At 39.9% G+C, this 72089-nt stretch overlaps 1 protein-coding gene across 1 annotated transcript; it reads left to right on the forward strand.

Annotated features, from left to right (window-relative positions):
* Positions 1 to 4047: 4047 nt before the first annotated feature.
* Pnpla8 (patatin like phospholipase domain containing 8) lies at positions 4048 to 56025 on the forward strand. Its single transcript, XM_028757462.1, has 10 exons — positions 4048 to 4121; positions 18410 to 19537; positions 19626 to 19775; positions 24887 to 25038; positions 32038 to 32132; positions 33916 to 34087; positions 37409 to 37466; positions 42040 to 42234; positions 47515 to 47710; positions 50833 to 56025. The coding sequence occupies exons 2-10, from the start codon at positions 18500 to 18502 to the stop codon at positions 51105 to 51107; spliced, it is 2331 nt and encodes a 776-aa protein (XP_028613295.1). The 5' UTR covers positions 4048 to 4121; positions 18410 to 18499; the 3' UTR covers positions 51108 to 56025.
* Positions 56026 to 72089: the final 16064 nt, after the last annotated feature.

The raw sequence follows: 72089 nt of genomic DNA on the forward strand, positions 1-72089 counted from the left end.
TGGCCATGCATCCTGCTCCCCACCTCCTAGCTGGCCTCCTTTCTGAAAACCAGAAAGCTTGGCTATAGGCCCATGCGATAAAGCCACCTGCACCTCAAAATGATATGAGACCTTCTGCCACATGGGCCTCATTTCCATTGCAGAGCCTGGATCACACTATCTATGGCTTTAATAACTCTTCTCATAAACTCTTTACTCCCAAAAGCCTGTCTCAGCACTCTTCTTGAACCTACATCTGATTGCTTACAGGATTCCTGTGTATAATGAAGGGTATCCCTACCCCTTTCTTAAAATCTGTGACTCTAATCACATATTCAAACAAAGTTCCCTTGCCATGCAGCATAATATATTCACAGGCTCCAAGGACTCCTTGTAACAGGACCTCAGACAGTAGTCGGCCCCAAACCTTAGGACAGCTGATATCATGTTAGAAACACCATTCAGGCCTTGAAACCCAGCCATCCATTGCTTGCCAGAAAAGGAACCAAGATCTAGCCAAAATAGGAACAAAGGTTAAGTCAACATTCTGGGAGGTGTCTGGGAAAGTCTGAGTGAAAAAATCCCTAAATGTACTCACCATACTTTTTCACTTCTGTAGTTCTGCTTCATGCTAACTAAAATGTGCCAACCAGGATATGGTTTTTGTGCATAAAAGGCTAAAAAAAAAAAAATGCTAAGACAGAGCTGAGCAAGCTTACCTCACAAGAGCTTATCTACAGTTTTCAGGACACCATTTTCCTGCCTACCACAGTGACTATTATTTTCTGGCATATCTCTTACACAATTTGTGCAACTATCTTGAAGCATATGACTACATTAATTTTGGTCAGATTAATTTTGGTCCATTTTGTTGGAACAATGAAAAGTCTAAAAGTCCTTTGAGGAAGTTATAATGAACCAGACTTTAACAGTTAGTAGAAAGGGGAGTCTGACTATGTACATAGAGGAGGGAAATACCCAAACAAGATAAAATAACCAATAAATTCTTTACTTAGAAGGAAAGTATCAAGTTTATGACCTGATAGCCACGTGGTTGTCTGTTTTACATAGGTGGAAAATATACAGTGAAACAATTGCTACATTTATCTTTCTTCCCAGCACTAACTGTTTTCTGAAGGCATTACTCTACCATTAATACCTAAGGTAATCTACTTTGTACACTACTGAATTTATTTATTTTGGTTAAAATTACATAATAAAATATTTCCTTCCCCCAAAATTCTATAATATTGAATTGTAGAGTCAATTATTGGATAGGTAATATTTCAGGTCAGAAAATACAAATTCAGCATTATACTTCTAGCCTGAAGGGAAAAATGCCAGGATACAAATGAATAAATTACAACCCTGTGCAGTGAGGGATATAGGTGAAGCAAGTGTAAGTATAATAAATGGTTTGCTCTATGGGGGCAGGAAGGCAAGAGTTTCTTGGTTTAAGCACAAATCTGAAGGATAGGACAGGAGGAAATCTGAGCTAAAAGCATTATGAAGTGACTCAAGGTTTATGGTAAAATACTGGCATTTCTGGAAGGTAAAAAGTACTGGCAAGGGGTGAGAAGCCACATTGTTAAATCTTGTCACATCCCTGTGGTTTGCTGAAGATGTGTTGCTGGTCCAATCTTTCTGATCTGGAAAAACTCATGATCAGATTTGCAATTTGGAAAGATAACTTTCCCTGCAGAAGAGACTGGGTTAGAGGTTAGTTACAAACTATAGAACCAGCTTACGTGAGACTGACATACAGCAAGCTCTAAACTAAAGGAAAGGGGAGCACAGAGCTGAAGAAATGGCAAGATGGTAAGGGAAGATCCATTAAGCTTTATTACTGATTAAAGGAAAAATTACTGACAAGGGAAGGAGAGGGAGGTAGAGGGGGAACTGATAGTTGCATGGAAATTTCTAAGATAGGAAGACAATTCAGACATATTATCTAACTTAAGGAATTAAGGCAAACAAAGGGAGAGGGTATGGTGACTTACTGATTCCTTGGGCAAGATTTAGTTAGGTTCCTTTTATGACTTTTCACAGGTAACTGACGTCCATTGACCTCTGCCTTGGGCCTATCTAAGCCCAGTGATAGCAAGAATCCTCTAAGTTGGTATAAAATGAATCCCCACTCTTGGTAACTGGTCCTTCTCATCTTCCCTCACCAAGGATGTTTCTGTTCAGCAAGAATGTCTTGTTATCTGAAGACCTTTCCACCTGAGTATCCATCCCATGTGCAGTCACCAAAGGTAGATGCTGATGTGGAAGTCAGGAAGTGCATGCTGATAAGAGCCTGATATGGATGTCTCCTCAGAGGTCTTCAAGAGTCTGACATATTCAGAGGCAGATGCTCACAACTAGCCATTGAAGTGATTATGGGGTTCTCAATGGAGGAGTTAGAGTGAAGACTGAAGGAGCTGAAAGGATTTGTGGCCCCATGAGGAGAGCAACAATACCAACCAACCACAGCTCCCAGGGTCTAAACCACCAGCCTGGGAGCACTTATAGAGGGATCCAGGGCCTTAGCTGAATATATAAGAGTGGAGGGCCCTGCTGGGCACAGGTGGAAGATGAGATCCTTGACCTCATGAAGGCTGGACGCCCCAGGGGGTGGGAGTTTTGAGGGTGGGGAGGTGGGAGTGGGGGGTAGATAGAGGTTACATCCACAAAGAAGAAGGAGGAGGTGTGAGGGGATTGGGGGTTCCTGGGTGGGTGGGGGATGGGGTAAGGGGACAACATATGAAATGTAAATAAAACATCCAATAAAAAAATTAAAAAAAAAAAAAAAAGAATGTCTTGTTACCTTTGATGTGATGTCATCTCTTGTAATCTTCCATCCAATGACCACCCCCTTTGCCTATTGTTCTAAACGTCACTCTTTGTTGTGTCAGAACTTGGAGCTGACAGCTCACTATGGTAATAGTTCTGACCAACCTTTTCACCTTTTTAACAGTGTCAGAATACTTTAATATTAGTAAATTAATAGTAAAAAAAAATCATGAACTCAAGTTACTTCTAAGGCTTTCTTAATTTAATTTTTGGAGTACATATTTTGATTGTTGTGTAGCTATGAAATAGCTAATACACTGCTAGGATTTACCAGACATTAATGACTAGTGTGCTCACTTTTCTTTTTTTGTCTCTCTTCTCTCTCTCTCTCTCTTCCTTTTTTTTTAGGGGAAGTGTCAAGGTCTCCCTATATCGCCTGCCCTCGCCTTGAGTTTATAGTCTTACTACATTTTTAACCTTTGTAAAGCTTAACCTCTGTAATCATAAGCTCTTAATTAAAAACTGTCAGTGTATCTGGCAGCACATGTAATGCCCTTCCTAAAGGGCTTTACAATCATTTTCATTTTACTACCCTTGAAGGTGAACACTGAGGACCTAATCTGATGGTCTAGTTAACTAGTTAACACTAGACCTGTGGCAGGTTGTAATTTGAATCCCTGGTACACAACAAATATCAAGATTTCAACGAGTTGATTACAGGACCATCAGTAGGGTAGTACCCGCTAACTTCGACAGGATGGTATACGCAAAAAAGCTTTTAAGTTGACAGACTCCGTAGCTGTGCTAAAAACAGACAAAGAGGAGGTATCACCACAGCAGGATCACAGAATCCGGCCAGGCTGCTCAGATCCAGGGTGCTGTTAAAGCGGTTCCCAGGAACCTGGGCAACACAGAGCAGACGGCAGAGCCTCCTAGCACGCTCAGCCCTGCTGAAATAGGGATGGTAACCGGCAAGCAAGCAACCAGGAACTACTCTGAGACAGCACTGAGATTAAAAGCCATTGATCTCCGCCTAACCGTCACAACAGATTATAAAAATATAACTTGCTCCTTCCAAAGCAGTGCATCTGCCTAGCACTCAGCTCCAACAAACTTCCCGCCCCCTTCCTCTCTCCCACATCCACGCCCTATTACGCACACTTAGGAGGGCAGAAGGCAGAAAAACAGGACCTAGAGCTTGCGTCACTTCCGCCGGGGCGTGGCGTGGCGGGGGGCGGTGCTAGTGGCGCCAGTGTTTGGGGTCCGGGCGCCGCTGCTGCGAGAAGGCCGGGCGGGCTGATGCGGACATCAGCGCTGGGGAGAGGCGAGTGGCGGCCGCGGCGCCCGTGACTACTGCCTGCGTCCCGGTGAGTGGCAGGAAGCCGGCGGGGTGGCAGGTGGCCTCCGCGGCGCGGGCGCTCCGCCTGGCTCTCCCGCGGGCGTTTCGGAGGCCGGGTTCGCAGGCCTCGGGGTCCCGGCGGGCGCTGTGTCCCGCTGCCCGGTGCTGCGGGCGTGGCCGTCGGGGTGTTTTGGTCGGTTGCGTCCCGCCCCCGCCGGTGGTCCCGCCCAGCCCCTCTCCGAGGTGGCGCGATCGGGTCCTGAATGGTGTGTTCTCTGGCAGTTCGCTGGAGACGCTTTCTCTGTTCTACGTCGTCCTTGAATAGACAGCGTGCGCCTTGTGTTTTGGTAGCTGGATGTTTTTACTTCTCGGCGATTTTTTTTCTCTTCCCGCAAATGATCCTTATCCCAGAGCGCTGCTGCTTAAGCAGAATCAGATGGACGTGACTTTTAAAAAATGAAGAAACTCTGTGAGTCAGCAGGTTGCAGAGCCTCTTGTCACTGACGTTTCTGTCATGCTAGGAGCGGAGGCGGGGAGGGTAAGACCAGTTTCCACTCCCAATACAGTAATAACTTTAAAGAAAAGTGACATTCAAGGCATATCTTAGGAGATAGATGTAACATAAGGGGCTATCCTAGGGTACGTTTAACATTGCCATTTTCACTTCCAAGAACAGTTGTATTCTGGGACCGAATTCCTGATTGTCAAAAATATATTTCAGGCTCTCAAGGCGGTAGGTACATCACCACAAGGAAATGTGAAGAATGTTAAAAAAAAGTGAAGATTTTTTATAAAAGTACATTACACTGAATTGGAAAGCTTATGTTTTAGTGAAGCAGTCAGTTGTACCAAATTCCATATAGCTATTTTGTGAAATTTGGTATGCATATTAGATGAATCTCCAATATAAAGACCTCACTTCATAGTTTTTGGTAATTGTACTATTTTCAATCTTGTATTTCTCCATCTAATTTTAAAATCTTGCTAGCAATGGCCCTCTGCGTTAATGATGTCAGATTAATGAAAAGGTCAGGATCACTAGCTTAGATTAGTACATCCATACTTTCACATGCAGAATTGATACAAGAACAGTCTGTACTTGGAGTTGTTTTTCTCAGTAAAGACTGGATTTGTTAGTTCATTTGGGGAACTTATGTTTGTATAAGGGACAGGACTAGACTCTTGTTTCATCTCAATTCCCACTCATTCTCAATCTCTTGTATTTTATTCGCCTTAGTATTCTTTGCTTTTAAAAGGATATGTTCCGCCGTAAAGATTCAAAGTTTGGTTCACAGCATCCATATCTGGCAGTTCTCAGCCACTTGTACTTCTAGCTCTAGGTGAGCCAATGCCGTCTTCTGGCTTCCACAGGCAACTTTACTTTCATGTACATACAGCTACATAGACACACATGCATATATATGTAAGTTTTAAAATTAAAATAAATCCTTTTTTTAAGAATAGCTAAACTAGCTGGGCGGTGGTGGCGCACGCCTTTAATCCCAGCACTTGGGAGGCAGAGGCAGGCGGATTTCTGAGTTCGAGAGTTCTAGACTAGCCTGGTCTACAGAGTGAGTTCCAGGACAGCCAGGGCTACACAGAGAAACCCTATCTAGAAAAACCAAACCAAAAAAAAAAAAAAAAAAAAGGATACTTTTCTTGCTGTTTTGCTTGAGTGTTTTTCTTCCTGTTCCTAATTTTGGGTACCACTCAAAGCTCTATCCACATTGTTCTCCTCAAATTGAAACCAAAGTCATATTAATAAGCTCATGGATATCCTGAAATGTCAAGGAAAATATAGGGTATATTTATTTGTAGCTGACCATTTTTCAAAAGAAAACAGCTTATTTTTGTTAGGTCCTGTGCATCCAAATACTGTAGGCCATCCTTGGGTAACCATTTGGCCTTAAGAGTTCAGTAGTTATTGTACTGATTATATCATACATAAATGCAGTCTCTGTATTTCTATTTCAATGCCTATCATTAATGCATTCTGTAAATAACAGAAGAAAATCCAGTTTCCTTTATGTTATACTGTCCCCTTTTCCAGGTCTCTCCTCTTCAAAAGTGGCATTTTCCCTCTGTGTCTGCTTGAAAAATTAAGAGTTTTCTTGACAACTTCTCTCCTTATCCCATTGATGCTTGTCACCAAGTCCTGTTTCTTTTTTATATATATTTTATTTTTACCTTTCATGTGTATATATAGGTGTTTGTTTGTAGTTAATGCAGACATGAGTGGAAGTGCGTGGAGAAACCAAAAGGTGTCATCTCTCCTGGTAAGTGCAGACAGCTGTGAACTGGCAGCTGTTAGCAGCCTAATGTGGGTTCTGGGAACCAAGCTCTAGTCCTTTGGAAGAAGAGCACACACTCGTAACCAGTAACCCATCCATCTCTTTCTTTTGTAATTTTTTTTTCCTCTTCAAAATGTGATTCACAGTAGAGCCCACTTCTGCATTCCTGCACTGTTACTGTATTCAGACCCTTGTTGCTTTTTTGTCTGCATTATTGCAGTTGTTAAATAACATATTCTGTATTTTCATTCTGTCCAAAATTGGGCCTATACCTAGCATCTCCCTGTCTCTCAATGTCCGTTAGTTAAAATTCCCTCCTTTCCCTAGGGTAGAACTAGGTCTCCCTTTCTGCTTACACCTGCACTGTGCTGATACATAGCTCTTTCCCCAGTTGATAGCACTCTTCCCATTTTCATTCTTTTTCCTAATTTTTTTGTTTTGTTTTGTTTTTCAAGACAGGATTTCTCTGTGTAGCCCTGGCTGTCCTGGAACTCACTCTGTAGACCAGGCTGGCCTCGAATTTAGAAATCCGCCTGCCTCTGCCTCCCAAGTGCTGGGATTAAAGGCGTGCACAACCACTGCCCGGCCCTTTTTCCTCCTTTTGCTGTAACTTTTGTGGTAGTTGACTTTCCTCTCAAAACATTTTTCAGTGCATTTTCTAATACTGATACTTGTTTAATAGCAGTGAAGCTTGTTGCTCACTTCTGTGTAAGTAATTGTTGCTTGATACTTGTCATTTCTCATAGCTATTGTTTTTCTGCAATGTTTTCCATTTTGGGGGCTTTATATCCTGTTTATTGACACCAAATTGATAGGTATATATAGTTAAGTGATTATATCTTTAAAACTTTTAAAAGTGAAGAGGTCAGGAACTTTGGAAAGGTCATGGGACACTTGCTAGATTAACATTCCTCAGTCAGAGGACACTTGCTGGACTAACACTCCTCAGTCAGAGGACACTTGCTGGATTAACATTCTTTAGTCAGAGGATATTTGCTGGATTGACATTCCTCAGTCAGAGGACACTTGCTGGACTAACACTGTTCAGTCAGAGGGCACTTGTTGGATTAACAGTCTTCAGTCAGAGGACACTTGCTGGATTAACATTTCTCCTCAGAGGAGGAAGGGAGAGGCTACTTAACATTCCACAGTCAAAGGACACTTGTAGGAGTAACATTCCTTGGTCAAAGAACACTTGCTGGATTAACATTCCTCCTCCTCAGAGGAAGAGAGAGAGAGAGAGAGAGAGAGAGAGGGAGGGGGGGAAGGGAGGGGTGTGCAGGGGGAGCTAATTAGCTACTCAGAGGACACTTGCTGGATTAACATTCCTCAATCAGAGTACAGTTTCTGGATTAAAGTCCTCAGTCAGAAAACACTTGCTGGATTAACATTCCTCTTCAAAGGAGGAAGGGAGAGGCTGATTAACATTCCACAGTCAGAACTAGGTCAGACAAGGGAAGTCCTTGACACCTTATTCCCTAAAGACCAATCAGTTTAAAAGTTACCCTGTTCTGCCAATCATATTGTGCTGAGTCACTGTTTCTCTAGTCAGCCCCTTAAACTGTGTAAAAACTGACCAAATGGGCTGCCTGGGTCGCCATCTCTTTTTTGGGTACAGGATTACCCGAGTGCGTTGGCTCATTAAAATTCCTCTTGCTATTTGCATCGATTCACGACTCTGTGTAGTTCACTCAGGGGTCTCCAGTAAGCCAAGGCTCACAGGAGTCTTACATTTGGTGCATTGGCCGGGGAAACTGACCTCCTGTGGGAACCCACAGAGGGTGGTGAATCAGAGGTCTCAAGGCAAGTACGATGGTTTATTTGTCTCTTATCTGCTATCTGTCAAAGTCTGAACCTGTAAACATGTCTGAACTTTTGGTTTGCTTGCAAGCATCTGGAATGCTCAGATGGTGTTTGGGGTAGTCAAGAGCGGCAGGCAGGCGTGCCACCTAGGGGAGTCTGCAGAACACTTCAGGTCCCCCAGAGGGGGTTGAGAGGACCCTGCTCCTTTTTGAACCTGTAGATTTGGTCCTGTTAGATTTGGTCCCAGCGTAAGCTGGCCAAGTCGACTGGTTACTGGATTTTCCTATGTCTTGATTGTGTCTCTGTGTGTTACGTCTTGACCTGCCTGTGGCAGGGGCGAGATCCTTCTGTATAGCCTGGTTTCTGTGCCCCCATGGCAGGGGTGAAAACTGTCTGCATAACCTTGTTTCTAAGGCCCCGTGGCAGGGGCAAGAACTGTCTGTATAATATGGTTTCTGTGCTTGTGGTGGTGCAAATTATCTGTGTGTTGATTGTCTTTCTCTATTTTCTTGAACTTGAACTGAAGTTATTTGTGGACTGAATTTACCCTGTTAAACATCCTACTTAATCACTGGAGGGAAGTTAGAGGAAGAAGAGAAAACTTGTCAGTAGTAAAGAAGGGCAAGTTAGTTACTCTCTGCTTCTCTAAATGGCCCACCTTCGGAGTAGGGTGGCCACCTGTAGGGACCTTTGTAAAGGTAATCAAAGCAATAGAAAAGAGTCTTTAGGCCAGGATCCCTTGGGCACCCAGACCAAGTGCCCTATATAGTTACCTGGATAAGTCTAGTAGAGGAGCCCCCACCCACCATGGATAAGAGCCTTTCTTCCCCAAGAAAGGTTCTGGCTGTCAGGAGTGCTCTTCGGTCCCGAAGAGAGGATACCAGAAAGAAAGAATGTCCCTTCTGACACAGGGGCACCATCGATTTTCCAGGCTGTTTCTTCTAACTAGATCTGACTGGAAATTTAGTACAGCAGAAGGTAAGGGGCACCTAAAAGCCTACCGCCAGATTAGGCAGGTCTCAAGGGGGCCACATGAGGGCCCCACCAATTTTGACTAAGGCACATGAGGTTAAGCAGGGATCAGATGAGCTGCCCACAACCTTTCTAGAATGGCTCATAGAGGCATTCTGAAAGTACACACTGTGACTTTAATAGATCCAGGCCAGTAGATATCAGGAAAAAGTTTCAGAGGCTGGAGGGACTACAGGATAAGTCATTAAAAGATTTAGTGTAGGTTGCCAAGGAAGTCTACCATAACAGGGAGAAAGAGAAAGAGAAAGGAAGAAGATGAGAGAGAAAAAGGCGACAGGAAAGGAATTTACAGAGAATCATGGCTTCAGTAGTTAGGGAAAACAGAGAAGGGAGACTCCAATCAAAGAGAGACAGAAAACTTGAAAAGGACAAGTGCGCACATTGCAAGTAGAGGAGACGTTGGGCCCAAGAGTGCCTGAACAAATGGAAGGGGCGGGGGGATCCCAGGCTGTAGGGGAAAAAAAAAACCAACAGTGAAGGTGTTAGCCCTGTGCAAATACAATGATTAGGGTAGACGGGGTTTAGACCCTCTCCCCAAGCCCAGGGTAACCTTGAAAGTGGAGGAGAAACCCATTTAACAATGGGTGGACATAGGGGCTCAACTCTTGGTCCTCCAAGCCAGTGTCCCCGTTTCCAAGAAAAGATCTTGGTTCCAAAGGGCCACTGGCACCAAAATGTATTCATTGACTACCCGAAGAACAGTGGACCGAGGGATGGGCCGGTTATCCCATTCATTTATGGTTATCCCAGACTGTCCCTATCCTCTGTTGGAGTGAGACTTATTCTCCAAGATGAGGGTCCAGATACACTTCCTGCTCAATGGATCACAACTAACTGGCCCAAAAGGAGAATCCATGGATGGAGGAAAGACCTCTCCTACTGACCCCTGCAGTGAGCCAAGGCAACCTGCTTTACAGACAGGAGCAGTTTTCTCCATTCTGGTCAGAGATAAGCTGGTGCTGCTGTGGTGGACGTCACAAATGTCATCTGTGCTGAACCTCAACCTTCTGGTCATGTTGACGCAGAAAGCGGCCTTGGAACTTGGGGCCCGCCAAGAAAATTAACATCTACACGGATAGGAGATATGCCTTTTCCACAGCCCACGTCCACGGGACTACAGACCAAGAAAGAGGACTGCTTGCATCAGAAGAAATCTTGGATATCTTGGATGCCCTGATGAAGCCAGCAACTATGAGTACTATTCCTTGCTCAGGACACCTGAAGGGACGAGATTCAGTTACCCGAGGCAGTAACCAGGTCTCTCAAGTGGCTCGAAGTGGCTATGCAGGAGCCTATTCTGGTTATGGGCCTGCAAGAGACACTGCTGGGGGAATGGTAATGGACTAAGGGATGGCCTCACTTAAAACATGGAAGAAGAAAGGAATCACATTGCTAACCACCCTACCAACTATTGCTAGAGAAAAAAGGGCAGTGGTGCACATAAGAAGGGAGAACTATCCTCCCCAGAAAGCAAGCAAAAGACTTACTAGGCCAAATGCACAGATGGACTGACTCATTTGAGAGATAAGTGCATCCAAGCAGTCAAGGGACGTAAGATATATATAATAGACCTCAGGTTTTGGGCTAGAGAGATAGTAGAACAGTGTAAGATATGCCAGCAAGTAAATGCTTATACAGCCAAGAGTAAAAAGGGCAAAATACCTAGGGGAGAACAGCCTAGAGTATATTGAGATGTCAATTTTGCAGAAATTAAGCCAGGAAAATATAGATACCTTCTAGTATTTGTAGATACTGTCTCTGGATGGGTTGGGGCTTTCCCCAGCAAGCAGGAAACAGCTACTGTGGTAGCCAAGAAGATATTAGAAGAAATCTTCCTGGGGTTTCGAGCACCTGAGGTAATTGGATCAGATAATGATCTTGCTTTCATTTCTAAGGTAAGTCAGGGATTGGCAGAGATACTGGGGACTAATTGGAAGCTCCATTGTTCCTACTGTCTTCAGAGCTCAGGGTAGGTAGAATGAACAGAACCCTAAAAAGAGACCTTAACTAGATTGCCCTCAGAAACTGTCGCTGGCTGGGTGGTTCCCCTTGTCCTGGCCCTTTTCCAAGCTTGGAATACCCCTCCTGTGTGGGACCCCCTACTCCTTTGACCCTGACTCTTGAGCTACCCCCCAGAAATGACATTTAAGGCTGATAAGGATCTTTTTTTTTTTAAATTTTTTTTGTTTGTTTTTTGTTTTTTTTTCGAGACAGGGTTTCTCTGTATAGTCCTGGCTGTCCTGAAACTCACTCTGTAGACCAGGCTAGCCTCGAACTCAGAAATCCGCCTGTCTCTGCCTCCCAAGTGCTGAGATTAAAGTCGTGCGCCACCACCGCCTGGCTAAGGCTGATACGTATCTTATGGCTCGATTGTAAACTTTCCAGATCAGCCACCAGGAATTGTGGGCTACACTTAGTGCCCTGTATAATGGAACCAAGAGGTTCCACACAAGTAAGCAAAGTGGTCGTTCTTGGTGCTGTTGACAATCCAGACCTCTGTTGAAGTAGATGGAGTAACTCAGACCAGCACCTGCACCTGATGTGGACTGGAGAACAGCCAGACACCTGAGCAACTCCCTCTCTCACCTGCCATTCTTCAAGGCCAAAGAGACCATTAGATGGCTATGGTGAATCTTCCTTCCCATGCTGAACCTCAGCACCCCCCAAAACTGTACCAGAGTGACTTGGCAAATACTCTCAGCCACTGGAGATGTGGCTTAGCCCGCTACAGTGGAACGCCTATTTTGTACCTGGTGGCCTTTGATCTGTAAGTTAGTGGTAGGCTTTGACTCCTGGGATATCCCCCACCTTAGAGAGATGGGGTGGAGATTACCCAAATGTCGGGAAGAGGGACTTTTGAATCTAAACCGGGTCCCAGAAGCAGCCTTAGAGGGTGGAGCTTAAGATGCGTACACCCAAAGTTGAGAAGTGTCCTGCAAGAAACCCCCATATATGTGTGCCCCTGAGATGAGAGAAGCTGGCAGCAGGCCCATCAGTATATGTTTGTGTGTTGCGGGATGGGGACAGCTACTTTTTCTGTGCTACCTAAGGGTGTAGAAAGTTGAAAAGCACATACTGGAGACCATTCAGGGGGTGGGAGGAAGATAGTTAAGGATTCAATGACAAAGGTACGGGGTGGACTAGCCAAGAGCGAGAGCGAGCAAGGCCAAAGATAGTTTGAGTCTTGGTTTAACAACTCCCCTTGGCTTACTACCTTGTTAGAACCCCTAATAATTTTGTTCCTGCCTCTGACTTTTGGCCTTGCATTTTAAATCCACTTAGTTGCTTTTATTAAAGATTGCATAGGTGCAGTACAGTTGATGGTCCTGAGACAAAGACATCAAGAGCTAAGTACAAAGAACCAGGGATATGAGCTACATAACTATCTACAATAGCTTCAAGATTGAAGCATGCATAAGGAGAATAGGGGAATGAAGAGATCAGCTCAGGAACTTTGGAAAGGTCATGGGACACTTGCTGGATAGAAGAGACTAATTAACATTCCTCAGTCAGAGGACACTTGCTGGATTAACATTCTTTCTCAGAGGAGGAAGGGAGAGGTTGATTAATGTTCCTCAGGCCCACCTGCAGGTGGGGAAGGCCCAGAGCACCCTTGCTACCTACAGACAAGGGAGGTCCTTACCACCTCATTCCCTAAAGACCAATCAGTTTAAAAGTCACACTGTTCTGCCAATCATATTGTGCCTAGTCACTGTTTCTCTAGTCTACCCTCTGAGCCAGGATTACTGGCCCTAGATGATTGTGTCTTTTTAGAAAGAACCAGTGTGGGCTGTATAAGCATAGTCTAGACTTGCATTGCTTTCTCTTCTGTCTCAATCTTGGACTGATCATAGTGAATCTATGCTGTCAAACGAACTTCAGTATAAAAAGCTCATTCAGTCACCGAAGTGTTGCTTGCTTTTTCTTCTGCCTAGAATTTTTATCAAGATTCTCACAAGACTTCCGTTTCCTCACTTCTCTCAAAGAGCCACTAAAATGCTGAAGTATCAGTTCTTCTGACTGACCCATTTAATTAGTATTCTTTGTGCCCTTCCTTTTCTGCTTCAATTCATGACACTATTGTGAGCACTAATTAATATGTATCTTTTTGCTAATAATTTGTCTTGATCTACAAGACTGAAGTTTTTTATCCCATACAAGGTGTTTTCCTTAAATCTATCATAGAAGGCTTTTATTTTTCATTATTTAGGGTATCATTCCCAAACTTCTCTCAATCCTTATCAATAGGTTATAGGTATATTTCAGAGCTAGTTGGTAGCCAGGAGTATTAATTTTTAACATTTTAGAATTCTTCTTTACTCTTTCATCTTAGTTTTTCTTTTTGATTCTAGTATCTTTATTCCTCCTGTTATCTTTGGACATTTAGCCTTTCTTAATTCTGTGCTATTTCTAAAGCTTGGTTGCATATTTTCCTATTGCAACCAAGGTGCAGATCTCTAGGTGATAGTTCATTTCATGGCTTGTTTTGTAATCTTTCTGAGTTAATGTTCAGTGGTGGTTGCCCATTGCCTAACATTGGACAGTGACTTTGCCTTGGAGTTTTAGCTGACTCTTCTGAAATTCCATGTATTAACTAGCCCAAACCAGTATTCATTTGCATAGGGCATCAGTGCTATGATGGTAATGAGACTATAGATACTGGTCTTAAACATGGCTTTTGTTAATGCTGGTTTATGTAGATGGAACTCAGGGCTTTCTGCATGCTAGGTAAGTATTCTGCCAGTTGAACTACATTCCTTTTCCACAGCATTTACATGTACTTTATCAAGTATTTCTGTGTGGTAGAAGTTGCCAGTTTTATGCTGACTAAACATAATCACATTCACTGCAAGTCCTGAGAAACTCAGAAGAGCCAGGAAGGCTGACAGGCTTGTGTCCTTACTGTGCTTCCTCTGTATAGGTGAGTGTATTAAAATAATGTGTCAACCTACAATATAGAAAGGATTTTAGTTCAGACATTTCCCTCCTTTGCATAGAGCTTGCAAAACTGTTGTTTTGATTTTCTCAGTAGAATTCTCTACTGCTCCCTTACATAAGCTACATCCTGAGTAAAACTGCATTGTTTGGACTCTGGGAATGTAATTTTTTTGCTTTGTTGCATGCTTTTTAATTTTGTGTGTGTGTGTTTGTGTGTGTGTGTGTTAACATTATTTAGAATTCTCATCTTTACATGTGAGTTTATTTTTAATTTGTAATTTTTTGATTATTTATTTACATTTCAAATGTTATTCCCCTTCCCAGTTCCCTCCCCCCAAACCCTCTATCCTCCCCTCCTCCCCCCTCCTTCTATAGAGCTGCTCCCACACCCACCAACCCACTCCTGCCTCACTGCCCTAGCATTCCCCTATGCTGGGGCTTCAAGCTTTCACAAGACCAAGGGCCTGCCCTCCCACTGATGCTAGATAAGGCCATCCTCATATACAGCTGGAGCCATCAGTCCCTCCATGTGTTTTCTTTGGTGATTTAGTCCCTGGGAGATCTAGGGGCCAGGTGGGGTGGTCTGGTTGGTTGATATTGTTGTTCTTCCTATGAGGTTGCAAACCCCTTCATCTCCTTCAGTCCTTTCTCTAACTCCTCCATTGGGGTCCCTGTGCTCAGTTCAGTCTTATGGTTGGCTGCAAGTATCTGCATCTGTATTTGTCAGGTTCTGGCAGAGCCTCTCAGGAGACAGCTATATCAGGCTCCTGTCAGCAAGAACTAACTTCTTGACACCAGCAATAGTGACTGAGTTTGGTGGTTGCATTATGGGATGGATTCACCAGGTGGGGCAGTCTCTGGGTGGCCTTTTCCTTCAGTCTCTGCTCCACTCTTTGTCCCTGTATATCCTTTATACAGGAGCAGTTCTGGGTTAAAATTTTTGAGAAGGGTGGGTTACCTCATCTCTCAACCAGGGACTATGCTTAACCTCTAGGTATGGTCTCCAGGTTCTCTCTCTTCTTTGTTGGGTATTTCAGCTAATGTCATCCCTGTTGGGTCCTGGGAGCCTCTTGATTTCCTGGCGTCTGGGACCTTTCTGTTGGCTACCCTGAGTTCCCCCCACCCCCTTTGCTACACAACTCTGTTGAAAAACAGCCTATTATACATTTTAGTGTGTTTATTTTTCAGTTTTTGGATTAGTTGTACCAACAAATGCCTCTATAGAAATTTTAATTGTCAGAATTGACTAAAGCTTTTGACTTCCCTAATTAAAGATATTAATTTCAGTCTAAGATTTATACCTTTGGGAAAACATTAGTTTTCTTATGAAAAATACTGTATGAGTGAGTCGTCTTTGCTAACGGGAAGTATACATTATTACAAGGGACTTTTAAGTATACATTTAAATTTTCAGAAGTTTGACTTTTCCAAGTGAGCTGACAAAATACGAAGAATTAAATGAAAGTGGGCTAAAACTAGGGTGTTAAAGTTAATTTAAAAAGGTACAACGTGATTCCTTTTGGTCTGGATACAAAAGACTGGGTACTGGAGACATTGGTCAGTGAATAAGACCTTTTTGTATTCTTTAAACATTGTCTGAGATACTTAGCATTCCTTTGGTATATTTTCCTGAATGAAAACAAACAAAAAAGCAGTGCTATTTCTGGCAATAGCAAAACTAGGGTGCTGCTGTTATGTCTTAGTGATCATGGTTTCTGATAACTGTTTGCTTGCCCAGATATTTTACTTCTTTAAACCAAACCTTTATGTTTAAAGTTTTGTTCTTCACTACTTTCATCAAAGAATCCTCTTTTCTATCATGTTTCAGCAATTTTTAAATTGACAGTCTTATTTTAGATATTCCAAAAGAAAGAGATGGCTCAGGCCAAGCAGTGGTGGCACACACCTTTAATCCCAGCACTTGGGAGGCAGAGGCAGGTGGATTTATGAGTTCGAGGCCGGCCTGGTCTACAGAGTGAGATCCAGGACAGCCAGAGCTACACGGAGAAACCCTGTCTCAAAAAACAAACAAAACAAAACAAAAAAACCAAAACAACAAACAAAAAAGAAGGAAAGAGATGGCTCAGCAGTTGGCTTAGGCAGTTGTTGCTCTTATTGATGACCTAGAATCAGCTCCTAGAACCCATGTGGTGGTTCATGACCATCAGTAACTCCAGATTCAGGGGGCTTCATGCCCTCTTCTCAACTCCTCGGGCACCAGAAATTCGGGTGTTGCATATGCATACATGCAGGGAAAACTCACATATACCTCAAATAAAATAAATATGAAAGTAAAAATAAAAAGATACTCTACTGGACCCTTAAAGCTCTAATGACAAAACTTCTCGCTAAGAAGGGGAAAAATACTGATGCCAACCAATTCGATCTGCTGTTGATATTAACAGCAGATTGTTGTATTACAAATTAAAGGCTCTGGGAAACTCTTACTAGTTAGATATCATCGTAGATATAGTCAGATGTCTGTTTGTTTAGATGACTATTGGCTCCTATTTGCTATTGAATAACTGATTAAAATTTCAGGAAAATAAACAGTATATGCAGAACTAGGACTGTCTTAGAGTTTCTATGGCACCATAGGGCAGAAAGGGTCTATTTGGCTTACTCCCATTTCTTTTTTTCTTTTTCTTTTAGCCCAGGCTGTCCTGGAACTCACTCTGTAGACCAGGCTGGCCTTGAATTCAGAAATCCGCCTGCCTCTGCCTCCCAAGTGCTGGGATTAAAGGCGTGTGCCACTGCCCGGCTGCTTACTCCCATTTCAACTGTTCATCATCAAAAGAAGTCCGGATAGGAACTCAAACAGGGCAGGAGGCAGGAGCTGATGCAGAAGCTGGAGTAGGGGTAGGGATGCTGCTTACCAGCTTTTTTATCATGGCTTATTCAGCCTGTTTTCTCTCTCTCTCTCTTCTTTTTTATTGGATATTTTATTTACATTTCAGATGTTATCCCTTTTCCCCACTTCCCCTCCCACCCAGAAACTCCCTATCCCACCCTCCCTTCTGCTTCTATAAGGATGTGACCCCACCCACCCCCACCTCCTTACTCTTGAATCGCCACACACACACACACACACACACACACACACACACACACACACACACTGGGCATCAAGCCTTCATGGGACCAAGGATCTCTTTTCTCACCTATGCCCGACAAGGCCATCCTCCCCTACATATACAGCTGGAGTCTTGGGTCCCTCCCTATGTGCTCCCAGGCTGGTGGTTTAGATGCAGGGAGCTCTGCTTAGTTGGTATTGTTGCGCTCCTCTTGGGACAGCAAACCCTTTCCGCTCCTTCAGTCTTCTCTCTAAATCCTACATTGGGAACTCCATGATCAGTTCAATGGTTAGCTGTGAGCATCTGCCTCTGAATATGTCAGACTCTCTAAATCCTACATTGGGAACTCCATGATCAGTTCAATGGTTAGCTGTGAGCATCTGCCTCTGAATATGTCAGACTCTGGCAGACCTCTAAGGAGACAGCTATATCAGGCTCCTGTCAGCATGCACTTCCTGACATCCACATCATCTGCCTGGTTTCTTATAGAACCCAGGAACACCAGTCCAGGGATGGCACCACCTACAATAGACTGGGTCCTCTTTCATCAGTCACTGAGAAAATGCCCTACAGGCTTGTTTAAAACCCAGTCTTATGGAAACTCAACTCCTCATCTCTCTTCTCCCCCTCCCCTTCCCACTTCCCTTCCCCCTCTCCAAGAGCAATGTTGATTCTGGAGGCTCAATTCAACAAGTTTCAAAAGAAAGTAATATTAACAGCTGGCATTTAGAACATTCTTGTGATATTCTGACAGAAAAATTGGTTGCTTTCTACCCTTGTCCTAAATTTTTTTCTGAGGAAAAATTGACAAACACTGGATTCATCTTATCAGCATTTTGGAAATACAGTAGACCATCTTTTATAATTTTCATGTATTGTTTTTTTTTATGTGTTTGAGTGTTTTCCCTGCATATATATCTGTCTGATATATTTGAGCAGTGCCCTTGGAGACTTGGAAAGGGCACCTGACCCTCTGGAACTGGGGAAGACTGGGCTGTGAACTGGGAGCTGAACCCAGTCTTCTAACAAGAGCAACAAGTGCTCTCTTTACTGCGGAACCACCTCTCCAGCTTCAAATCATTGAGAGGGTCTGTTGCTGTGGTACAAAGTCATATGTATTAACTCAGCTTTGATTTGTAACTTGAATGCTAATTAATCTTTTTTTTAAACTCTTTCAGGTAAGACCATGAATTATGGAATTTCTTAAATGAAGCATTCAAGAGTGGAATGAGAGAATGTCACATAGAAAATAAATGATTTTTTAAGTTATGTCTATTAATTTGACTCTAGATATATATATTTACTTCCTTAATAATGCAAGAAGTCTTTGTGGGAAACAGAGAAGCAAACAGTTGCATCTGGTTTGTTCTAAACAGCATTGGTGTATGAACCATGTCAATGTGCACAGAGAGTTTCACACAAGTAAGAAAAGCTGTAAATGGAACAGAAGTGAAGCACATTGCAGCACACACTGGCACACTGCAAGCAACCATGGCTTACATATTGGAATTGTAAAACTTAGCACTTCTGCTCCCAAGGGACTTACAAAAGTGAGCGTTCATATGTCCCGTATTAAAAGTACTTTGAATTCAGTTTCAAAGGCTATTTTTGGCAGTCAAAATGAAATGGTTTCACGGTTAGCTCAATTTAAATCAAGTTCTCGAATATTAAGAAAAGTATCAGATAGGGGATGGTTAAAACAAAAAAATATTAAGCAAGCCATCGAATCTCTGAAAAACTATAGTGATAAATCAGCAGAAAAGAATTCTTTTGCAGAACAGAAAAGTTACTTTGCAGATAAAGAAGAAGATTCAGGTAAACACAGCCTTTTCCATTACACATACGGTATAACCACCAGATTTGGAGAATCATTCCACTTTTTAGCAAATCATATTAATTCATACTTCAAAAACAAGGAAAAAATGTCTCAAACAAAGGAAGATAAACAGCTTCAGGACAAACCAGGCCTTGAAGAAAGGAAATCCCGTTCTCCTGATCCTGACATCTTGACAGACGGGCCAGACTCAGGATCTCCCCCAGATGATGAAGACAAACTTTCCAGCCCTACCCAGATGCCTGAGGTTCACCCAGTGTCTGCAAAACAAAGTATTGCTAACTTCCTTTCTCGTCCCACTGAAGGCGTACAAGCCTTAGTCGGTGGTTACATTGGTGGACTTGTACCCAAATTAAAATCTGATCCCAAGAGTCAGCCAGAAGAACAGGAAGAGCCTGCTAAACCTGAGCAAGCTGTCTGCAAAGACAAGAAGGCAGAGGAGAAAAAGCGGGTTTTACTTCAGCGAGAAAAGGCAAGTTGTTTTTCAGTGTGGGCTTAACAAATGTTAACCATTTGTAGAGTAACTCCATCTTCTAATCACCTTTCATATGACCTTACAGATTATTGCAAGAGTGAGTATTGATAACAGAACTCGAGCCTTAGTTCAGGCCTTAAGAAGAACAACCGACCCAAAGCTCTGTATTACTAGGGTTGAAGAACTGACTTTTCATCTTCTAGAATTTCCTGAAGGAAAAGGAGTGGCTGTCAAGGTAATTTGTAATTTATTTAATATTTGTCTTGAAATAAACATTCAGATAAACTTCTTAAAGTGGGGAATGCAAAGCCTTTTTTATTTGAAAATTTTTGTTCTTTTAAATCATACAATATATATTCAGGAATTCTCTTATGCTGCACATTAGGCTTAAGAGTTCCTTTTGTTCTGTGATATAAATTCTGCTATTATCATGAATATACTTTGAGCTGGGCCTATGTAAAAGTGGATCATAAGTTTGTTAGTTGCATTGCTTCATAATTGTCAAATTCTTAATTGCAGTGCAGCTCTTTTACTATGATACCACTTTTCAAGATAAGAAATAGCCAGATGTGGTATTTAATCCCAGTATTTGGATCATAAGTGTGATATCAGCCTAGGCTGTTTAGCAAGATTCTGTCTAAAAACAAAAGACAGGAAACATAATGTGGAAAGCCATTGCTAGTGTTTATTTTATAATCCCACCATAGTCTTTTTACATTCAAAGTCTAAAAATTTGAACAAATAATTAATTGATAAAGCAATTAGCACTCCTTGCTTCAGTATTTTATGTATACAGTAGTGAACAAAGTTTAGACTTCATTAAATACACCATTTAAAGAGAAGCTAAGTGACTAAAGAAGGTGAGCCTCTTTATCTATGCTAAGTTTACTTGTATACTTAATAATCTGGAAATACTATATGATATTGTTACCATTTCATTAAAATTCACTTAGTGCTTTTTTTTAACCTACCACTCAGAAAGTTGTTAATTCATACTTTCTCTACCATTGATATCTGTCTTGTTGAAAACTATTTCTTGTAAATTTACCCTTCAATAGTTTTATACTGTATAACACAGACATTCAGAGCTTAAATATTTCATATTCCTGAAGTTTGAGATTTATCTTTCAAATATTGATGTATTTTGAGGATATGTTTTTGAAATACACATGTGCTTTTAAGGATAATGTTCATGTCATGGATAGCTAGAAAGGAGAGATCTAAAATACAATTACTGCTTTAATCTTCCAAGTTGCTGTAACAAAATGCCTTACACTGGATAGGTTAGGTTGTACCTAACAGAAGTCTGTTTCTCAAATGTACATACTTAGAGGCACAGGGAAGGTGCTGGCAGGTCTGGTGTCTGGTGCAGGTTTGATGGGTATATGCTGCAGCTTGTGACTCAGTCACACAGCAGAAGAAACAACACAGCGGCTCATTTCAGAGTCTCTGTATATGGGGCAGAGGTCTTCTGTCCTAAGTACATCCCGAAAGACCTTACTGTTTAATATTGTACTAGGAACTAAGTTCCAACATGAACTTTACAAGAGACCTAGCATTCAGACATAGCATATGATTTAAAGAATGATTTAACAGCATCTTATGCAAGAATAACATAGGTACTTTTGTAACTGTCAAGTGAAGTGCACAGACTCAGCACAGAAGCAAACAGAACATCACCAGTGCCCTAGAAGATTTTCTTCTACCTCTCAGTCTGCAGAAAAGGTTAATCTGGGCTCCCTGTGTGATTGCTTTATTTCCCTCAGCACATTGATAGAATTTACTCAGTGTGGCAAGTACTGATAATAGATCTGGGTAGTTTGCAGCTCTAGTATGTTAGGAATAATCATCATAGTTGAACTGTTGAGGATTCCCTTGTATCTGAGAACTGATCCCAAATCCTGTGGTATAGAAATTCTATTTAGATCAGTCAGAAATGAAAATCTAGGTAGTTGGAAAAGAGTTATCACCTTTCCCCTAAATAATAATCTAAAACCAAGGAACGGAAGAACTTGTTTGCATCATGTTTTGCTTGGCTGTGATCTTTCCCAATGAAACTTTTCTTATTGCCAGTTTCTTCCACTGTTTTAAGCAGCTTTTCTTTTTCTTCTTTATATTCTTCAGTTAGGTTCATCATGTAAGTTTACCTAGGCCTTAAACTTTCTGTGTAGTTCATGCTGGCCTGATCATTGTCATTGTCCTGCCTCTGCTAGATTTGTAGATATGTACCACTTTGTAGGAGGTTGACTAGCTTTTTTACTGGTTGACAAAGTTCTTTTGTATTCAGTTATAAGTTTTCCAGGAGAATGTGTGGGCACCACGTCTTACCTACCTGTCCTTTTCAAACTTTAAAAAAAAAAAAAGATACTAGTTTCTTTTTTTTTTTTTTTTTTTGGTTTTTTTTTTTTTTTTGAGACAGGGTTTCTCTGTGTAGCCCTGGCTGTCCTGGAACTCACTCTGTAGACCAGGCTGGCCTCGAACTCTCAAACTCAGAGATCCACCTGCCTCTGCCTCCCAAGTGCTGGGATTAAAGGCGTGCGCCACCACCGCCCGGCCACTAGTTTCTAGTTTTAATTTAGTCCAGTTTATATGTATTTATGTGTTCAATTTAAGAAATATTTGAATTTCCACATTTTGCCTGCTAAATGTAGTTCTCACCCACTCATCAGAGAAACTTTGTGGAGGGGAGCAAGGAGTATTGCAGTAGTGGTGGTAGAAAGATTGTAACAGACAGTGATTCAGGATACTTGGTGGTGGATTGCGTCCCCAGACACGACAGGGAGAATGTACCACAAACTCACAGCCAATTTCTTCCACTGTTTTAACCATTTTTTCTTTTTTTTCTGAACTAGACAGGCATAGTGGTAACATCAATTGAAATGTTAATGTGGGTGGGAAAAATTCCATAGGCTTCTACTTCTAGATGAAGTAGTACATACAGGTTGTCATTGGCTATTGAGACGGAGAATCAGTTTCCTCCAGGATAGAGCTCCCATACAAGTTGTCGAAACCCAAATGGTTTGCCCTGGACATGTACATTCAGGCAAAGCTTAATGGACTCAATAGGTTGTGTACACACACACACACACACACACACACACAGATGCGCACATGCCATCACTGCCATCACCACCATCAACAACAAAGAAGAAGAGGTCATGAGTTTGGGAGGGACGAGGAGAGGATGTAAGGATGTAGATGCAGAATTCATATATGAAGTTCTCCCTCCCACAAATGAAACTGACTAACCTAAGTCTTTTTTGCATTTCTTCTAAAATTATGTTTTTGCCTTTCATACCTATATGTATTGCTCATCTAGAATAGATTTGATTTTGCTTTATAAGGCAGAAGATTTGATACTTAATACACACATCCAGTTAAACAAGTGACCGTTTATTGGAAAAAAAAAAACTTGTCATAAATGAGGCAATTATACATGGGTCCATTTTTATAAATAGCTTGTTTCTGGATACAGTATTTGGTTCTGCTAATACATCTTTTTTTGCTCCAACATTGTACTCCTTAAATTACTTTAGGTTTATAATGTCTGGTCTTGTAAGTCTTTTATCTTTGGTCTTTTTATTTTATGTGCATTAGTGTTATGCTTGCATTATGTTTGTATAAGGGTATTGGATCCCTTCTGGCTGGAGCTAGTTTAGCTATTCTTTTTTTTTTTTATTTTTTTTTTTGGTTTTTTGAGACAGGGTTTCTCTGTGTAGCCCTGGTTGTCCTGGAACTCACTCTGTAGACCAGGCTGGCCTTGAACTCAGTAATCCGCCTGCCTCTGCCTCCCAAGTGCTAGGATTAAAGGCGTGCGCCACCACCGCCTGGCCAATTTGTTCTTTGTTTTCCTTCAGTATTTGAAAATTCTTCTATACGAGTGCCTATATATGTTTAATTAGGCTTATTTTGATAATTTATAAGTATGTGATGCTTTGGGGTATAATTTTATGAAAGTTCCTGTGATTTAAACGTCTTTTAGTGATTCCAGTAGGAGAATTTCCTCTTGTGTTTGACTATATGATACTGACTTGACATACAGCATGACTTTTCTGTATACTGGGCATTGTGAGTTTCAAAAAGTTCTAGATTTCTTTGTCCAGAGAGTTAATTTGCTCTTCAAATGACTTATAATCTTCGGTAAGTTTGGACAGAGACGAGTTAAGGATGGGTAGAATTTGGGAAAGGCACCTACTTTTCCCTGTTCTTAGGGTGTATTCTTAAACTGCCACCATGCCTTGGGTCCTAAAACTTAAGAATACAAAACTTTTTTTTTTTTTTTTTTTCAGAAAGCTTGAGTTTAGCATTTTTCCCTCCCATGTATCCCACTTTGAGAATTCTTCAGGTGTGTCAAGGTGAAATCAGCCATACAGTCAAGCCCCCACCCACCATGAGAACACTCTTCTTTGTTCCTTTGTGGCCTTCTAAACCAAGCCCAGCAAGTTTATCAGCTTTCTAGACAGCAATTACCCTTGTCTTGGTGGAAAGCTGTTGTTGGGTTACTTCTGCAGCTCTGTGCTGGGTTAAAGGGCATCTTCTTGTGTTCACTCAGGCTTTTCTAGTTGCTCTCAGCATGTCTTCTATTGTTCAGATTTCTGTATATTGTTCAGATTTTCTTTAGTGCTCAGTACTAGCTAAACAAACAGAACAACAATAAATAAAAAACAAATAATAAAAAATAGAACAACAATAGTATTTCAGTGTGGCTGATCAGAAAGAGAAGCAAAGTGAATAAAACACTGGAGAATTACTCAGTTTATTGAACATTACACAACTTAGCTTTCCCCTTAAATTTATGCACACTTTTTATCAACATTACTACTAATTGTATTAAGAGATTCTGTTTTCTATATTGAGTATTGGATTTTTTTTCTTTTTGAAGACAGTCTTGCTGTGTAACCCAGGCTGGCCTGGGATTTATTCTGTAGCCCAGGCTGTCCTCAAACTCACAATCCTGACTTAGACCCTTTAGTGCTGGGATTATAGGGATGTAAACTACGGCAAACACTGTACATTTCAAGAAAATGTTTGGACAGAGGCTATTTTTTTGTCTTCAAATTAGGACAAATATATGCTAAATTGTTATTGATATTAGCATGTCATAAAGTAATCATTTTTAATTACAGAGGAAGTAATAAACACACTTTGATTTTATGATTTACTCATGTCAGCTAAAAATACTTGTTTTATTTTTGTGACAGGATACCACTGTTTAGCCTAGGCAGGTCTTGAACTACAGATAATCCTGCATCTGTCTTCTTAATGTTGGGATTGCACAAGTATGCTACCATGCCAGTTCCTTCTTGGTTTGACATAAGTAACAAAATGTCTTTTTTCTCAATGTAGGAAAAAATTATTCCATATTTACTACGGCTGAGACAAATTAAGGATGAAACTCTTCAGGCTGCAGTTAGAGAAATTTTGGCCTTAATTGGTTATGTAGATCCAGTCAAAGGCAGAGGAATCCGAATCCTCACAATTGATGGTGGAGGAACAAGGTAAGGCTAGAAAAAATGATTTTTAAGACTGCAGGTTTCATTGAGCTTTAGAGAGTTTAAAGAAAATGGTTTAAAATAAAATCAATTTTTAAAAGTAAGACAAAGTCACTTTTATTTATGAATATAAAAGATGCTGTGACATATATTTGGATCATTTTTTATTTTGACTTAATCTCTTTATATTACAGATTTCATCTTTAGGAACTTACCAACCATTCTCTCAAAGTTAACAGTTTCTTTTAGCTTAATTTTTTTGGTGTTTTAACTTTTCAATATAGGCAACTAATCACATAATAAGGTGATGGTTAGAAAGAGAACCTAGGTTATCAACATGTTGCTTCTCCCTGTCTTCCCTCATGCCATTGGTACAATACCAAAACAAATTCATATACATACATGCATGCATGCATACATACATATATACATACACACACATACACACACACACTTTTATTCAGGTGACTATTTTATAATCAGTCTTAACTCTTATTCCTTATTATCATCATCTGCACTTATTCTTTCAGAGTTTACTTTGTCATGATTTACCTAACTTCTGGCCTTGTTTTTTGACCATTTTCCCTAGAATTTTCTATGTTAGATTTCTGTTTCCTTTGTCTTTCCTCCTTTCTCTGACGTTTGCTCTCCTTGTCCACTGCTATGTAGAAGCAGTGCTCCTTTTGTTGTGTTTCACAGTTCTCCCTGTCATGAAGTCCTTCACAGAGTATAAAGTGAAGCAGCAGATGAGAGAAGGAAGCTATTTTAGAATCTAGGTATAAGACAATTAATTACTAACCTTAGATGATGGCCATGGCAGTTCTGAAGTTGGAAGAAAAGATATATATGAACATTTTGAAGAAAATGAGACTAGATATAGTAAAAATCAGTTACAATCATGTTAAGTGTAAACCCTGTGAGTGATAAACGGAATTACAGAGACATAGATGATTGGTATTGGAAAAGAGGTCTGTTTTGAGCAAGTTGAATATAAGTTTATATATAGTAAACAGACACTCAGTTGTCAAAAAAGACTCACATGAAGAGACAAGATATGAGAGAGCTTGATAAATTTTGTTTTTGTTTTTAGGATTACAGGGTTTTATGGTAGCTCAATCTGGTCTCCAACTGGTGATCCTCTTTGTTCAGCCTCCCAGGAGCTAAGATTACATGTGGGCACATGTAATCACACAACCAGCTAGTATGGTGGGTGTTTAATGGAAAAGCTAAATAATCCACTAAGTGTTCTTTCTCTGTGGTTTAACATAAAATAGTGATGAATTGGAGAGAATTGTTATACTGAACTGGAAGAGTCCCCTTTATCATTAAGTTCAGGGAGTTAGACTGGGTAGCTTCATTCTTTGGGTCAGCTGGTTGGAAGCTTTCTGAGTTATAGAAGTTCATTTAGATATTGGAAACAAAACAGACAAAACCCATGTCTTGATAATGCTTCTATTTTAGAGGAGAAAAGGGAAGAGTAGGAAAAAGAAAATGTGCGATTGAGTCTTTGTGAATGCTGTCAAGGAAAGCAAAGCCAAGTGAAGGCAGGCATAGAAAGTGGTAGTGCTGCCTTAAACTTTATAATGACTAGCTGTGCATAAAGTTAATATTTATCATCTGAAAGAATATTACAAGTCATCAGCATTGCTGTTTAAAGTGAAAGCTGCAGTATCTTGGAAAAGACATTAGTTATTTAACTGCCAGTGCAAACTGGAATAGTCTGTGGAAATCAACATGAAGATTCCTAAAAACAGAGTTAAAAACCAATCTACTACACAACCCAGGTATAACACCTCTGGGCATAACACCTGAAAGGCTTGACTCCTATAAAAGAGATACTCATCCATGTTCATTGCCCACTGTATTTATAACAGCTATGAAATTGAACAGCCTAGATACTCACCAACCAATGAAATAGACAGTGAATGCAAATGGAATATTATGAAATTTGCTTATAAATGGATGAAATTGGAAAAATTATTCTGATTGAGGAAACACAGACCCAGAAAGACACATGTCGTATGTTCTCCCATATGCGGATTTTAGATTTATGTTGTTAACATGAAATGGTTATAGAAGCCCAGGAAACTGGAAAGTACTGGGCAGGGGGAAGGAAGACCTTAAGGGAAGATATTAGAACACAGATGGCGAGTGAGGTGAGGTGATGCAGACCCAAAGGAGTCAGGATCCTGAACAGTGGGGTGCAAATGAGAGAACGGAGGAGAGAAATAAGGAAGACAAGAGCAATAGTGGGAGCCAGGAGGTCTTACATAAGCTGATGGCTAAGCAACTTTATTAAGAAGCACAGCATCCAGGGGACCGACCAAGGTCAGCTGAGAGCTCAGTCAGACAATATTGGCCAAGAGAACACAGAATTGTCCAACACCACTGCCCAGCTGGAAGAGACCAGTACTCAAAAACAAAAACCTTAATTCCTTCTAGGCACCAGCTCCAGCCTAAGAGTGGCCTTGTCATTCTTGCCATTGATGTTCTTTTGTTCTTTCATCGAGGCCCCTGAGAAAGTCTTGGGTTAGTTTGGCTCCCCATAGTGAGGAATGGGAGAGTAGGACAGAGGATGGGGTAGGGATAGGTATAATTAACACTAAGGGTGTTTGAATGGAGTTACCATGAAGGAAGGGCAGAGGAATTATGGTCTTCTCAGAAATCATAGGTTATCAGACAGAGAGTTCAGTGCTATGTGTGGGGTACCTCCCTTCAGTTGTTGGTCAGGAGTTTCCAGACACCCCTTCTAGTCAATACAGGCTAGTGCCATCTCCCTTGGTCACCGTCCAAAATTTGATGGTAAGACCTGTGTTGGAGACACCATACATTTTGATGACAAGACATGACAAGTGAAGTCTGAATTTATTTGGAATTTCCACCCAGCTGGCTAGATTTCATCGAGCCAGAAGGTGCTATGCAGGCTGCTGGAAAGAAAAGTCAGTCATGTTCTTACATAAAGATAACCCTGTGAGCTGCAATAGGAACCCACATAGTGTAAGAATGTAATTTCAGGTCTCAGCTTGAACTTTTTTTTTTTTTTTTTTAGGTTTTTTTCGAGACAGGGTTTCTCTGTGTAGCCTCGGCTGTCCTGGAACTTACTCTGTAGACCAGGCTGGCCTCGAACTCAGAAATCCGCCTGCCTCTGCCTCCCAAGTGCTGGGATTAAAGGCATGCGCCACCACTGCCCAGCCAGCTTGAATTTAAAATTAAAAGATTCTTAAATTTGAGTTTCGGGGAGGCAGAGGCAGGTGTATCTCTGAGTTGGAGGTCAACCAGTTTCAGCTGCCTCCGAGGCATATCCCGGGAGAAGCACATTCCAAAGACTCAAACAAACCTTGCAGGAAAAAGGACCCAAGATAAGAGTTTATCAGGGAGATGAGCCCTTAACACAGTACAACTGGGTAAACAGAAGCCACTTAAGCTGACCCTCTTTGTTATAAAGATAAGGTGCAAATTTGAGTTACTTAGAAACCGGGCCTGGGAAAGGCTGTTTGAAATCCTCTATATGGTTATTGTTTAAAAAGTAATTAACTGTCCTTGTGAATTCTGTAAAAATAGTATATAAACTGCCCTTAGCTTTAGTTCGGAGTTCTGCTTGCCTGCATGCAAGGGAACCCCAGTGTACTGGTTATTATCAATTTATCAATAAACCTCATGTTATTGCAGCAAATCCCATCCGTGAGTGTTTCTGGGGAGTGTGTCCCCTAGTTTTGGATCTTTAGGTCAGTAGCAGGATATGCACATTGGTGCACTGGCCAGCAGCTTTCTGATTAGGCTATAGGTTTTTTACACAGGAGAAAATTCATGTCTGGTACTGTAAACCTAAGAATTATAGCCGCCTGTGGCCACAGAGGAACTTGATCCACCTGAAAGGGGGTCTGGAAATGAAAAAGGACGGAGAAGTGAGAGAAGCATGAAGCCAAGACAAAGTTTTCTGATCAAGGCTCAAAATATTCAGCTCTTGTATATATAGGGAAAGCCCACCCTACCCGAGCCCATCCTTTGTTTCAGTTGCAAGGCAGGTTCAGAAGGCAGTCTCTTCTTCAAAGTTCTTGCATGAAGTTCCAAGTGTAAACAAAGCAGCAGAATTCACCTAGGTGTTAAGGTCCTGCGTGGCAGACAAGGTCTGTTCAGACTGCTCAAGGCTGGGAAGGGCAAAAAGAACCAATGACTAAGGAGGCCATAGGCCCCAGGGTAGAATCTACTATTCTCCTGAATGCAAATAGTATCAAACTGCCTTCTAAATACTTGTAGATCAGTGAAATGTTCAGCCTATGACAGAGACACTTCTTTGTGCCGTGGACTGCAGTTAGTATAGGGATACACAACCAGTGAAAGTACAGAGAATATGTGACCATACTCTTTCCTAAAGGAATGTCCACATCCCACTTCCTTCTCTAATGCTGAGAGAACATCTTGAAGAGAGGGCAGTAGTTATAGGAGTCAGAAGTTGGAGAGAAGTGCTACAAAATTGTGTCTTCTGAACAAGACAGGGTTATTGTACTCATGAACTCACAGTAGCTCTAGTTGTCAGCTCAAAATACTGCCCAAAATGAAGCCACAGTCAGACTTCCATGAAGGAAGGGCTCCTGAGTGAGACCTACCCCTCCCTGAGAACTATCAGCAATTAATGGCTGCCAGAGATGGGAGTATAAGTTTTCTTTGGTGGTATGGCCTCTCTCATACACTCCATTGGGTGACCCTGCATCCATGCATGTAAGGACAGCACTGATGAGTGTGTGTGTGTGTGTGTGTGTGTGTGTGTGTGTGTGTGTGTGTGAGCGAGAGAGAGAGAGAGAGAGAGAGAGAGAGAGAGAGAGAGAGAGAGAGAGAGAGATATTGAAAATAAAATAGGGAAGAAGGTGTAGAGGGGGTTTCTGGGAGGGGCTGGAGGAAGAAGGGAGGATGATCAAAATGCATTGTATACTTGTATGGATTTAAAAAGCCATTTTTATAAGTGCTTAATCTTTAAGCATTTCATGAGTCACACAGAGATGAAATTAGTGAATATATAATGGAAAGATCTAGGAGTGTGTGGATGAAAGGTAGATAAGCAATCCTCCATTGGCAGTGTCTGGAGATCATTCTGATTGTCACTGAAGAACTGTCATTCTACATGCATTCTAACATGTCATTCTAGGTGCCCCAGAGCAGTGTTAGCTGACCCACAGAGTCCCTCATTCTGCAATAGAGGAACTTGGTTTTAGGAAAGTAAGGGAAACTAACCAGGAAGGAGGTTTGTATTGAAGCACTATGATGCAAGGGATTGTAAAAGAGCCAACATACTGTTTTGATTTGTTTTGTTTTTTGAAGCACGGTCTCACTACAACCCTGGTGGTCTTGCAACTGTCTATGTAGCTATGCCTCAGTCTCCCAGGTGCTGGAATTATAGACATGTGCCCTCACACCTAGACCAAGAATTATGTCTTTTATTCTGTATGTGTAAGAAGTACTAGTTACATAGTGCTAGGCATACACTAGCAACTTAACAAGTTACTGTATATTATTAATTCTGAATTCATTTTAAAGTATTCTTTATTGGTTTCTTTAAGTAAAATTATGTTCTCCATTTGTATATGTACTTAGAAAAGTTTTAGAAGGACAGAGAAAACACAATCTATAAATCAAAATTTTAATATTTAGATTCATTTTCTTCAAGTACTTTTCTTGTGGGTGTATGCATTCATATTTAATTCCTTTGCAAAAGGTAATAGATGCCATATTGTTAAATCTATTTTAATAGCACCATGTTTAATTCTTCATGTCTTACCTGGAATTATAGCAGCTCTCTTCTAAGCCATTGTTTCACAGCTCCTGAAATACACATTACCTACCTCAGCTTAAAAAAACCCATCATGTTGAGTGTAGTAGTGCAGTACCTTTAGTTCCAGCACTTGAGAGGCAGAGGCAGGGGCATCTCTCTGACTTCAAGGTCACCCAAAACTATATAGTGAGCCTATATCTCAAAAGAAAATGAAGCAAGCAAGCAAGCAAGCAAAAGCCAACATTTGGTGCCCTACTACAGTCTAGATATTTTTTAATAACCTCCATTAGCCCCATCAAGGTACAATTTGAAACTCTTCATTGTCTTGTAGTACTGACCTACCCCTCATCATGTATTGAGAATTGAACTTGTCATTGTTTCGGAATTGTCAACATATGTGATGTATCCTAAGTCAGCTGAAATCTCCTAGGCAGCTTTTACATTTCCCATTCTCATTTAGTAATAGTAAAGCTATTTACTATTAGCTCAAGAGTATTTACTACCTTTAGTAAAGATCCAGAAATGAACGGCGCATCAGTAATATTAACTCATACACTCTTAATGTAGAGATGATTGTAAGTTTATTGTTTCAAAAATTGAATACAAAACTAAAGAAGGTAGGTTGAAAATCTGACCAGCGAAACATAAATACAAATACAAATACATGGAGTTATAGGTGACCAGCTATATTAATAAAGGAAGAAAATAGTTTATAGTCTCTCAGAACTACTGAGGATGGTATTTTAAGTGTTTTACAGAATTGGGGTTTTTAAAATGTATCTAATATTGTCATATCTTTATATTACTTAAAAACAATACTACAAATGTATAAGTATATTTTCATTGCACGGGCTTTGTGTTAGTATTTTGAAGTGTTTCTAAAATTTGGTCAGATGATTTTTATTGGTGCTAGTTTGAACTGTTATCATATCAGTGTATAAGCTGTAAAAGTTTCTAGAATTGGTTTTTTCGCCAGGCGGTGGTGGCACACGCCTTTAATCCCAGCACTTGGGAGGCAGAGGCAGGCGGATTTCTGAGTTCGAGAGTTTGAGGCTAGCCTGGTCTACAGAGTGAATTCCAGGACAGCCAGGGCTACACAGAAAAGCACTGTCTCGAAAAACAAAAACAAAAATAACAAAAAAAAAACAAAAAAAAACAAAAAAAAAATAGAATTGGTTTTTTCTTTACCTTGAATTTCCTTTGAAACAGAAATTACCAATTTTTTTTCTGTTTCACAGAGGTGTGGTTGCTCTTCAGACTCTGCGGAAGTTGGTTGAACTTACTCAAAAGCCGATTCATCAGCTTTTTGATTACATCTGCGGTGTAAGCACAGGTAATTATTGTCACGTGCATGGGTATGTGCCATCAGTGGATCATAGACCAAGAACATACAGGACAGGTTTGAGATCATAGACCTTCTCTGAAACGATGGACAGTAATTTCACAACTTTAATGATGATTAATCACTCGTATAATGAACTTTAAAAACTGATTATAGTATAAGTATGCAGCTTTTTAAGATTAAGCATTTAAAAATGACTTATTTTTATTATATTTTCAACCAGTTGCATTGGCAAGGAATAATTACTGATTCCTGATTTTGGGCATAGTCACTTGTAAGGGTATGGTGGTAGAAGGACACAGTGGTAGGTGGTCAGATGGCTCTTGAGCTAATAGGAAATTAAAGGTGCTAACAGTTCTATTTGTAAGGAATAGCAATGAGTAAGTTTTTTCTATATTATTTATATGATGTTTTGAAACTAGAACTTAAAGTGGCAAATGTGTCTTTGGTTTTAAATAGCTACTTTTTAAATTTTGTTAGTTGGTATATGTATGGGGGAAAAAGCAACCTCAAGTTCAGTTCAGGTTCACAAAATAGAAAAATGAGATATACCTCCAGATAGGCAGAGAGCTGCAAAATTACTGTAAACAAAGAGGCAGGAAGCAGCTAGGCATGGTGGCACATGTGTTTAATCTCAGCACTCTAGATGCTGGGGAGGGATGGATTTTAGAGTTCTAGGCCTACTTGAGCTCTGTAGAGTTATTTTAATATATTAGAATCTATTGTGACTCTTAAAATAAGAAAAGGTGATCAACTATAGAATGATCGATGAAAGTAGTATTAAAAAAAGAAGAAAAGGTGATTTGACTCTAAATACTTGTCAAAGAGACATCCTAAGGATATTATTATTTCTGGGGTTTTTGTTTTGAAACATTACTTTTCCTATTTCTGTTAAATTTGGAGTGGTCCTGGCAGTTGAAACTTCTAATGGCAGCTTCTTGTTAAGTGACTTCTGTAGTAGAGCCTCACAAACCAGTCAATCATGATGTTGTGTAACATGTAGGTTTCAGTGTCTGTAACATTTCTTTCCACTACACAGAGAGACCCACTCCCCACCATCACCTGTCCCCCAAAAAGGCATTTTTTTTTTAGCAAATAATTTGTTTATTAGGATTATTCTCCAAATTAAAAATATTTTTATATAATTTAATCCATAATATTGCGTTTTTAAGTTTTCAGTTATTTAATCTTTTACTGGAATGATACCAATTACAATACACTTTTGGGGGCTGGAGAAATGGCTTGGGGATTAAGAGAACACTGTCTGAATTTCTTCACAACTGGGTTCAATTCACATCTATCTGTAACTCCAGCTCCAGAAAATCCAGTGCTCTTTCCTGCACACAGGTACACATGATAAAAACTTTAAAAATTAAAAAACATTTAAACTACATTGTTTATTTCTTTACAGCTTAAGTAGTTAAGTAGGTCTTTGCCTGTCTTGCTGACTCCTCATCCCCTACCACCCTATTTTCCTCTTTAGTAGGAGTTTGGCAAGTAGAGCCACTAGGTGGCAGTGTGTCCCACCAATTTACACTGTATTTAAGTAAAACATAGTTTTACTTCCCATGACATCTTACATATAATTTAATTTAGTGGAAAATTTATACCCATTTCACAGATGGAGAAACTTGGGACTCTGAGAATTGCTTTGTCTCAAGTTCAGTTAGAAAGTTATCAGAGCTATAATTTCATGAGCTGCTTGTCTCAGAGATGTGTAAATTTTAAGAGCAGTCACATCGTTAATGATAAAGACTACAAATGTTCTTTTCAGGGGCCATATTAGCGTTTATGCTGGGATTGTTTCACATGCCACTGGATGAATGTGAGGAACTCTATAGAAAGTTGGGCGCAGATGTGTTCACACAGAATGTCATTGTTGGGACCGTCAAAATGAGTTGGAGCCATGCATTTTATGACAGTCACACATGGGAAAAGATCCTTAAGTAAGTTTCAATCCCTTTTAAAATATTTTGGGTATATAGTTGTTTATACATATTAAAGTTTAAAAACTATAGAAAATACAAAGAATAATATTCCCATTGAATTGGAAATAACCACTATTACTTTTTTGGTGAGTTATGTTCTAGTGACAGATCCTGATTTTGTGTTTGTAAGATTTGTGTGTAGAAATTATAATTGTTTTGGTTTGTGTGAGAGTATATATGTTCATATGTTCATCTCTGTGTGTGTTTATATGTGTGGGCATCCATGTACATGCAAGTGGAATGCATGCATATCCAGAGATGTTAGGTGTCCTCCTTAATCACTCTTTATTTTATTTTTTGTTTATCTATTATTGTGTGTATGATGTGTGTGCATACATTGTCTTAGTTAGGGTTTTACTGCTGTGAAGAGACACTGACCAAGGTAATTCTTATAAGAGAAAATATTTGATTGGGGCTAACTTACAGTTTCAGAGGTTCAGTCGATTATCATCATGGCAGGAAATATGGCAGACTGCAGGCATAGTGCTGGAGTTGTTGAGAGTTCTACAGTTTGATCTGAAGGCAGCCAGAAGGAGACTCTTGTCTCCTGCAGGAAGCTGGAGGAGGCTCTGGATCATATTGGCCAGACAAGAGCATGTATTTGAGACCTCAAAGCCCTACCTCCATAGTGATACACTTCTTCCAATAAGGCCATGACTCTTAATAGTGCCACTTCCCATGGGGCAAACATACTCAGACTACCACATGAATATACTATGGCATGTATGTGGAGGCCAGAGGACAACATTGTGGAATCAGTCTTCAACCTTTTCATGTAGTCTAGGGATTGAAGTCGGGCTGCCAGACTTGTGAAACAGGTGCCGTTACCCACTGAGCCATCTTTCCAGTCCTACTTAGTTTTTGAGGCTGGGTCTTTCAAAAACCTAGAGGTTGTCAGTTTACCTAGACTGACAGTAAACAAGCCCCAAGGATCCTCCTGCACCACTTCCCCAATGTTAGAATCACAGGCCCATACCACCATGCCATGGGTTCTGGGGACCCGAACTCAGGTCTTCATGCTTGTGGAAAGGAATTTCACAGGTGGAATCCCCTCCTGAGCTTATGGTAGTTGAGATATATATATATATATATGTCAACATGAATGAGGTCATATTATACATAGATTACTGGTTTTTTGATATCTTAAAATCTATTCTCAGGTCATTAATCTGAAACAGCCTGTAACATTAAAATTTACTTCCAGAATAAAATCAATACTAGGATATTGCAATAAAATCAAAACTAGAAGTGGCAAGTAGAAATTTAAATCACCCCAAATTTATTATTGAAAGCTGTGTAATCTGTAATATATTTAGGTTTTTTTTTTTATTAAATTTGTGTTTGTGTGGATTGTGGATGACTGTTTGGATGGGGGGTGCACATGTGTGGGCACATGTATACATACATGTATTCAGGCCAGAGATCAGCCTCCAATGTCTTTACTCAGGCACCATCCACCATTTGTTGGAGACAGGATCCTTTCACTGGGTTGGAGCTTAGCCACTAGGCTAGGCTGAATGACCATGAAGGTCCAGGGATCTACCTGTCTCTACCTCTCTCATGTCACCATTGCCAGATCTACAAACACATGCTCAGCTTTCTGTGTGAGTTCTGAGATGCAAACTCCAGTCCTCATGCCTCAGTGAGACATCTCCTTAGCAAATTCTGGTTTTTCTCATCTATTTTATACAACTGAAGTTTCAAGTTTACTAAATTTGAAATTTATTAAAACTAGTCACTCTTTTGAAAGACTACACTACATTCCAGAGTGGGGTGGTATCATATTTTCTTAAGAATTTCTACCTAGGATGTTTATGAACACATAAAATGTATATTTTTCTTCCTTTTGTGATTAGGATTAGCTACGGTAGAAAACTTTAAACTTCTGCCAGAATTTCAGAATATATCAATCTTGTTCATTTATAGAAAATGCACATTTCTTCAAATGCTGTCTTTTTAAAATAATGAAACATTAAAGAAAACACTGAAAATAACATAATCCCACTAAGAATAAAAACATTTAACATTCCCCTTTAGGACGTATAGCCAAACAACTGTTTGCTTGTGTGCATGTGTGTCCCTCCAGTGGAGATCATAATGTACACATCTTGCACTTCTTTGGTTTAACATTTTCTATTAGAAAAGAACACTTATGATGTCTTATTTTTGTAGTTTATAAATGGACATGAACATCTCATATGTCAACTTAAATCTGCTGATATCTTTAAAGGAAAATCCTGGAAATTAAACTCTGTCAGAAATGTTACACATATTTTGAAAGTTTTGAGAATAAAAGAGCACATGAATTTGGGAGGGGAAAGTGGTGAGTGGGAGAGGGAAGGACTGGAGGGCAAGTAGATTTGGTCCAAGTACATTGACACATGTATGAAATTCTCAAATAAAAGTCTTGAGATATATGTGTGTATATACTGAATTGTTTTTTTTTAAAGATTTATTTATTAATTATATATGAATACACTGTAGCTGTCTTCAGACACACAAGAAGAGGGCATCAGATCTCATTACAGATGGTTGTGAGCCACCATGTGGTTGCTGGGATTTGAACTCAGGACCTCTGGAAGTGCAGTCAGTGCTCTTAACAACTGAGCCATCTCTCCAGCCCCGAATTGGTTTTTTTTTTTTAAATAAGATCCTGGTTTACTCATCTTCAGTACCAAACTGTATTATTTCTATTTTATAAAACTAAATGGTTTTATTTTTAAAATACATGAGTTTAAAGGATTTTTAGTGACCATCAACCTTTTGAATATTTTTTTAACGTTCTTTTTGTGAATTTTATGGATATGATCGTTTGCTCATTTTCATATCAGGGCAGCCCTCATCATATTGTGAATATATTAACTGTATATTGAAAAGTATATTCAGTTGTTTTTTCACATTTATTTATTGTATGTGTATATCTCTGTGTGTGTATATTTGAACCACACTGTTCTCTCTAACATGTGGGTTCCTACAAAGGAACTCATGACACTTGACAGCAGGCAGGCTTATACTGAGCCATCTAACGGATCCAGAATTCATTTTTAAAGAACATACTTTATTTATTCATATTTTCTCTTTAATGTAATTTTTAATGGAGAAATATATCCTAGTTTGGTTTTTATTGTTATGATAAAGCAGCGTGAACAAAGGTATCTTTGGAAAGTGTTGATTCGACTTACACATACCAATTACACAGCTACAGGCACGTGCATAGTCCTTGATTATTAAGAGATAAAGTAATTTTGCTATAACTCAATGTGTTCTTGTTTACTAAAGGGATAGGATTGGATCTGCATTGATGATTGAAACAGCGAGAGACCCAGCATGTCCTAAGGTGGGTGAGATCTCCCAGGCAGAGCATCACAGAGTGCAGGAAAAACATGTATTGTGAGAAGCATTCTTGGGAACTTCTTATAATAGATGTTCTTGATTTCTTATCTATTAGGTCATTCTATTAAAATACAGTATGCAATTATTAGATTGTTTGTAGTAAAAGTAATAAAAGTTTTAAACAATGAATTTGGACTGAAAATATAGAATATTTAATCATAATTATTTTAACAAAATCTAGTGATTTAAGGAAAATTAAAGTATTTTCTATCTTAGATCTTCAAAAAGAAGTTTTATATAATATGTAAAATCAACAGGATGATATTAATGTACAAATGGAATCCTAATTTTTAAAAATTGAGTCATTTAGATATGCCTCTATGTTGTTCATTTCATTTGTTTGAAACCTCACAATCTTGTTTTAGCTTGCATTTAACAATAGTTGTTTGCTTGAGGATTATAATTGACGTGCCTAGAAATCCCACATAGCTTGTATTTACTCTTAAATGGCAAGCTAAAAGGATGCAAAATCAAGATAGCACTCCCTCTGCTGGTCTTTATAACTTCATTACGTTTATACCTTCATTTTTGTGACTGCTATGTATACCTTTGTGACAGCACTGAATTTGTGCATAATAATGCTGTAGCTTTACAAGAATCACAGTGTTTTCAAAGTGTATAGAAATGATTTGTAAGTATACTGTATTTGTTAATCTTTAGTTGTTTATTTCTGATAATACTGTATTATGTTAAAATAGTAAAGTAAGCTAGACACTTACATGGGACCACAGGGCTGTGAATTATCTACTTAATATGATTATTAAGTAAATAATCTCACAAATGAAGTAGTCCTGAAATGTATGCTCTGGAACATACACGCAGTTCTCTGAAAGCATACATTTCAAGGGATGTAAGGAAGACTACTTTGTGAGACCTCATTGTGAAAGCTAGTAAGTAGGAGCACTCCTGGCAAAGGGACAAAGAGAGTGCTCTATGCAGGGCTCAAAGAGAATTCCAGGAACTGTAAGCTTTCCCAAAGACTGGGGCTCAAGGATCTGAGGGCAGCATGTGGGATGATACTGGAACAGTAGGCAGATTAGATCACACTGCCCTTGAAGGCCATGACAAAGAGATGACTTCATTCCTTGGGAGAGAATCCCAGGATGTGCCCTATCTACCCCTTTTGTGTGTTCTTCTGGATTACTGGCCTCTGTTTTTGTTTAAATACTTGCTTCCAAATTATGAGAAGTTGTTAACTTTGAGTAAAAGAATAGATGTGCACGGGAAGTCTTGAGCCATTTGCAAAGGTTTTTTGTTGAAGTAGAGCAGGCAGCTGCCCATAGGATTCATAATCCTCTTTTTTTCTCTATCTCAGTTATAGAAAGACCCTCTGGATTTTAGTGGATGGCCAGCTGTTATCCATAGATGACAAGAGTCATGAATTCCAGAAATCTAGTATAGGACCTTTGTTTATTTTTTTCTTCACTTTTTTTCAATTGGCTATTTTCTTTATTTACATTTCAAATGTTATCCTCTTTCCCAGTCCCCCACCCTGAAACCGCCTATCCCATCCCCACTCCCTGATTCTATGAAGGTGTTCCCCCACCCACCCAACCACTCCTGCCTCCTGCCCTCAAATTCCCCTACACCAGGGCATCGAGCCTTCACAGGACTAAGGGCCTCTCCTCCCACTGATGCCAGACAAGGCCATCCTCTGCTACATATGCAGCTGGAGCCATGGGTCCCTCCATGAGTACTCCTTGGTTGGTGGTTTAGTCCCTGGGAGCCCTTGGGGATCTGGTTGATATTATTCTTCTTCCTATGGGGTTGCAAACCCCTTTAGTTCCTTCAGTCAGTTCTCTAAATCCTCCATTGGAGACCCCGTGCTAAGTCCAGTGGTTGGCTGTGAGCATTCGCCTCTGTATTTGTCAGGTTCGGGCAGAGTCTTTCAGGAGACAGCTATATCAGGTTCTGCCAGCAAGCGCTTCTTGGCATCCACAATAGTGTTTGGGTTTGGTTACTGTATATGGGATAGGACCTTTGTTTATTAAATGACAAAACAAACAGGTCCCTGACTGGGTTTGACACAGGACAGAAAAACCTAGGCCTGTCCTTTGAAGGCTTTGAGAATTTGTTCAGGACTCTGCTGTGACTTTACTAAAATCATTATATTTTCCCCCATTTTTTAAAAATTGAAAATAGACTCTTTTCTCATATAATATATCTTGACTATAATTTTCCCTCCCTCCGTTCCCTGTTTCTTTCCATCTCACCTTCTCTTCAGATTCATTTCCTTTATGTCTCATTAGAAAAGATCACGCTTCTAAGAGAAAACAGCCAGGCATGACAAAATAAAATATAGTAAGACAAAGCAAAGTCCATCAGGTTGCGAATGAACAAGGCATCTCAACAGAAGGAAAAGTGCCCCAAGAGTAGGCATAGAAATTTGAGACCCACTTGTTCAGGAACTTAAAAGGAGTCCCATGAAAATAAAATACTAAACTGAAAGCTATAATGTATATGCAGAGGACCCTGTGTAGACCTGTGCAGGACCTCTGCTTCTTGCTTCAGCCTCTGAGTTTATATGAGCTTTGCTCAGTTGATTCCATAGGGTCTTATTCTCCTAGTAAGCTCCATCCTCTCTGGCTCTTATATTTTTCCACCTCAGTTTGCTGCTCTAGTTGGTGGTAAGACCTGGAAGAATGGAGCCAGTAAATGCAATAGAATAAAGTCTCACTCAAGAACCATCTTTATTCAGAGCATCAAAGGGTTATGAAAGGGTTATGAAAGTCACCTGAGTAAAGTTTTCATGAGTTCAAGCTGTCTATAATCCTAAGGATAAGCTGCAAGTGAAAACATGTTTTCCCATACAGACATAAACAAATAATGAATACCCACTTGTAATGAGTAATCTGAAGTAAACTATCATATCCATTACACCTGGGAAGAGCACCTTCTAAGAACGGCGATTACAAGACTTTTGTCTTATTTTCCTGGAGTTTTCTTACAAGGTCTCAGAAATCCCCTCACACAGCTTCATTCGTGAACTTGTTCCAATGTGTCTCCTCTTTTGAGGGGTTGCCTGAGCTCTAAGGCAAGGGATTTGATGGAGACATCCCGTTTAGAGCTGTGTGTTCTAAGGACTCTCACTGTCTACATAATGCCTGGCTATGGGCCTCCTGTCTCCTGCAGGAGGAAGCCTCTCTGCTGAAGACTGAATAAGGCATGGATCTATGAGTATAGTAGAGTGTAACAGGATGGCTTCCTTCTGCTGCTACATTGTTTACGTTGGAGCGATTGGGGAGGAGCTAATGTGGGAGGAGCGAAGAAGGGAAGGAGAAGAAGAGGAAAAGAGGAGGAGCGAGGGGACAGGGAGAGTGGAGCTGGAAAGAAGATGGCTGGAGACGATCATGTGTGTTTAGCAGTCTCAGGTAGTTATTCATATCTAGGTTAGTTAATTGGGTTAACAGTTCTAATTGTGTGGGCATCTTGTTAATTGAGCATTTCCAAATATATGTACCAGTTGGATAACCATTAAGTATTAAGAGTCTTCATTCTATCGGGTATCGCGGGATGGCGAGTATTATCTGGGCTCAGCCAAGCATTGTGGATAGCATGGTAGTTTCTAGTTTCTGGCTGTTATAATAGAGTAGCAGTGAACATGGTTGAACAGGTATCCTTGTGGTAGTATGAAACATCCTTTTGGTGTATGTTCAAGAGTGGTGTTGCTGAGTCCTGAGGTAGATGGAGCCCCAATTTTCTGAGCAATCTCCACACTAGTTTGCATAGTGGCTGTACTAGTCTGCACTCCCAGCAGCAATGGAATGTTCTCCTTAGTCCACATCTTTGCAAGTGTGAGTGTCACTTGTGTTATTGATCTTAGCCATTGTGGTAAATGTAAGATGGAATCTCAAAATAAAATATTTTCAAAGCACATGAAAATTTTTTTGTAAATTACATTCAAACTTCTGCATTTGTTTAACTTTAAGAATAAATTGTCAACACTGTTATATCAGTTATGACTTTAGAAATGTGCATCTTTCTGAATCTTCTTAAATAAAATCATGTATTCGAATACATCTTCTGTTGTTCTCATCTAATATATCTCAAACTTGTGTCAAACCTTGTACCTTTTTTTAATCTTTTCCTTCTCCTATAGCAGACATGTAGTTTTCTATTAGTATTTTGGTTTAATACATTATTCTTGTTAGTCTTGTGTGTGTATATATATCACTAAATTGTATTCAGCTGGCTATGGCAGTTCACGCTGTAATTTTAGCACCTAGGAGATTTAACCAGGAGAATTGCACAAGTTTGAGGCCAGTGTAGGTTATCTGATGAGTTTTAAGCCAAGTAGGACTACAGAATGAGGCTCCTTGCATTTAACAAATTAATAATAAATTAAGTTTTAATTTATTATTTAATTAACTAGTTAAACTAGTTAACTAGTTAAAATAGTTAATTAACTATTATTAATTAAGTTTTAATTTATTATTAATTAAATTAATTAACTTTTTAAAGAATCTAGATATTGTGATTAATAGTCATATTTTTTTGCCTACTTTTTAACTCTCTAGGTAGCTGCTATAAGTACCATAGTAAACAGAGGACAAACACCAAAAGCTTTTGTGTTCAGAAACTATGGTCATTTTCCTGGCACCACCTCTCACTATTTAGGAGGCTGTCAGTATAAAATGTGGCAGGCCATTAGAGCCTCATCAGCTGCTCCAGGCTACTTTGCAGAATATGCGCTGGGGAACGATCTTCATCAAGTAAGTTGACTTGCGTGGCTGTCTTTAAACTCTTCAATCAGCATTAAAGCAAAGACGGTTGGTTATATGGGAGGGTTTTGACAGAGGAATGGGAAGGAAGAAATGAAATAATTATATTAAAATCTTAAAAAAAAACTTTACTTTTCAAAGATTTCCCCTCCCTTCCCTTTCTCTGTCTTGCGATGACCTGGCTCTCTTACCCCCCACCACGCACTCCCCCATCTGCTTGCTCTGCTCCCACCCCGGCCCTGCTTGCTCTGGCCCCAAGTAATATAGGTGTCTTCAGACACCCATATGAGGGCATCAGATCTCATTACTCATTACAGATGGTTGTGAGCCACCTTGTGGTTTCTGGGATTTGAACTCATGAGATCCTGAAGAGCAGTTGGTGCTCTTAACTGCTGAACCATCTCACCAGCTCTCAAAGATTTTTTTTTTAAGTCAAAATTTACTTATTGTTACTAAACTTCATAAGGATTAACAAAGGGATTTCTTCGTGTTTTCACGTAAGTCAAAAATTCTATAATTCAAGAAACTTTTATTGTTTAAATGAATGGTCAATTAGATAAAAGGAAATGGGGAATGCTTATTTATACAAATGGCATCTGTAATTTTAGACCCAACTTAAGTAAATACTTTTATAGTGTCTTTTTGTAAATCTCGAGGAAAAAATAAAATAGTTTTCCCCTCAAAAATAATATTTTATTCTAAAATATGAGTGCTCTTGATTGCTTAAACAAAACTTGGAAGGAAGCAAAGTTAGTTTCTGTCTCTTTCTTACCCTTTTAGGAAGTTGCCAAAGATAGCATTAAAACATAGCATTTTCATACTAAATTCTTTAAATTTATATAATTTTTAATCTTATTGCAACGGGTAAGGGAAATTTCCCTTTCCTCCCATGTTACTGTTGCTCATCGTGTTTCATCATAGCAATAGAAACCCATGACAAACTAAAGCAGGGATTCTTTCTCAGTAGCTTAAGTTACTTCCCCTTTGTCATAAACTAGCATAGTATTTACCTTGAGCTAGTACCTTTCACACAGAATTACTCTGTCCCATTTTTTTCATCTCTACTTCCAAAATTAAGTTGTTAACTTCCAAGTTACTAAAAAGAATCCGATACATCATTGTATTAGTGAGGGTTCTCTAAAATTAACAGAACTTACAGAATTAATTTCTTTATTCATGGCTCCCTTTAAAAGGCATAGCTGAATGTGGCCAAATAACTCAGACTACAACATAAATATTTATAGGCTGAGTTGATAAAGTCACTAATAAGATAGATAAATAATATAGATGTGGTTGATTCTTTACAAAGAAGTTTTCATCTCAGTTGTCTATAGAATGAATAGTCAATTAGAAACAGGAAATGAGGAATACTTACTTATTATACAGTTTGGATGAAAATGTTTTTGGAAATGTTACACAAATAAAAGTAATAAGACAGTGTAAAGGTAGCTAATGCTATTGAATTATACCCTTCAAATGAGTTATACCCTTTAAATTTTGCCTATATTTATTATAAAAAGAAATCCTGTCAAATTCAAAAAACAAACTCAAGAAAGGGTTTAATCAGGGAGTGATAGCTCAGTGGTTAAGAGTGAATACTGCTCTTCCAGAGGACTTGAGTTTTGTTGCCTGCACCCACATCAGAAAGTTCACAACCACGTGTAACTCAAGTCCCAAGAAAGTCTCATACCTCTGACCTCCATGGACGTCTGACTGCACATAGACACATAATTTAAAACAGTAAAATTAAGACATTAAAAAGAAACCACAAAAGAAGTAGCCATGCCAGCTCAGAAGATAAAGCAGTAAGATCATGAGAACCTGAGCTCTGCATACTGAGATCCAGTCTTAAAACTAACTAACTAAAATAAATAAATAAATGGGGGGGGGTGGAATAAGAAAAGAAGAAAGCTGAGACTTGAGGCATTGGTGTTGATTCATTAGAGGAGCACCATATTTGTGATATCAGAGAAAAAATAGCATTTTGAGAAGGTGAGGTTACACTGTGAATTTAAACCATGAATATTTTTCTTAGAGCATATGGAAACAGCTTAAGGTATATAGAGGAAGAGAATAAGACTGCTATTGGTGGTGAGAAAGAATAGAGAACTCTGTGCCTGTAGGACGAGTATGGTGCATTGAGATGATAGCCACATGCAGAGAATGTAAGGATTCTATGAGGAAAGTGAGCTTAGCAGCCAACCAAGTTATCCAACCTACAGAGAGCCATTACACCAGGTCAAGGCTCAGTTTATTCCCTATAAGCTTTTTAATTTGCATGAGTATATAGATGGTTATTTAGGCTTTTCACAAATGAGCTGAAATAGTATACTTGGTAATAGGGAGTCAATCCCCCCACCCCCTACAGAACACTTTCTCTTGTGCAGGGTTCAAACCCAGGACCTCTCTCATGCTAGGTAAGTGCTCTCACGTCTTTTAATTTGTACTTAGACTTTATTTAGGATTTTGCTGTTTATTTATTCTTTGCCATGCTATTTTGACTTTAGGAATGATACGCATTAAACTAAATCACTCAGAAACACACTAAAAAATTCAGGCTGTTAACTCTATAAACAAAGTAAACATCTCCAGAGTAAGAACCAGCTATGCTGTTCTTGTCCTCTTCTCAATACAAATTGACCTTTTCCTGGATGCAGGCAGAGGGCAGGTATCAGTGCTCTTAGGAGAGTTTTAGTCAAGTAGCAAGCAAGATAAAAGTTTTTTCTCTTTTATCCCAGTTGTGTTCTTCTCATTTGACCAATTTTAGTTTCAGAGTGTCAGTACTCAGCATCAAGGAAAGAGACCTGGTGTGAAATGTTGACATCTATTGATATGCAATATTTACTATTGTTATTAATTTTTTAATAGAGGGTCTTACTGTGTTGCCCTGGCTGGCCCTATGTTGTTGAGTTTGCATTTAAATTCACAGCAATCCTCCTTTCTCAGCTTCCAGAGTGCTAGGCTAACAGATACGCACCACCATGGACAAGAAGAGGTATATTTTGAAAGAATATCCTCTCATGAAAGTCACAGCATAGAAACATACAGCAAAGTCCTTCAAAGGCATGTAGTAAAGAGAGTGGTGGTCAGCAATTAAGAGATAGAAATTAGACCATAAAGTGACAACTAACAGCCCGTAATGAAAGGTAGAATGGAATAAGCAATGAAAAGACGTAACCAAATTGCCTTTCTCAGAATCTGATGGCCTCGTCTTTCCCTGTAATTGCAGAAGTATAAAACTGTTAGTGATCACCAGCATTTTGTATCTCTGCTTTCTAGTGTGAGTGTATATGAGACTGTTATCTGAGGAAGTTTGGTCAATATGTGTGTGGGGGTGGGGGAGTTGGGTGTGAAGTAGAGCAGAGTCCAGAAGTAGACCTGTATGGGTATGAACTACATGGATAGGACTTTTGTGGAACAAGCTATACTTGTATGTATAGTACAAGTGAGCAATCTATGAGTATCAGAGGTTGACTTAAGTGTCTCTGCTCTCCAGCTTGAGAAAAGGTCTGTCATGGAACCCAAAGCTTACCGATTGACTAGATTGAGTGGTCAGTAAGCTCCAGCAATCTGCCTGTCTCTACCCTCCAGTGCTGAGGTTACAAATACAATGTGTGCCACCACAAATAGGTCTTGGTATCTGAGCTCAGGTTCTGTTACGTGGATAGCAGGCACTCTATCCACTAAAGCATCTACACAGCCCCAAGGATACTCTTCTTGACAAATTGCTTTGAAATGTATCACTATTGTTGCGTGCACCCCTTTCTGTCTCTCCCATACTCTTTCCAAGCCTCACAGCTTATACCAAGAACACTTAGTGGATGGTACTTTTGACAAAAACCTCACAGATTATACCAACAATATTCAGTAGATTGAAGTGCAAAACATTTAGAAGAGCAGTGTTGTAATCTAAGGTTAAGTAGATTCCTAACAGTTAAGTTATTATCCATCCACAAAAGTCACTGGTACAGCAAACTTTACCAAAAGTAGAAAATTTGCTTCATAGAGGTACTCTTAGAAACTCAAAAGCTAAGTGACACACAGGAAACAATCAAACATTTGGAAGGGAATTTATGTGGAAGCCATATAGGAAGAAGTAGTTACTTAAAATATCTCCAGTCAGATGTATGTCCCTAGAGTTTAAGCTCAATATACAGTATAGTAATGAAATAGATTTAAATGTTATTGTATGATTCATTCTGTTAAAGTTTGGTTGTAATGACCGAGATTTAATTTTTTTCTATAACATACTCTGTCAGGGTATTTTACATTTTTGAATTCTTTAAAATCATGTTGCTACTGATAAACACTTAGAATAGAGGTTCTCAACTTTCCTAATGCTGCGGACCTTTGATATAGTTTCTCATGTTGTAGTGACTGCAACCATAAACTTATTTTTTTGCTACTTTATAACTATAATTTTGCTACTGTTATGAATCATAAATATCTGTTTTCCGGTGGTCTTAGGTGACCTCTGTGAAAGGGTCATTAGACCCTCCCGCCAAAAGGGTCATAACTCACCTGTTAAGAACCACTGATTTAGAAGTTTAAACTTTCTCCTACTTTCTATAGGTTATAGCTGTACTGTGGATATGATGCCTTAAAATTATTTTGTTTAAATTTCAGTTAATTTGATTACACCGAGCTTGTGAGAGATTGTTTTGTTCTTATTAACTATTAACTATTCTAGTATCTTTAAAAGTTGTTTGGTTCAGGGATCAGCAAGATGGTTTAGTGGTTAGAGGTACTTACTTCCAAGTCCAGTGACCTGAGTTTAATCACAAGGCCCACGTGGCACTTTTTCTTTTGCCTTCATGTGGATGCATACACAATTAATAAATAAACATACATGAGAATGATTTTCAGTTCATTTCAGTTTTTTTGTTGTTGTTGTTTTATTTTGTTTTTGTTTTTTCGAGACAGGGTTTCTCTGTGTAGCCCTGGCTGTCCTGGAACTTACTCTGTAGACCGGGCTGTCCTCGACCTCAGAAATCCACCTGCCTCTGCCTCCCAAGTGCTAGGATTAAAGTGGAATTAAACAACTGCCTGGCTCATTTCAGTATTTTTAAGTAACGTACACAAAGCAATCCAAAAAGTTGTTCAAAATAGGAAACTCAAACTTATTCTTCTAGAGAGTGGGTTTTGCAGTTGTGGCATATTAATAAACTCATTTGAAAGGGTCCTCTTGTCATAAGTCAATCATAAGTACAGTGATAGCTTTTCCCTAGAGTAAGTACTGAACTGACTACTCTTATGGCTTGTGTTTTACAGGATGGAGGTTTGCTTCTGAATAACCCTTCGGCCTTGGCCCTGCATGAATGTAAATGTATCTGGCCAGATACCCCACTCGAGTGTATAGTATCTTTGGGCACAGGACGGTATGAGAGTGATGTGAGGAATACCTCAACATACACAAGCCTGAAGACCAAGCTCTCTAATGTTATCAGCAGTGCTACAGATACAGAGGGTTAGTCTTTCTGTGTTACTGTTCAGATACTTCAACGTACAGTATTTTGATTTAGGTAAAATGTGATCTCAACTGTGAGTGGTTTAGGTCTGTATTGTGAGCATAGAAAGCACACAGAAGCTCCTCACCCTGTGTTGAGTGATCCTGAAGAGACTACTCTCCTCGCTTAGTCGGAGAGAAGTATGTAAAGCTGACTTCGCACAGAAGCTTAGGTGGAGACTAGCCAGTTAAGAAAAAGAAAAGCAACAAGGGTTAGATGGGTTTAAATATTCAGATAATAACTGTGAAACAGTTGGAGGATTAAGAGAATTGGATTCTGACAAATGTGGAAGTTGCCTGGCATTAGAATACTTTCTTGTTTCTGCTCCTGGTGCACTTTTAGTAGAGTCTAGAAAAGACCAACGTGGGCCATTCAAATATCAGTTGTCCTTCCTCCTCTTAAAGCTCTCTAGGCTTTCTGTCTGTGGAACGAAATCCAAAAGCCTTCCTCCACTAGCACCAGACTTATAAAACTGAACCCCTGACTGTGTCTCTTGTCCCTCAGGTGTATCTACCACATTAATCCTTACTGTTCTCCATACTTTCTAAGACCTCATGGGCCTCATGACCTCTGCTATTGCTGTACTGTCCCTGTAAGGCTGGCTCTCTGCTCAGATAGACATGTGGCTTTTGTGTCATTCAGACTGGCTGTTGTCCAGAGACCTTTCCAGACTACTTCAACTTCCTCACCATCTACAAGCACATTTTCTTCTTATAGCTGTATTTTTATATATTTATTTATCACATATCTCTCTGTGCTATTAGAATATAAGGCAGAAAGTGAGAATGTAGCTCAGTATTAGAGTTGTTGCCTGGCATTTGTGAGGCCCCTGAGATTCATCCTCAGACCTTAAAGTGCAAAAATGCTTATCTTGCCTTATCTGATTTATTGTTGATTCCAGTTCTTAGCACATATTAAGCCTTTGGTGAGTGTCTATTGAATAGTGAGTTTTAAACCTTAGCTTTGTTTAGATCTCTGTATCGTACTGCTTTGTTTTTTAGATTTTAAAGTGGGTGATTAATTTCTTAAAGTAGCATGTAACAGCTCCACATTTAACAACATACCTTTAGTTAAATCAATAACTTAGTGAGGTTCTTTGCTTTCTGTTAAGGACCTTAATCTTTTAAAAGGTAACCGACAAAAACATGATAAACAAGATTTTTTGCTATCTGAAAAGTTTTTGCCAAATTAGTTTTGCTAAATTAGTAAGATATCTTTTTCATTTTGTTAAAACTGACAAAAGCTATACAACTTGTTCTTTAAATTTAAGTAGAATCTGGAATTATTGCCATACACAAGCTAAGGAATCTTTTCCTGGTGTGATTAACTATGGTTACCATACTTAGCTAGTATACTTAAACACTAGTATTTTTTCAGCTGTTATGATTGAATTTTGCATAGTAGTTTTACCAGTTCGCATATCTACCAGTAATACATTGTGGTCTCTTTCCATTTTCTCAGCAATGTGTCTTTATCTCTTATCTTTTAATACCCTTTGACCAATATCTTTCCCATCCCCAAACTCTGGGACAGCTAGCATTCTATACTCTTATTTTCTCTAAGCTTGACTACTTTAGGTTCTGCATACAAATATTATGCATTATTTGTCTTCATCTAGCTTGTTTCCATAAGTATGATGTCCTTTAAATCCATCTGTCATGTTGCAGATGACAGGAGTTTTTTCTGCTTTAAGCTAACATCCTACTGTATGTAAAATATATATTGGAATGCATATCTGGACTGATATGAGTAGTGCAGTGAACAGGGTATGACAAATATCTTCTCAAGATTCTGATATCATTTTCTTCAAATATATACCCAGAATGGGATTTGTGACACATATATGATAGTTATATAATTCTGTACAGCACCACTGTATTATTTTGCACAGTAGTTTTACCAGTTTGCATATCTACCAGTAATACAGTGTGGTCTGTTTCCATTTTCTCAGCAACGTGTCTTTATCATTTATCTTTTTAATAAGAGCATTTAAGAACATTATACTATGAATTTCTGGCTTTAATTTGCATTTGTGATGAACAAAAACAACTTTCTTGTGGTAGAAAATTTCTTTCATCTACCATAGATAGTCTTTAGAGAACCGGCCTCATACTGTGTAAGTCTATACGTCAGACAGTGGCAAGCTCTTTTGAAATTTTTAGATGTGAAATGTTACCTCACTGTACTTATGCTATAGTTAATGATACACATATAGAGGTTTGTGACAGTTAACTTTGAAAATATTTAAGAATTGTGTTGTAACTTTGAAAATATATGGGGCTGGAGAGATGGCTCAGTGGTTAAGAGCACTGACTGCACTTCCAGAGGTCCTGAGTTCAAATCCCAGCAACCACATGGTGGCTCACAACCATCTGTAATGAGATCTTACGCCTTCTTCTGGTGTGTCTGAAGACAGCTACAGTGTATTCATATATAATAAATAAATAAATCTTTAAAAAAAAAGAAAATATATGAGTAATTTACAGTAAGTTGTTATTGAAATATAATAGGAAGTTTATGTAGCCTTTCTAAACAATTACTGATTAATTGGGGAGTTTATATATGACTAATTTAAGAGGAGGACAAGACAACTAACATGATGATAAAGGATGTTTGTCTGACGTCCTTTATAAAGGGTAAGGGATGGTTCACTGTGGAGACTTAGAAACCTTTGGAGGTCAGGGGAATATGTATGACTTATGGTAGTAAAACAAATGCTTATCCTTTACCAAATTTTGTCAAATTACACAATTAAAAGTGATGAATCTTAATACACATAAATATATAGCCCTATGAAGATGATCCCCCAGAAAATGAAAAACAAAGGAAAGGAAGGCATTTCATCAAGGAGAGTAGTCAAGCAAGATCCCTAATTGAGCAAAATATATGAAGTATTTGGAAAGTGAATTGTAATTTGTAGATTCATTTTTGATATAGGTTGAACCTATTGTGGGTAAAATAAACGTGTTTATATTGTGCCAGAAATGAAGATAATTTTAAATGAGAAAAATTAATGGATCATTTGAAAATAACTTACCTCACACCTTTTCTTACCAGCCTTTTTTTATTTTTGTTTCAACAGAAGTCCATATAATGCTTGATGGCCTATTACCTCCTGACACATATTTTAGATTTAATCCTGTGATATGTGAAAACATACCCCTAGATGAAAGCCGAGATGAGAAGCTGGACCAGCTTCAGCTGGAAGGGTTGAAGTATATAGAACGAAATGATCAAAAGATGAAAAAAGTTGCAAAAATATTAAGTCAAGAAAAAACAACTCTTCAGAAGATCAATGATTGGATAAAATTAAAAAGTGACATGTATGAAGGCCTTCCATTTTTTTCAAAATTGTGAGTAGGGTATATATGTGTTTTCATAAATGAAGGCCATCAAAAGATCCACCAGTTTAGAGAGGAACGGTGTGATTCAACATGAATTCTCTGTAGGACACTTAGTGAATTCTGGGAATCCCTGGATGAAATAATGCTTTGAACAGCTCAAACCTCACAGAAGAAATGATTGGTAACAGAAGTTATATATGAGAATTAGGTATTTAAGATGTTCATAACCTTTAGAGATTTTATTACTATGCTAGTTGGTTTTAGTATCTATTGGTCTTAAATTGTTTGCTGTTTGAAAATGTATTAATATATGTGCCAAACACGAAATGGGGAATGTTATACTTTATGCTTTACTTACTTCAATCATGTGGAATTTGTGTGACTGTTGATTTTCTTTCATGTCAAAAAGGTGATTTCCCTTTACATTTACACTACTTAGCATTTCATTAGGGGCACCCACAATCCATGTGTTACCTTTCACTGTAATAATCATTGAAAGAGATAGAAGAATGGGATTATCTTTATTAAAGTACATTTATGTTTGAAATATGAAAAAAACTGGATACAGTTTTCTATTAAAAAGGTTGATGAATTTCCAGTGAACTTTTTCTTGAAATTGCAAGATAATGTTGTTCACTTTCGTAGATCGAATGCTATCTTATCATTTACTGTTACAGAATTATTTGATTTTACTGAGAAAATATTCTTATCATTAACAAATAAATTATTGAAGTGACCAATTGATCAAGGCTAATGCCATTTTAAAGTTTTTTTATTGCTCATGATTGCTTGGTTTATTATAGCATTTATGAAGAAATGTTAGTCTAGTTAGATTGACAGAAGTTAAACATGGTGCCATAGGCCAAATATATTAATTTTTACTGTATTATTTCCCTTGTAAATCTTTATATTGAATTGAAATTTTTTATGAAAAATGAAACCAAGGCGTGTATCCTTTGCTTGGTACAGATAAACTTGACAGTGCTGCCTGTGTTGTCTTAGTGTTTGCAGGGCTGGATCACCGAAGCGATGAGATGGGTGGGAGCTGTGGAGTGGCTGAGAGTGTGGGTGTTAGTGGCTGAATAGTCAGCCTCTGGGCATGACCTTGAAGACAGTGAGTGGACAGCTTGTAAGATTCAGCTTACCAGCTTCCTGAGTACCAGGAATAAGTGAGGACCAGGAAAAGGGCTAAGGAGGTTTACATATGAGCAAGACAGTAGACAGCTTGTAAAAGGAGGAAATCTAATTGTCAAATTTCGTGTCTTCTCATTTACTTTTTAAGAACAAGATAAATAAGCATCCAGTTATTTCAGAAGCTAATTTAAACACTCCTTTTTAGCCTTTAAATACAAGTAAACTTTTATGTAACTAGACTGACTTACTAGTATAAGAAAAATAGAAACTAACGGGAATATGCATATTCTGGGGATTCTCTGTAATAGCAGATCTTAAGCACAAGGTTCTTGTACCAGTGTGCTCTGGGAGGGTCTCCTGTCCTCACCTGGTATAGCCCATGCTTTGCCACTTACATCCACTCTTCCTGGTTTGTGCTTTGCTAGTCATTGCTAAGGGTAACTTTGGACCAGAGTTTTTTTGTTCAGCCACATATATTGGATGCTGCGTATAAACTTTCCTTTTAACAAAGTATAATCATCTGTGTGGTATACATGTTTTTGTTTATTCTTGTCTCCATTGGTACCTGATACTGATTTTCCAAAGAACTGAGTAAGTCCCTGAGACAACCATCATTTCATAAAGAAGGAAGTGGTCTCTGTGCCCAAAAGTCATTCTAAAAGCAGCCTATAAGAGAGACATAGAAATGAGTTTTTAATTCTACATAGATTAAAGTCTTTCTCTAAGAAGCAGTAAAAAAGTCTGTTTTATGAAATACAAATTCATCAGATGTACTAAAAATAAGTATTATTTTGATCTCAGACCTTGCTGACTGTTTTGAGAAATCATTTTCTTTAAATAAATAGCAGGCACTATTCTTTATTAAGCATTGAAACCCAAGAGTTGTTTGTACAGGCCCCAGGGGTTGGGAGCACTCTAGCAAGGTTATAATCAGCACTGCACTCTTTTGCCCCTCCCATACCTTTTGATCCATGAGAGATTAGACATCATAGAAATTTTTTGACTGGAAAAGAGGTCACAAAGAGCCTGAATGCATTCTGAAAGGATTCAAGACTCTTCCACTTTTGGTAACAGGAGGGAGCAGCTAGCATCACTTTCCCTCCTTTCATTCATGATACAGCTTGCAGTTGTTGACATAGCTAAGACCCCTAAAAGTTGAGGCCCAAAATTTGACCTAACTCACTGTGTGCTAGAAATAGTTCTAACCAGCAGGGAATGGTTGGGCATCCCTGTAATCAAAGCAAAAGAAAAGCTGCAACAGGATGATCGGTAGCCTGGGATCCATAACTACTCTGAGTTAAGCTCAACTACATGGGGAGTTCTGGGCCAGCCTGGGCTGTGGAGTAAAAATACCTCAAAAAGGAAATCCAGAGGCCTGCAGTAAGACACAGCAGGTAAAACCTCTTTCTGCCGAGCCTCATGACTTTGGGTCCCTGGAGACCCACATGCTGAAAGGAGATAACCAACTGCCATTAGTTGTCTCCTGACTTCTTATTTGTGTTCTGACACGTGTCATACACAAATCTAGTTAAAAAGAGAGAAGAAAGGAAAGGGAAGAGAGGGCATGAGGAAAGGAGGGGAGGGTTAGTTATAGTCTATAGGAAGTATTCCACAGGTGTCAGCTGGCAGTCATTGGACTAAGCATAGCAAATATGGACGTGCTTAGTGAGTAAGTAGCAGGAAAGGGGCTAAGGTTTACATATGAGCAAGCCTGAGGTTGGTATTGTTGCATCCTTAGAAAAAGCTTTTCAAGGTACCAGGGTTCAGAAAGGTAGAGCTAGGACCATTGCACACTCTCTCGTCAAAACACTGTCTTAACTAGAATGTACTTCCTGGAAGGTTGAAGAATGACTTCAGGTCCAGCTTATGGAACTGAATGTGGATAATGTGTTTACTTGGTCAGGAAACGTTCTTATCTCAGTACATGTCACCTCAGTCTTTATGATCTCAGAGCTTTTTACAAAAGCAAATTGTCTCTGTTCAGTTTTGTGGCTGTATCTTAGGTCTTTTGTTACCCTGGGATTTGTCGTCTGTATTGTACTCTACTGGTTCGTACCTCTAAAAGGGCTCAGAAATCCATGGAGAGAGGACCGGAGGAGAGGATGTCTGACCTTTCCTACCTAGTATACCAACATTGCAGTCTTTCAGAAGGAGCATCCTGTCTACAGAATGGCCATAATGAATTTCTTCTACAGGAAATTAAAGCTGACCTCTGGGCAGTTAGGATACATAATCCATTTGGAAAATTCCATGTTGGTCCCATCCCAACAAATTCTTTTCACATTCGTTGCTCTGTGTTCTTTTCTGTTATTGTTTCTTGCCAAGTTTAAATACAACAGAACTGTTCTTTAATTTGACTTTTTTGAAGCAAATCTATGGCAATTACTCTTTTATGACAAAGAAATAGGAAACACATCAAAAAACAGTTTGTTCTGTTCCTGGCAGGAGCTATCCACAATCCAAAATAGGATTTCCAGACTACAGATGCCCCTGGGCTAGACTGTTTGAATGTGTTGGTCCACCACTTTGATAAATATGTCTGTCAGAAGTCACACTGATTGCTTTGTTCACTATAACTTTTATTCGACTAATATGAAGTTTCAAATTCATCACACCCCACAAATATGCATGAATATTTTGGTTAATTAGTTTGTCAAAAATATATTATTGGACTAGTGAGAACCTGTCTGATGATCTGATGAATTCCAAAAACTCACATAGGAAAGAACTAGTTCCCACAAATTGACCATACTGGATGCATGTATATGCATACAAATGTGCTCATGCATGGACACATAGTTAAACAGTAAACCAGCTTTGGTGATGCAGACCTGTAATCACAACAGTTAGAAAGCAGAGGCAGGATAGTCAGGACTTCTCAAGGCTAGTTTCAGCTACATAGAGAGTTTAAAGCCAATCTGAACTATTCAAAGCTCTACTTCAGGAAAAAAAAGTGTAAAGCAGCTACTGACTGATGTTGATTTTTCTTCATTATATAAAGCTGTATTTTTTACCTCATTCTTCATTTTTAGACACTACATATTTTGAGGTGTGACAGTTAATATTGTTAACTTGACAGAGTCTAGAATCACCTAGGAGGTAATTCTGTGATCACACCAGTGACGGATTATGTAGATTAGGTTACTCAAGATGGGAAAACCGGTAACTATGGTAGCACCATCCTATGACCTGGTATCTTAGACTCAAATAGAAGAAGCTGAACCCCAGCATCATCATCACTCTTCTTCCTAGCAGCAGATGCACTGTAACCAGCTGCCTCATGCACCTGCCTCAGTGCCTTCCTGGACCATGATAAATGCACTCAAATTGTGAGCCAAAAGAAACTCTTCCCAAAGTTGCCTTTTTCAGATAGTATGTTGCAGCAGGCAAGTCAGTAATTCAGATACATTTTAAAAAATTACAGTCTGATTTAATATGAACAGGTTATGTGGTCAAAAATGGTTGATAGTCTAATTGACATTTGTACAAGGTGTAAGTATCACCACTATTCTTGATCTGTTTAGTATCACTGAGATGAAAGTAATACAGAGTATTTTTTGACTGTTTTCTCAATGCCATTGCAAAGTTAAAATCTTAGTATGAATGTACCTGTAATAGTCTTGTAAAAATTAAATACTGAAAAATATTAAATACTGTATCTAGGATTAAAAATATTGTCGTATCCTTTCAGATACTATAGTGTCTACACTTAAATACCTGATTCATTAATGTACTTTTAAATGAAAGGTAAAAAATATATCTTTCATGGAAGAATAAAACTGTCAATAGAGGCTGGAGAAGATGGTTTAATATTTAAGAGCACACACTGCTCTTCTAGAAGACCTAAGAGAGTGAATGAATGAATGAATGAATGAATGAATGAATGAATGAGAATCTTTGCCAGGCATGGCAAATGCCTTTAATCACAGCACTCAGGAGGAAAAGGAAACAGATCTCTTGGTTCTAGGCCATTCTGGTGTATATAGTGAGTTCCAGGACAGTCAGAGCTACATAATTAGAGGGACTGAATTTCAAAGCAAAACAAACAAACCAAAAACCAAACAGTCAACAAGTACTCTTTTCTTGTAGCATATATTACTTCTATGTTTGTGAAAGATGAAGTGGTTGACAGTAATCCAAAAGTTCATCCTGGTATCTGAGAAGAAAGGATGGGCATAGCATAGCATCTCATTGAATGCTTATTAGGTGTAGGCCTAGCTACCTAAGGAAGATAAGGAAGTAGGGAAAGAAGGCATATCTCGACAAACTAAAATATTAAGAAAAATGAAAAAGTGATCAAATAGTCTATGTCATGATAGATAGCTTTGGTTTTCATCTATAACGCCTTGCTAATCAAAGGGTTTTTTTCTGTTCTATTGAATTATTCCTGAAAAAAAGTATTCTAGGGTAGCAGTCATTTTGCTTTTGTGTTGGTCATATGACCACTCTGTAGAGTTCTTAATAATTGTTCAACTTGAAAAAGTAAAAACTAATGTTTACACCTCTGTTTTTTAGATTAGTCTTAACATGCTTCGTTTTTCTACAATGCTAGTAAAATTGAGTCATTTAGAACTAACTTGCTTGTTCTGTTCTCAGTTATCGAAGCCACATTCTCTTCACAGGTGCTGTTATTTTGGTGGTTTTGGATGACCATGTTTGATATCAGGATACAATTAATCCATACACATCCGAACATGCCCTATGTATCCCTTGGTATGCTTGATTATGTGGAAAATGCCCAGGACTTAATGCTTAGAACTGTAGAAGCAATAGAATGTTAGAGTATAATGGTGAATTGTATGTTTCCAGTGTTCTGGGGAAGTTCACCTAGGATACATTGACAATAGCATTCTCAGTTTTTATCACAGAAAATTTTGACATCTTTGTCTTCAGAACAACAGTCCATGTGCCCATGTGGAAATTGCTGTATCCAACTCCATATGAACATCATCTCAATAGGAAGAGAACTCAACCCTCTTTTGGCTAATTTTCACAACTAAAAGATTGCTTAGAAAAAATTTGGACACCTCCTCCCCCAAAAAAACAACACCTCAGAATTATTATGAAAAAAAAAAATAAAAGTTAATTATTTTGATTTTAATACTTGGAGCTGCTTTATGGCTTGTTAGGCCACTTTCTACTACTCACAACTACTGAAGAAGCTTGTTTCCCTTCTCAAGGACTCCATTCTAGTGTCTTCGGCTCTACCATACACTCTCTCCCGCATAATACACTTAGGTAAAAATCGGAAGTGCAGATCTGCTAATGGGAGAGCATGTGATGTTCACCTTTCTGAGCCTGGGTAACCAAAAGTAAAGTTTGTACTAAGCAGTAAATAACTAAAACAATTATTTTTATCTCATTATATGTTTCCAATTCAATTTGCCACAGGATCTCATGCCTCTTCAGCACTGCTACATGTGCATGTGTTCTATCCTTTTGTCTAAACCAAATCATGCCCCTTACACTATTATGGAGAGCTGGACCAATTAAAATGCTTTTTTTTTTTTTTTTTTTTTTTGGTTTTTCGAGACAGGGTTTCTCTATGTAGCCCTGGCTGTCCTGGAACTCACTGTGTAGACCAGGCTGGCCTCGAACTCAGAAATCACCTGCCTCTGCCTCCCAAGTGCTGGGGTTAAAGGCATGCACCACCACTGCCCGGCTAAAATGCCTTTTAAAGAACCTTTTGAAACTATTTTTTGTAAGGCAAACTTGTTTTCTATGCTGCAAGGTAGACTCATGGCTGGATCCCTTCCTTTTCTACAAAGTGTCAAAAGATAACTGGCCTGTTAGTGTCCTTTCACCTGGTACACACATTTGCATGCTTAAATTTCAACAGGAACTCAGAGCCCATTGGGCACAGAACGAAAGGTTTCTTTTATTTGATAGCTGAATTGTGTTTTGTCTCTCTGGGCGCAGTTTCTCCTCATTCTACAAAACCTTCTAAAACATCTTCAACCATGCTTCTTGTTATTCTGACTATAGTTTGGCCAAACAAGGCCAGCAGTTACTCTACAAAAACTAGTGCAAAATATGGAACTAAATAAGGCCAAAATCAATGGCCTCCCAGCTCAAGGCCTGTCCCCTGCTTTTCAAATAGTAAGGACTTTGGAAGGTGTGGTGAGGAGTGGATGCATTTAGTAAGGACTGATCACTGTGGTAATTTGCACTTTTTTGTAACTTGTTACATGTATTACACTTGTTTAGTTTGGGTGAGGGCATCTAGCTGGGGTTGGTTCTTTCCCTCCATCATGTGGATTCTCAGTGTTTCAAGCTCGGCAATGGTCACCTCTACCCAGTGAGTCATCTCACCAGCCTAAAAGGTGTATTTCTGTGAACTTGCTTTTATTTTTGTAAAATGGAAACTCTTTGTTATCTAAATGATATTTCTTGTCATTTCTTTTAGTACCTAGTCTCTATATTGTTTCAATATGTCAAAGAACATCTTCTTTAATGAACCAAACTTCTAGGACAAAAAAATAATACAGAGAGCGATGAATTTTTCATTGTAAAAATACACAGAGCCAGGTGTGATAATGCAGCCCTTTAATCCCCACACTGTGGAGGCAGAGGTGGGTGGATCCCTTGAGTTCCAAGCTAGCCTGTGCTACAGAGTGAGTTCTAGGATGGATAGCTAGGTCCACACAGAGAAACCTTGTCTTGAAAAAGAAACAAACAAAGATAGAATAAAGTAGGTTTTATAAATGTATAGTTTTTTCATATTCATACCTCTACAGTATCTGGTCAGTGATGAGCTTTATATTCACATGAAGAGATAGGATTTAAAAAATAGACTGCAGTGCATAAATTCACAACACACAGTTAAGTCTTAATAAGGAGAAAAGCCTTTGATAAAGTTTAGGATCCCTTCCTGATAAAACCACTGAAGAAGCAAGGCATAGGAAAAACATACCTTAACACAATAAAGGATATATGACAAACCCATTGAGTTCATTAAATGGGAAAACTAGAAAGCAATCTCAAACATCCAGAAGAATACCCATACATACTCATTCCACTCCCTGAATTTTTGCAGCAATAAAGCCAAAAAAAAAAAAAGAAAAAAAAGAAAAGAAAAACAAAGAGAGAATTCAAGTTATTAGTATTTGCATATGACATGATTTCACACTTAAAACACTGTGTGATAGGCTTAATCAGACAACTCAAGTTTCCTAATCATTTTCAAAAATGTAGCAAAAAATTTTTAAAAAATCAACATATAAAATTCAAGAATTTTGCAATATTCCAATAAATTGCCAAGAAAGAAATCAGAAAAAAAAGCCCATTCATAATATAAAAAATAATAAAATTTGTACAACAAACCAAATAAGGGAAAACCTCTGTAATATAAGTCATCAGAGAAAGAAAGATACTAGAAAAGAAACCTCCCATGCTCACGGTTTGGCAGAATTAATAGTGTGGGGATGGCTGTAGTATCAAAATCAACTTGCAGATGTAACAGTCAATCCCTATCAAGAGCCCTAAGACATTCATTACAGACTAGGAAGAAAGATCCTACCATTCTTGTGAATCACACAAGCCTGTCCTTTATCTGCCAAAGTGTCATTTTACTGTTTGGGTTCTAGATCCTTAATTCATTTGCTTCTCGTCATTTCTACTATTTTTTCTAAAGCCTTTACCCCACCCTACCCAATGCAGTCTTTTTCCTTCACATCTGCTCTCTATCTTGCAGGAGAAAGCTCAGAATTCCTCAGTGGCCCACAGTTCTTTTTTATTAGCATATAATGGATCATACAAAAGAGTTTCATTCAGTGTTCCAAACTCTGCTATGGCCTTAACACTTATCCCTGTGTTTTTGTGTCTCTCCAACCTCCTGCCTCATTTTGCTTTCTTTACTGTGCTCTAGGGCCCTCCCATTCTTTGAGTTGCTTAAATGACCCAAACCCTCCTGGCTTCTACAGAATGCTGAGGAATTTTATTGTTGGTATTGTTCATAACAGCCTGTTCTTGGCCTCATTTATTCAGCATGAAACCCTCAGTGAAATGCTCTTCACCACCAGCCTTCGATTCATTAGATTGTCTTTCTTTTACAACCTTCTGGAGGGAGGCTGAGGTTTTCCTTCATTGTACTTATTAAACTAACATGGGCTCATTAGATAAGGATCTACATGTTTGGTACTATCCTCTCATTTCCAAGCTAAAAGATCCCTGAGCTAGAACTTCTGCCTCTCTTACCTCTTATTGCTACGTCTCCTATATAGAATCTGATACACAATAGATACTCAATATTGGCTAATAATTCAGTGAAGGAACAAATGTGTCTGATTCAAATCTCAATTGAAAATTCTTAATATATAACCCTAAAAGAGTTGCTTAACCTCTGTGTGCCTCCTCAGCACTCCCATTCAACAAAATGTTGAACACTTTCCTGTAGTAACATTCCAAATACTGAAATTTACTGCATTAAGTTTTGTATGCAGTTGTTTAATTAGCAAAACAACACATTTTCAATATTTAAAATTTGGTAATGGAAAAAGATATGGATCGTCGGTTACAGATGTTTTATATTTTGTATATTATATAAAAATATATTCTCAAATATTCTTGTTGATATTTACTAAAAATTAATTTTTTTAATTTAATATTTTTTACTTACTCCCTTTATATCCCACTCTCTGCTCCTTCCTGGTCACCCCCTCCCACAATCCTTGCCCCATCCCTCTTCCCCTTCTCTGATCAGGTGGGGGTCCTCCTGGTTATCTCTCCTCCCACCCTGGCACTTCAAATCTGTTCAAGGCTAGGTACTTCCTGTCCTATTGAGGCCAGACAAGGCAGCTATAAAAACTAATTTGTATTAGTACTCAATGAGATCTTTTACGATACTGTTAATATTAAAAGTGAAAATTTATGAGACATTTGTGTACTAGGATAAAAAATTTCAGCATTCTTAACCAAACATTGAGATAGCATTAATCATTTTGAAGGAAATTTTATTGTTCTGATTAATCTTGCCTCCTATCCTGTTTCCATGAAAAAAAAAAAAAGCCAATTAGTGATAGATACATTTTTGTACAAATTATTACTAAACCAGGATTTCTTACTCTCAGAAGTAATCTTAATATCTCCAGAGTGAATCTGATTGAACCTGTAACATTTAGAGATTTACTTCCCTAGCTAGCCAGTGAGAGCCTGAAGAAAGAAGACAGTTGGAGACCTTTATGCCCAGGCATTCAAAATTAAAGACCTGGACTCAAGGTCAAGGTTTGAGTTTAGAATTCTTAAACACTTTGGAGTTCTGTGATAGAATACTTCTCTCTGGGGAGGTAGAATTAGCCTTTTACCCCAGCCCTGACTTGGTTCCTGAACCATTAGAGTCCTCAAGCACATACAGTGAAACACTTTATCCTGTACCCAAGTTCAGTTCCCACCTTTGCAGATGTCTACACATTCCTGCACTAGGCTCCATGTGTACACACAAGCAGAATCTTGGTTGTTAAAAGCACATGAAAAGAATTTTCAAGATCCTGGTGGAATTCTTCAATCCTAGGAACTCAGACAGGCATGGTCTAAAAGAGATGTGGAATAAGTCAAAGAGAAGCCAGAACAGGGCCTTCAAAAGTACTGCATTTGTTTGACCCACTGAATAGTTTACACTGTAAAATACTGGAAGACAGAGGAATACTCATTAGGATGGCTATGCTCTAACAATATAATCTATAAATAAATGAATAAGCAAGTTTGCAAGGAGGTACTCTGCAAAATTGGATAATGCTGCTCCCAGAAGCCATAGTTATTAAACAGAAATTTTCCAGAAGCATGTATAAGATACTTTCCTAATGAAGTACAGTCATATGGTTCCAGAGATAATCAAAATAATACAGGACATTGCCATATCACTTGGTTGCCCACCAGAACTAGGTGATAAGACCTTATTGATGAAGTACCTCATAGTTTGTGTACAGCACACAGCTTAAACTGGAACTGAATCAGAAGCCTCTCTGCTAGCTAACATTTATAGTAACAGGAGGTGCTATGCAAAAGTTACCAGTGGTCATACCCAGCTATGGACATAACAGGCAATAAATACTCGTTCAATAGCAGCATGATTGCTATAAGAATGACTAAGTACTTTCTGATTGGAATTGAGTCTTGCTCCTTAGAAGGAATTCATACTTGGTACCATACGTCTGATTAAAGCCCCATGGATGAGGAGGTCACGGGCCATAGTGAGGAATTTACTACAGTTATTTTGATGGATACGCTCTCGAATGTCTTCTAAATATTTAAAAGTTTATATCCATAGAATAGTGTTATGTTTTGCAGTGGGCAGTGGTTAATGCAGAGATTCATAACTGGTCAAAGGCTCAGAATGGGTGTTGAGTGCTCAGTCCTAACAAGAACATCTATGTCATCACTTCCAAGGGCCAGAGAACATCTTAGAAGAGAAGGCAAAAAAAAAAAGTAAGAGCTAGAGAATGGAAGGAAATGGTCTGAAATGCTGTTTACTGAGCAGGACTTGGCCATGGCAGTCAACTCAGAGCTGTGGGTGTCTGCATGAGACTGGACCAAGATTTGGCCCATTGACATTCCATCACAGATGGGGAAGGGGCTCCTGTGGCCCCACCCTTCTTTAAGGGGAATCATTTTCCTCAGTGATTGCTCTAATAAGCAGCACCATACCTGTGCTTACACAAGCAATCCTGCTAAACACAGTAGGTCACAAAAAGACATGGAAGCAGAGGGAGACTAGTTGGAAAGAAGAGGTTAAGCAAGGCCTAGGGGAGACGAGAAAGTAATGGACTGTGAATCTGATCAAAATATGCTCTGGAGTTGTATTAAATGGACAACCTCACACCCTATATTTTATGCATGTATAAAACTCTCTAAAAATGTAAAGATACGTTGTTAAGGATATGGAAATGTATGATCCTTGGGCACAGCTGGGAGAAATGTAAGAAATGTAAAGAAGTAAACGAAGTGTAAAGCATTACATCCACTGTGGAAAATAATCCAACAGTCATTCAGAAAAAAACATTAATATTGTATGACTAGCAAATATTACTTCTGTGTACACAACTAAAATTATTTAAAACAAGACCTCAGGGGTATTCAAATATTCATGTTCATACCATTATGAATGCCAAGAGGTAGATGCAACCAAGTGTCCATCAACAGATGAACAAGTAATGTGATTTGTGTATACAATAAAGTATTACTCAGCTTTAAGGGAGGAAATTCTGACACATGCTACACACTCGATAAAACGTTAGTATTTCAGGCTAGTCACAAAAAGAAGTATTTGTTCATTTATATGAAACATTTACAGCAGTCAGATTCATAGACACAGCAAGAGCAGTAGTGGTTGCTGGAGCCTGGAGGGAGAGGACATTCGGGAGATGTTTAGTAGCTAGAAAGCTGCAGCTTTCTAAGATGAAAGAGTTCTGTAGTCAGATGATGGTAATGGTCACATAACATGACACTGTCAAACTGCATGTTGAAAATGGCTAAGATAATAAGTTTTATGATGTATGTTAAAACCGCTTGAGTTAAACTGAAAATCAAGACTTAAAAGAAAATACAGACAGAAACATCAATGTATATTAACCTAAGATCCCCTTCTTAAAATACAGCAAAACAGCCAAAGATTAGAAATCTCCTGAATCACTCACTCCTTTAGACTTCAGTGTTGTATACAGGAGTATTTTCTTTCCTTTTCCAAGACTACCTGAGCTTCATTGTATCTGTCATCAGTGCCCCTGAAGCCAGCAGTGAAGGCTACACATCAAGAGTACCTTTCAGTATATCTGTCTATTTTCCCTGAGAGGCAATTTCTGTTGTAGGTGACCCTATCTTCAATGGCTGGCAGCACATTGACCTTGGCCAGTCTTAAATCTATTCACCCAAACTGCCGGACATTCCTGTAGATAGAAACCTTGGGAACAGACGGAAGCATTGGTTACAGGAGCATGCTTATTAACTGTTGAAAATGTCCTTTCCAATTTTGTTTCCAGGGTCTGGGGGAGGGGAATATTGAGCCCAAATGAGGATAATGGTGACTCACAGGCTCCTAGAGAAGAAATCCACATATGGCAGCCACTATTGGTCACACTTTCCTCCACTTGCTTACATATCACCTCCTTCAGATAGATGTCAGGGCACTGTGTTGCTAAGCAGCAGGCAAGAAATGGGTTTCAAATTTCTGGCTTCATCTGACATGTGCCCAAATGGCTTCCAGCTAGCACACATATAAGTTGGGTAGTTGGGTAGCAGATGGCAAGGAGAACTGTGAAGGAGCAACTAGTGTTATGCATCTGTGGAAACGTGATACTGTTCACTAGTCATGTGACGTACATGGCCTCCAATTATTAGCTACGTATTATGAACATGCAATGTACACCCCACTATTATCCATAGTGAATAATCATCACCCACTAGGAATCTCTAAGAGCTGGGCCAGCTGAGACCATGGCTGGCAGTCAAAAGGAGAAAGGTACATCTGGGTGGGGCACTGAAGATGGCCCATCTTGTCTGTGGGAGCTAAGTGTGACTAGGTGTGGAGGTGGGCACTGCTGAGGCAGACTTCAGACAAGGCATGTGCCTCACAATTGCTTCTTCATCCAGCACTATTTTGTACCTTGTGACAATGGCAATTGATCATTTAGCGAAATTAGGCACACTAAAATGCATCTTTGTGATGATTTAGTACCTTGGCGGTAGCAACATCTCTTCTCAGCCAGTATCTGTGGGTCCAGAATCAACCATTGCTTCACTGACCTTCTATGAGGTTGCAACAAAAGACTAGGCTTGCAATAGAGTCATCTCAGGGTTAGACTGGGGCAACTGGATTCACTGGGCCGACCGAAACAGAAATAAACTGAAATCTGGCTTTTGGACCAATGATCTCAGTTCTTCACAATCTGTTGCCCAGAGGCTTCCCTTAAGAAGAGCATCTGTCTTCATAGAGCATCTCTTACGTGTCTCTAAGCTCAAGGAAGCAAAAGGATAAGCAATCAGGATATTTTTGTAACCTAAAGTCAGGAGTGATAACCCACTGCTCTGACAAATTCTGTTTATTAGAAGCACATCACTAGAACTACTTTTCGCTGAACTGTTCCTAAATGCCTATGATAAAGCTTTAGTGCTTGGTGCTGTGCGTTGGTGGTGAGTCCTCGTAGAGTGGAGCCTAGTGGGACGGCTTTAGGTCATTAGGTGTGTGTCCTTGAAGGAAATTGTGTACCCATCTTCTCCCTATCTGTTTTGCTTCCTGACTTATGGTAAGACAGTTTGCCACAAAACACTCTCCTGCCATGATGTGCTGCCACAGCAAAAGCAATGGGACCACCTGGCTGTGGGCTATAGCCTTTGAAAGCAAGGCCTTTGTAACTGAGTAGCAAACGCACTCTGTAAGTCTACTGATTATCTTTAGCATTTGTTGTAGTCATCATTGTAGTTTTGTCTAGTTCTTAGTATTTGTTATAGTGATTGACATAACACTCAGCAGAGGGAGAGAGACCACACACTGATATTAATATAGCAGACAGTCAATAAAGATCATATTATAAACTGAACTGCCCATTATAACTGTATTTTTAATATTGGATTATAATGTCCTTTCAAATAGATAACATTTAAAAATTACTATTATCAACATATCTCTGCCTCAATCTGAAGATAATGATATAATGTAAATATCATTATCGTAGCAGATTACTTTGTGATGTTAATATAAGAACTTTTTTAAAAGTGCTTTTATCTTTCTGATCCAGAATTCACTAAACTTTCATTTGATTTTTGCTAGGGGGCTGATGGTGGTGAAAAAAAAAAGTAAAAATTTACAATTTACAAAAGAGGAAAAGAAAAAAAGAAAAATGACAACTAAAACCAAATTTCTGTGTTTATGTATTCTAAAATTCTGATTTCACAGGGTTGGAGCAGGTGGAGAGGGGAAGTCACTTGCTGATGCACACACTGATCATTACTAGCGTAGCTAGGCACATGCTTGGTTTCAGAAAACTTGAGGTCAAGTTGTAGGGCAGTCTCCCATAGAGGTCTGCAGTATGGATATGGATTAAGAAAACTTGGTTGAGAAAATCAGGCAAAGGAAGCAAAAAAGGAAAGAGGAGGGGAAGATAGAACTGAAAAAAAGGAAAGAATAGTCTAAAGCCTGTTCACCCCAGGTACCACTGGAGGGCTCCATGGCTCTCTATGGAGGTGCTACTCCCATGGAAAGAAACAAACTTTTTGTCCTCTGTCATTTGATACAGCATTGTACAGTAGTTAAAACTATGGGTTTAGGGGTCAAGTTTGAATTATAGTACTGTTTGAGGCTATGAAAGGAGATCCTGTATGTTGAGCAGCAGGAGAAAGAGAACACTGAACATGAGTGCATGTAGGTTGAAGCTTAAGTTCAAATTAAAGTTACAGCACAGCAGAAGAGCTGTCAGGATTCTGAATCATGATCAAGATCTGTTTTTATTCGTGAATCCCAGTCTAACCTATTCTGGATGCTGAAGGTAAAGGCTGATGAGAGCTTCCAAAAGTAAATAGTCAAGTTGGGTAATATCAGGCTGACTGTACCTGGCCCTGCAGAAGGGAGTGGGCCCAGTTTAGTGGCTATGTGCCTTGGACATCATCATGCTGGAAGGGGTCAGGGTCCTCCAGAATTTGAATTGTGTAGTATGCAGTGGGTTTACTCAAATTCTATGCATCTTTTTTAAAAAAGTTTTTCTTTTTTGCATTGAAAAGAAAAAAAAAGGTTGTATAACATTCTGCAGTCTGGAAAGTTAATTTCAACTACTCCAGAAACCCAATACCTACTGAAAATAGCATCTGCTCACACACTAAAGAGACCCTTCCTCAAGTGTATTTGGAAATGACAGTTGTAAAACTATAAACTAGTACTCAACACATGCCAATTAAGAGTTTCAAAAGCGCGAAATACTTTAAAAGAAGAGAGGAGGAAGGGTTGGAAGTGAGAGGAGGAAGGTAAGGTATGTATGATCCAGATTCATCCGACACATTCACGCGGAAATCTAAACCAAGGAGAGTGGCATTTAAAACACTTGTTTTTTGGAACATCCTCTGTAGACACATCCCAGTCACCCGTTCTCCTGAACACTCCTGCGTTCCTGGCCCTACAGCCACCACCTCAAGCAGTGCGCGGTGGCGGAGGTCCGGAGTAGCGCGACTTCTCAGGTGAGGGGCCACCCAGTCCTCAAGGCGCTCAAGGCTGGAGCCCATTCGCTGCAGCCTTAGCTGTGAGTGGGAGGGCGTTCGCCCGGAGGGGAGGGGGCGGGCGGCGCCCGGTGAGTGCGGGGGAGGGGGACGCGGGGACGCTAAGAGAGTCGGGAGGGGCCTGAGCGCGACGCTGGGTATCGCCGGGAGCGGAGGGCGGGAGTGGCGGGGACGCGCACTTCGCCTGGGTCGCTGGCGGACGCGCGCCGCAGTCCGAGTCTCAGACGCGCGGGCGCGAGGGACCGTGCAGGGACGGAGAGACAGGGGCAGCTGGAGGCGACAGCTTCGGAAGCTTCAGAAACACGCAGCACAGCTGCGCTCCGGGGTCTTGGGCAGTAGCGCCCCGGCAGGGCGGTGGGCGCGGCACGAAAACGTGAGTAGCCCTGGGTGTGTCTGGCGGTTGCATTGGTGACACTCAGTCCTGGTGGGTGGACGCGGCTGGAGCAGAACAAGGAGCCGGAGGCTGCCGCGTTGTCACTCAGACTCTGGCGCCCCGGCTCAACCCGGGCTCTTGTAGGAGTCTGGCAGCGCCTGCAGCATGGGAGAAACAGGTCGGCGACTTCGTTTTCTCTTGCAAGCCCTTGACACAGTCAGGGCGCCGGCTAGAAAAAGGAGACGCGTGCCCTGGGAGGACGCGGCTTCGACCCCGCAGCTCGGGTACGGCGGGCGAGCGCCCACCAGCTCCTTGGGTCCCGGGTCAACTTCAGCCTGGGCACCGGTGCCCCACGCCTCTCTGGAAGCCCTGCCTAGAGGTCTGCCTGTGGACAGATGGGCATTACACAGCTTTCTCGGCTGGGACGCAGAGAACGCGGAGTGTCACAAGACAGGGTCGCCCGGCGGCTAAGAGCGCCTGAGTCCCGCTGGTCGCGCAGCAGCGTGCGCGCGTTCGTGTCCCCGCGGACACATCTGGGCGTGGGCTTTGTTCAGATGTGCTCACACCTGAGCGAATCGCCGTGGGCGGGGGGCGATGCTGACTGCCCTCCTCTGCTTTCTCAGCCCTGGCGATGACTCGGGGAATCAGAGGGGAACAGGATAGACACCAGGGATGGTGCGCTGGGGACGCTTGCTTTGTTGGCTTCCAGGTGAGGGCCGTGACAGTTCCCTCACCACACACAGCCTCCGTGGACGGCCTTCTCAAGATTGGCGCGCCGGGTTTGGGACAGACTGGAAAGAGCCTCTTCCCTGCCCGGGCTCTCAGGGTGGGATCTGACCACAGCTTCGCCCTGGGGTACTGTGCTGAGCCTGGAGTGACTGCCGGCGCTAGAGCATCATCTAGCTGCGAGCGCCATCTGTGCCCGGCACCGCCCGGGGTCCTCCAGGCAGCGCGGGTGGGCGCCGCTGCACTCTGGTTCCCGTGGTGTGTGGATCCGGCCGCTCTCGGCCCACATCTGCCACCGCACAGAGCAGGGACGGGATTTCGCAGTAGGCAGAGCTAGGGAGTCATTCTCTGAGGAGTGTTCTCTGGATAGCAGGTGCAGCGCCAGTTCCCAGAGTCCACCGGGCTGGTGGGCTGATCATTTCTTTCCCTTTGCTCCGGGCTACCTCTTCTTATCCCGAAGCTGGCTAGGTCCCTGTGCTTCTGCCGGCACAGAGAGAGGTCGCCATGAGCAAAAGACCCTCTCCTACCTCACCCTTTGCCCCCTTTATCCTCACTCACAGCTCCAGCACCAGGGTAAACGGAGAGGGGAGAAGTCCAGAGAGGGAAACGTTCTTCTCCTTCACTGTTCTTTCGTGTTTAATAATCAGAAGTGTGGTTTTGAAGAACAGGGTCCTTCCTTGCCGAAGCTCTAGCAGGAAGCAGTGGAGCGGAGTATAATGGGATAGCAGCCTTGTTTCCGCACGCCCCAGGAGCTCCCCCTGGAGTTGTTCTGGGGAGGAACACAGTGGCTACTGAATACAAACCTGCTTGAATTGGGCTGCTTCTGAAATGGCCTGTGCTAACCACCCATTCCCTGCTGTGAGGCCTTTCAGAAGCTAAAACAATGTAGACAAGCGAATTCTTTCTACATTAAAGGTTATGGTAGCCAATATATTGGGAGAGTTCTAAGTGTGCAGGAACGATGCACTTACCAGATCTCATGTCAATTCCCATTACAACTCCATTTCAAAATTAAGAGACAGAAGCTTAGACAGGTCAAGTAACTTTCAACAAGAACACATAGCCAGGGGGCGGTGGAGCTTTCCCATCCAAGACTTTGAAAGTGTGGTCTTCTTGAGACGTCTCATGAATTTAGAGGAAGCCCAAATCCTGAGTATTCAACACCAAAAATACTATGTCATTTAATACAAATAAAAAGCCGTTTAATTCGGACTTGTGTAGACTTTTTGGTGAAAGGAAATGCTGTAGTTCAGACGACAGTATTATGGAATAACCTCTTACTCCAATAATTCTTTTACGGGCTCTTATATCTCTATTGATGTGTGCGTGTGTGTGTGTGTGTGTGTGTGTGTGTACGTACTCACAATCCAGTCCATTACTGTCATTAACTTGTGACCAGAGGCCCCTGCATTTACATTTACATAGGGATACTCCTAGCACTTCATTCGTAGTTGCTATTGTTTGTTTGTTTGTTTTTGATAGAGAGTTACACTAGATACCCCTTGCTGGTTTGGAACTTGCTACTTAGACCAGGGTGGGTATGAATTCACAGAAATCTGCTTGCTTCTGCCTTCCAAATGCTAGGACTAAAGGTGTGCATCATCATATCCAGCTTTCAGTGTAATTTTAAACAAACATTTCTTTAAAAAAAAAAAGGCAAATTGTGTGTGTGTGTGTGTGTTTACACTCTGGCCCACATGCACAGCTCAGAGGACGAATTTTCAGGAAATGATCCTCTCTTTCCACAGTATTTTGAGGCATTGCTTTGTGCAAAGCAATTCTCAGTCTCCCATCCCACTGCCAAAGTACCGGGATTTGGGCACTGCATTTCTGACAGGACTTCTAGGGATCACCTCATAGGCTCACACTGAAGGAGTGTCTACTTGCTCACTCACCTCCCCAGCCCCAAGGCAAACATTTATGTTTAACTAAAAGCTCCCGATCCTGAATATCTTTTGTAGACTCTTTGGACTACAGAAGAGTTATTACCCAAATTCTACACTGACTTTAGAGTCTTAGCAGAGAAACTTAAGAAGGCTTTCAATATCCTAAGTATGTGGCAATGTGTGATACTTTTACCAAGCCATTCCACATTACTATAAGAAAGAAGAAATAGAAGAAAAGTAATACTGGCCATCTTTGGCAGAGCTATTAGGATGGTCACAATTGACCAATCCACTGAAAAATGCATCAATTTTGCTTTTATAACCCTGACTCGGGAAAGTAGCTGAATGTTTCATATTAGTGGGAAGATAGTGCTATAATAGACCCTGGACAACTTTGCACTTGACAGTTTGAACTTCAAAAGCAGTGCAGTAGGTGCCAGAGAACTGGTCTGGTCATGTATTGCAGGGTAGTGATGTGACCATGGACTGACTGCAAGCACCTTTATACCACAGTGTTGTTGCAGCATTGACAGTGAATGAAAAGCAGTTGTCTTTGGCAATAGTGCTTCCTGTGAGCCTGTGTGGTGACAGTGGCCAGGTATGAGTGCTTCAGAGTGTGTCAGAATGTCTGAGAATATGCAGGCCAGGGGTGTAGACAACTTTCATAGGGATCTGTCAGTTAACACTTTTATGTAAGTATCACTCTCTTCATATGACGGATGGAATATATATATCATGTTCCTACAAAGATACTATTTAATGGAATTCCACAGGAGGTTTTCTCTAAAGAGGTTAGTTTGTTGATTCATTCATTAGTTCATCATTCATAAGTATTTACTGACTGAGTGGCCTCTTGTTCTCAGTCTCACTGAAGTGATTGTGATGAGTATAACATTTCCACCATCAATGACCACAGATTTACTTTTTCATAATGTAAATGTCCGGCTTATAAATTTGGACAAACTAACACAATGGTGTTACCAGCACTCAAATACTGGGTTACAGTGTAATGTCATTAGTAAAAGCCCCCTTGTGACCTCTTCCTGTTATCATTCTCCTGAAAGGTAACCTCTAAATGTCACCATGGTTGACACTCTCGCTGTTGAAAAATATGGATGCCAATGTGTGCCCCTGAGAAATTATGCCATACAACAGACCTGGTGTGCAAAGGGTTTATTGGGGGAGGGGAGAGGAGTGAGGGCCTTGGAAAGGGATAGATGTAGACAAGTGGACCTGTAGACAGAAAGACAGACAGAAGGAGCAGCCAGGAGGGCAGAGAACAGACAGAGAGGATGCTGGGAGAATACTGCTTAGTGGCAGCAGGTTCTTTTATACACAGCACACACCTGTTGCACCTAGCCAAGGCAGGTCATGTCCTAAGCAATTGCTAGGTCCCTGAAGGCAGGCCAGCAGAATGCTTGCATACTAACCCTCACTATGACAATATTAAGTCCCAACGTGAAGGCGACATCAGCTGCCACTGGAGTCTTATCCTAAAGAACAGTTTCTATCTGAGAAGAATGACAACCTAGAGCAAACAGGACAAACAAGGCAGCTCTGGTGTGCTTACCTGCACTGAGAAGCTATGTGTCTCAGGAGGTTTTAGGTCGGATTTGCAAATGACTGAAATTTGCCCAATGTGGGTTGGAGAGATGGTTTAGAGCATGCACGTGTCTTTCAC

The sequence above is a fragment of the Grammomys surdaster genome, unplaced genomic scaffold, assembly GCF_004785775.1.
Source record: "Grammomys surdaster isolate TR1022 unplaced genomic scaffold, NIH_TR_1.0 126163, whole genome shotgun sequence".
NCBI classification, from domain to species: Eukaryota; Metazoa; Chordata; class Mammalia; order Rodentia; family Muridae; genus Grammomys; species Grammomys surdaster.

Bases quoted from the DNA above. Each gene is read 5' to 3' on its own strand.
- Pnpla8 (XM_028757462.1), top strand. From the start codon at position 18,500: ATGTCTATTAATTTGACTCTAGATATATATATTTACTTCCTTAATAAT. The intron at 19,776-24,886 runs GTAATTTGTAAT...TTCTCAATGTAG, and splicing joins GAAAAGGAGTGGCTGTCAAG to GAAAAAATTATTCCATATTT. The intron at 47,711-50,832 runs GTTAGTCTTTCT...TTGTTTCAACAG, and splicing joins CAGTGCTACAGATACAGAGG to AAGTCCATATAATGCTTGAT.